This window comes from Callionymus lyra, chromosome 13, assembly GCF_982586985.1.
Source record: "Callionymus lyra chromosome 13, fCalLyr1.hap1.1, whole genome shotgun sequence".
Classification (NCBI taxonomy): Eukaryota; Metazoa; Chordata; class Actinopteri; order Syngnathiformes; family Callionymidae; genus Callionymus; species Callionymus lyra.
Window position 1 is genome coordinate 4174401 of NC_141830.1, and position 72089 is coordinate 4246489.

Sequence of the window (72089 nt, forward strand, 5' to 3'; positions counted from 1 at the left end):
CTTTAATTCGAGCAGCAAGGAAGTCCAACGATCTTTGACCTTTGTTTTCCGGCGCTGAACATTACGACCAGTTCCTCGGCATCGATATTGTTTGAACGAGTTCCTCGCTGAAGATCCTCCGTGATGTCAAAATATATTTTGTACTGTCTTTTGAGGACAGAAATCACATTAAATACTTTTCAGCGTTCCATAAAACATCTGTGTATCGACTGGTCCAGACCTCAGTTCCTCAAGAGTGGAGTCTGTGTCCCGAGACAAGATAACGGATCCTCAACACACACTTTCAAGACTTCAACAACCTTTTTTCTGGATACGCTGTGGATGGTCTCGGAATCGGCAGATGTATATAAAAAACTTGCATCCACAGTTTTACACGTTATTCCTAAAGTTTGGAACTCCATGATGACCATGTCCTTTTCAAAGTCCTTCTTCATGCACGCCTGCAAACCACCACATGACAGTCGCAGTAGAAAAAACGTGAAGGAAACTCAAAATGTTCAGTTTACCGGCGATATGAAGAAGAATACGTGATCTATTACCACGGTAACGAGGTATTATACCTTTAGGCCTTTATTTTCTAAGAATATAGAGAATCCCTTTGGGTCACCCTTTCGTATTTGTACCTTATTTATATTTATCTTATTATATATATATTTTTTTAATGATTTGTGTCAATCAATAAAATAGTTCATAAAATTGATTCAACAGAATAAGATATATTTTATGAGCGTAAACAAGCCAGATTTTGTAAAATAAAAATACACGTTTTTTTTCTCACCAGTGTATAAACACACACTCAACAATCACATACGTTTTCTGCTTTGTTTCCATGACTGTTACGACGTAAATCAATAAAACGTATGTGTTTTTGTGTCAAATATATATATATTTATATGTATATGCGCTATAGTTATGTACTTATAACTTAAGTATAATTTGTTTAAATGTAAAACAGTGGATACAAAAAAGGGAGTTGATGGAAGAAAGTGATTCTTTCAAATGATTTCATATGTTGAACATGTACTTTATAATTACTGCAGTACTTTTGACAACACATCAGGCAAACATCACTCATAGTACACACATAGAAACTACATGACAAAATTCACAAAAACACATTAAGACAAGAAATGTTTTGAAATTGATTTGTCCTAATAGTTTGACCCCTGACCCTTCAGAAGTGCACCAGTGTGAGGAGATCCTGGGAAGTAGGAAAATCCAGAGAAGAGACGAATGAGACGCACCTGCCGCCAATCAAAGTGGTCCAGAGGAAGCAGTCCAAGGAGCTCTTCCTGAGATCCTGCCCATGCTCTTAGTCTCAGCTCTTGGCTCACCAGGGCACCAGGACGGTTCCTTGGGTCAACCCCGAGCACTTCAGTCAGGGCTACATGCCTCTGGTGCACTCGCAGCTGCGCCTGGACCCGGAGCTCTTCAAGGACCAGGTCCGTGTTCCGCAAGAAGTACAAGGACCTGGAGAGAGAGTGAACATGGGAGACAGGACTGGAGGCTGGACCAGACGACAGACCCTGGAGGACTGACTCCAGGGTCTGTCGTCTGGTCCAGATGACAATGAAGAGAAGAACCGGATGTTGAGTGTGTGTGCGTGTGTGTGCGTGTGTGTGTGTGTTTAGGTGTGTGTGTAGGTTTGTGTGTATGTCTGTGTGTGTGTGTGTGTGTGTTTAGGTGTGTTTGTGTGTGTAGGTGTGTGTGTATATGTGTGTGTGTGCGTGTGTGTGTTTAGGTGTGTTCGTGTGTGTAGGTTTGTGTGTGTGTGTGTGTGTGTGTGTGTTTAGGTGTGTTTGTGTGTTTAGTTGTGTGTGTGTTTGCGTGTGTGTGTAGGTGTGTGTGTGTATGTCTGTGTGTGTGTGCGTGTGTATGTGTGTGTATGTCTGTGTGCATGTGTAGGTGTGTGTGTGTGCGTGTGTAGGTGTAGGTGTGACCTCACATCTACCCGTCTGACCTCACATCTACCCGTCTGACCTCATAAGTACCCGTCTGACCTCACATCTACCCGTCTGACCTCACATCTACCCGTCTGACCTCACAAGTACCCGTCTGACCTCACATCTACCCGTCTGACCTCACATCTACCCGTCTGACCTCACATCTACCTGTCTGACCTCATAAGTACCCGTCTGACCTCACATCTACCCGTCTGACCTCACATCTACCCGTCTGACCTCATAAGTACCCGTCTGACCTCACATCTACCCGTCTGACCTCACATCTACCCGTCTGACCTCACATCTACCTGTCTGACCTCATAAGTACCCGTCTGACCTCACATCTACCCGTCTGACCTCACATCTACCCGTCTGACCTCATATCTACCCGTCTGACCTCACATCTACCCGTCTGACCTCACATCTACCTGTCTGACCTTCTTTCTAACCTTTTATTGTGAAGTGACCTTGAGTCTCTTGAAAGTTTTAAACCAAATGTTTTATTAAACATGATGAACATCATGAGTGACTCGTGCTCCACTGAACTTCAAGTCTTCAGTCGACTCAACAAGTGATGAAAGAGTTTCTTCAACAACATTCAGATCAACACGTTTGTTTCAGGAGCAGATTTCTTCCATCATCACTGTCAGCACTTTAATGATGATTGACAGCAGCAACACAAGTGTGTTGGAGGAACACACTCACACACTCAGGTCACACACACACACTGAGGAACCAGAACCAGGAACCTCTGTGAGTCCAAATCCCAGGTACAAAGGTTCAGTGGAGATGAAGAAGGTGTCTAGGCGTTTCTGTCCATCAGAGGAGACACTGTAGAAGATTAAATATCCAGGTTCAGGAAAGTTCATCAACATTCCTACTCTGTGAGAAACTTCTTGACTCTTGATGACAGTTTCTCTCTTATCGTGATATAATTTATATCCATCATCATCAGAGCAGCTCAGACTCCAGGAATAACGGTTCTGTCCAAACTCAGACTCGTCTTCTTTCCCTCCGTCTCTTCTGAGAGTCAGTGCGATAGAAGCTCCTCCTCTCCACTCCAGCTCCCAGTAACATGGTCCAGTCACAGCTTCTCTGCTCATCACCTGAAGACACCGGTGGAATCTGTCGGGATGGTCCAGATAATCCTGATCCTGCGTCACAAGTTCCACCGTCCTGTTGTCGTTGGACAGTAGGAGGCGCCGGTGTGCTGTGTCCGGGTCCAGTGAGAGTGGACGGAAGTCTGAGAGAAGAAGACACGAGAGGTGATGATGGTGGAAGAACTTTCTCTTCAAGACAATCATGGACTCAGTGTCCCAGCAAGCCAGGGAGGGCTGCTCTGTTTGTTGACATCTAGTGGAGATCATCATCAAAGTGAAGTCTTCTGAGACTGGGACCACCTCCAGAGAAGAACCAGGAGGAACATCCCAGAATCATCCTGCCACATTTGATTGACACCACTGTGTCCATATCAAGTCAGCAGCTAAACTAGCATGTAGCTAACATGATGTTTCTTCATGTTCTTGAAACATCTCTGTGTTCATCTCCACCATCATCCTGGACTTGATGAAGCTCCATCAGCAGATTCAAGTGTAACAACATCTCAACATCACAACTGCTCCACTAGAAGCTGACAAGGAGTTCTCATCCATCAATCAAATCAAACTTACACTTCTTCAGTCCAGATGTTAACCTCTGTGGTCCACAGTGATCCAGCCTGGAGGAAGAAACATTGAGAAGATCAGATTCATTTGACTTCAGATGCTGCTAAGTGGACGTTCTTTCATGACTGTGTGGACCACAAGAAAGATGGATCTAGAAACACTCGCTCAGTCTCCACTGTCTCCTTGTTCTTCCACTGGTGTCCAGCAGGAGAACATGGAGAAGCTCTGAGAGTTGGATTCATGTGCTCAGTTCAGATGAAGAGTCTGAGCAGCAACACACACTCACATCTCTCTGCTTCTGATCACATGTTCAGTCTGAAGATCTTTGGAGCTCAGTCAGTGAGTTCTGCTGCTCCGTCCATACCTGAGAGTCTCCAGCCTCCAGTCTGGACTCTCCAGTCCAGCAGACAGCAGCTCCAGTCCTGGTCCTCCTGGATGATTGAAGCTCAGGTCCAGCTCTCTCAGATGGGACGGGTTAGATGTCAGAGCTGAGGCCAGAGAAGAACAACCTCCTGCTGAGATGTGACACCTTGACAGACTGTAATGAAGGAGAAACACTTTCATTAAATCAGAAGAACTGAAGACATGATGTTCTGACCTGAGAGTCTCCAGGTGACAGTGTGGACTCTTCAGTCCAGCAGACAGCAGCTCCACTCCTGGATCCTTCAGGTCGTTGTCACTCAAGTCCAGTTGAGTCAGACTAGAGGACGGAGAGCTGAGGACTGAGGACAGAAGTGAACAACTTCTCTCTGACAGTCCACAGCAGTTCAGCCTGTGAAAGAGACGGAAACGTCAACAAGAGACTTTTTCTCTATTTTGACTTGAAAGCCTTGATTGGAGGAAACACTGAACTCTTGACGTTCATAAGATCATCACATGATTGTGTGAACATTTGAAGACTTTGATTTCAATCAGGATCAACTTGATCAACACATGAAATAATGAAGTTTTCATCAGTTCAACACTTGATGTATAAATGATCACATGACTCACTGTTGTGAGAGGATTGATGTGTGTTTGGACGACAAACAAACACAAGAGAAGAAAACATGAGAAAAACTAAAGTCACAAAACAAATAAAGAATAATAGTCATGAGAAAAACAAAAGTGTTTGTGTTTAATGTCAGTGTTAGTGTTAGTGTTGTGTAACTCGACTTTGACTCGTTGTGTGACTCATGTTGTTTGACTTGTGTTGTGTGAGTTGTGTTGTGTAAGTCGTGTTGTGTGAGTCATGTTGTGTGAGTCGTGTTGTGTGACTTGTGTTCTGTGACTCATGTTGTGTGACTTGTGTTGTGAGGCTATTTTTGTGTTAGTTGTGTTATGTGACTTGTGATGTTTGACTTGTGTTGTGTGACTCGTGTTGTGTGACTTCTGTAGTGTGACTTGTGTAGTGTGACTTGTGTTGTGTGATTTGTGTTGTGTACTTGTGTGACTTGTGAGTTGTGTTATGTGAGTCGTGTTTTGTGACTTCTGTTGCGTGACTCGTGTTGTGTAACTTGTGTTGGGTAACTTGTGTTGTGTGACTTGTGTTGTGTGATTTGTGTTTTGTGACTTGTGTTGTGTGATTTGTGTTGTGTGATTTGTGTTGTGACTTATGTCATGTGAGTTGTGTCGTGTGACTTGTGTTGTGACTTTTGTTTTGTGACTCGTGTTGTGTGAGTCGTGTGACTTTTGTTGTGTGACTCGTGTAGTGTGACTCGTATGAGTTGTGTGAGTTGTGTCGTGTGACTCGTGTTGTGTGACTCTTGTTGTGTGACTTGTGTTGTGTTGTTTCTCAAGTGGTTGTAAAGATCAACCTGCGTCTCATGGAAGCTTCAAGAACCAGAGAAGAGAGTTTGTTCTAATTGTTGATGGTTTTCTTCAACATTCAATGATTTGAACGTCTTTTACTGTCGAGTCATGATAGAAATACTAGAGTTTAGTCTCCAGACTGTGTTGATAAATATGTCAAGATGACTTGAAATATTCTTCACCTTCCTGTTGTGTTCATGAAATATCATCACTTCTAGAACCAAGTTCATGAGTCGAGGAAAAGTCATTCAAATCCTCTCAGAGTGAAAAAGGTTTCATGAAGAAACATGAATCCATTCACTGTTTACATCCATGTGTGTGTTTGTGTTTGTTTGAAATGATGTTCTGACCTGAGAGTCTCCAGGTGACAGTGTGGACTCTTCAGTCCAGCAGACAGCAGCTCCACTCCTGGATCCTTCAGGTTCCAGTTGTGACTCAGGTCCAGTTGAGTCAGACTAGAGGACGGAGAGCTGAGGACTGAGGACAGAAGTGAACAACTTCTCTCTGACAGTCGACAGGAGCTCAGCCTGTGAAAGAGACGGAAACGTCAACAAGAGACTTTTTCTCTATTTTGACTTGAAAGCCTTGATTGGAGGAAACACTGAACTCTTGACGTTCATAAGATCATCACATGATTGTGTGAACATTTGAAGACTTTGATTTCAATCAGGATCAACTTGATCAACACATGAAATAATGAAGTTTTCATCAGTTCAACACTTGATGTATAAATGATCACATGACTCACTGTTGTGAGAGGATTGATGTGTGTTTGGACGACAAACAAACACAAGAGAAGAAAACATGAGAAAAACAAAAGTGTTTGTGTTTAATGTCAGTGTTAGTGTTAGTGTTGTGTAACTCCACTCACACTGGTGTTGTGTAACTCCACTCACACTGGTGTTGTGTAACTCCACTTTGACTCGTTGTGTGACTCATGTTGTGTGAGTCGTGTTGTGTGACTTGTGTTCTGTGAGTCATGCTTTGTGAGTCTTGTTGTGACTTGTGTTGTGTGACTCGTGTGGTGTGACTCATGTTGTGTGACTTGTGTTGTGTGACTTGTGTTAGTTGTGTCTTGTTAGTTGTGTTGTGTGACTTGTGTCGTGTGACTTGAGTTAGTTGTGTCGTGTGACTCATGTTGTGTGACTTGAGTTGTGTGACTTGTGTTGTGTAAATCATGTCGTGTGAGTCGTGTTGTGTGACTTGTGCTGTGTGAGTCGTGTTGTGTGACTCATGTCGTGTGACTCATGTTGTGAGACTCTCGTTGTGTTAGTTGTGTTCTGTGACTATTGTTGTGTTAGTTGTGTTGTTTGACTTGTGTAGTGTGAGTTGTGTGACTTGTGTCATGTGACTTGTGATGTTTGACTCGTGTTGTGTGAGTCGTGTTGTGTGACTTGTGTTGTTTGACTTGTGTAGTGTGAGTCGTGTGACTTGTGTCGTGTGACTCGTGTTGTTCAACTTAAGTTGTGTGAATTGTGTTGTTTGACTTATGTGAGTTGTGTTGTGTGAGTTGTGTTGTGTGACTTGTGTCGTGTGACTCGTGTTGTATGACTCGTGTTTTGTGACTTGTGTTGTGTGACGCGTGTTGTGTGACTCGTGTTTTGTGAATTGTGTTGTGTGAGTCGTGTTGTGTGAGTTGTGTTCTGTGACTCATGTTGTGTGACTTGTGTTGTGAGGCTATTTTTGTGTTAGTTGTGTTATGTGACTTGTGATGTTTGACTTGTGTTGTGTGACTCGTGTTGTGTGACTTGTGTAGTGTGACTTGTGTTGTGTGATTTGTGTTGTGTACTTGTGTGACTTGTGTTAGTTGTGTTGTGTGACTTGTGCCTTGTGAGTTGTGTTATGTGAGTCGTGTTGTGTGACTTCTGTTGCGTGACTCATGTTGTACGAATCGTGTTGTATGACTTGTGTTGTGTGAGTCGTGTTGTGACTTGTGTCGTGTGACTTGTGTTGTGTGACTCGTGTTTTGTGACTTGTGTTGTGTGACGCGTGTTGTGTGACTCGTGTTTTGTGAATTGTGTTGTGTGAGGCGTGTTGTATGACTCGTGTTGTGTGACTCATGTGAGTTGTGTCGTGTGACTCGTGTCGTGTGACTCTTGTCGTGTGACTTGTGTTGTGTGACTCTTGTTGTGTGACTTGTGTTGTGTGATTTGTGTTGTGTGACTTGTTGTGTGACTCGTGTTGTGTGACTCTTGTTGTGTGACTTGTGTTGTGTGATTTGTGTTGTGTGACTTGTTGTGTGACTCGTGTTGTGTGACTCTTGTTGTGTGACTTGTGTTGTGTGATTTGTGTTTTGTGACTTGTGTTGTGTGATTTGTGTTGTGTGATTTGTGTTGTGACTTATGTCATGTGAGTTGTGTCGTGTGACTTGTGTTGTGACTTTTATTTTGTGACTCGTGTTGTGTGAGTCGTGTGACTTGTGTCGTGTGACTTTTGTTGTGTGACTCGTGTGAGTTGTGTCGTGTGACTCGTGTTGTGTGACTTGTGTTGTGTGACTTGTGTTGTGTTGTTTCTCAAGTGGTTGTAAAGATCAACCTGCGTCTCATGGAAGCTTCAAGAACCAGAGAAGAGAGTTTGTTCTAATTGTTGATGGTTTTCTTCAACATTCAATGATTTGAACGTCTTTTACTGTCGAGTCATGATAGAAATACTAGAGTTTAGTCTCCAGACTGTGTTGATAAATATGTCAAGATGACTTGAAATATTCTTCACCTTCCTGTTGTGTTCATGAAATATCATCACTTCTAGAACCAAGTTCATGAGTCGAGGAAAAGTCATTCAAATCCTCTCAGAGTGAAAAAGGTTTCATGAAGAAACATGAATCCATTCACTGTTTACATCCATGTGTGTGTTTGTGTTTGTTTGAAATGATGTTCTGACCTGAGAGTCTCCAGGTGACAGTGTGGACTCTTCAGTCCAGCAGACAGCAGCTCCACTCCTGGATCCTTCAGGTTCCAGTTGTGACTCAGGTCCAGTTGAGTCAGACTAGAGGACGGAGAGCTGAGGACTGAGGACAGAAGTGAACAACTTCTCTCTGACAGTCCACAGAAGATCAGCCTGTGAAAGAGACAGAAACGTCAACAAGAGACTTTTTCTCTATTTTGCCTTGAAAGCCTTGATTGGAGGAAACACTGAACTCTTGACGTTCATAAGATCATCACATGATTGTGTGAACATTTGAAGACTTTGATTTCAATCAGGATCAACTTGATCAACACATGAAATAATGAAGTTTTCATCAGTTCAACACTTGATGTATAAATGATCACATGACTCACTGTTGTGAGAGGATTGATGTGTGTTTGGACGACAAACAAACACAAGAGAAGAAAACATGAGAAAAACTAAAGTCACAAAACAAATAAAGAATAATAGTCATGAGAAAAACAAAAGTGTTTGTGTTTAATGTCAGTGTTAGTGTTAGTGTTGTGTAACTCCACTCACACTGGTGTTGTGTAACTCCACTTGACTTGTGTTGTGTAAGTTGTGTTGTGTAAGTCGTGTTGTGTGAGTCGTACTTTGTGAGTCTTGTTGTGTGACTTGTGTGGTGTGACTCATGTTGTGTGACTTGTGTAGTGTGACTTGTGTTGTGTGACTCGTGTTTTGTGACTCGTGTCGTGTGTCTCATGTTGTGAGACTCTTGTTGTGTTGTGTGACTTGTGTTGTGTTAGTTGTGTTATGTGACTTGTGTTGTGTGACTCGTGTTGTGTGACTCGTGTTCTATGACTCGTGTTGTGTGAGTCATGTTGTGTGACTTATGTTGTGTGACTCGTGTTCTGTGACTCGTGTTGTGTTAGTTGTGTTGGTTGACTTGTGTAGTGTGAGTCGTGTGACTTGGGTTCTGTGACTCGTGTTGTTCAACTTAAGTTGTGTGAATTGTGTTGTTTGACTTATGTGAGTTGTGTCGTGTGACTCGTGTTGCGTGACTCGTGTTTTGTGAGTTGTGTGAGTTGTGTTGTGTGAGTCGTGTTGTGTGACTTGTGTTCTGTGAATCATGTTGTGTGACTTGTGTTGTGTGACTCTTTTTGTGTTAGTTGTGTTATGTGACTTGTGATGTGTGACTTGTGTTAGTTGTGTTGTGTGACTTGTGTGTTGTGTTATGTGAGTCATGTTGTGTGACTTCTGTTGCGTGACTCATGTTGTATGACTCGTGTTGTGTGACTTGTGTTGTGTAACTTGTGTTGACTTGTGTTGTGTGATTTGTGTCGTGTGACTCGTGTTGTGTGACTCGTGTTTTGTGACTTGTGTTATGTGAGTCGTGTTGTATGACTCGTGTTGTGTAACTTGTGTTGTGTAACTTGTGTTGACTTGTGTTGTGTGATTTGTGTCGTGTGACTCGTGTTGTGTGACTCGTGTTTTGTGACTTGTGTTGTGTGACGTGTGTTGTGTGAGTTGTGTGAGCTGTGTTGTGTGAGTCGTGTTGTGTGACTTGTGTTCTGTGAATCATGTTGTGTGACTTGTGTTGTGTGACTCTTTTTGTGTTAGTTGTGTTATGTGACTTGTGATGTGTGACTTGTGTAGTGTGACTTGTGTTGTGAACTTGTGTGACTTGTGAGTTGTTTTATGTGAGTCGTGTTGTGTGACTTCTGTTGCGTGATTCGTGTTGTGTAACTTGTGTTGGGTAACTTGTGTTGTGTGACTTGTGTTGTGTGATTTGTGTTTTGTGACTTGTGTTGTAAGTAAGTAAGTAAGTAAGTAATATTTATTTATATAGCGCTTTTCGAGACCAGGGTCACAAAGCGCTTTAACAATCAAAACAATACTCAAAACAGTACATACTTCAAAGATCAAGACAACACCGAGAACAACAAGTTCGAGAAATTCAAGGAAAAGCCTGAACAAATAGAAACGTCTTAAGATGTTTCTTAAAGGAGTCAGTAGACTCCATCAAGCGCAAAGAGAGAGAAGATCGTTCCAAAGCTTAGGAGCAACAGCCTGAAAAGATTTCTCTCCTCTGGTCCTGAGCCGTGTGAGTGGAACCATAAGTAGATTCTGATCCACAGACCTCAGAGACCGAGCTGGGGTGTAAGGCTGGATCAGATCAGTGATGTAAGGAGGAGCCTGACCATGAATAGCTCTGAAAGTAAGAACCAGAATTTTAAAGTTGATCCTGAAAGAAACTGGAAGCCAGTGAAGAGTTTTAAGGATCGGAGAAATGTGAGTTCTTCTACTTGAGCGGGTCAGAATTCTCGCTGCAGAGTTCTGAATCAACTGCAGACGAGACACATCCTTCTTGTTAAGACATGAAAACAAACTGTTACAATAGTCCAGACGAGAAGAAACAAACGCATGGATTACAAGCTCCAGATCATGTTGTGACAACATTTTCCTAAGTTTAGAGATTTTTCTCAGTTGAAGGAAACAGTTTCTGGTCAGTTTTCTGCAGTGTTGAACAAGAGACATGTCTTTATCAAATACAACACCCAGGTTTCTCAGGCTCAGTTTGACAGACTGACCTAAGTCACCCAAGTACTGACTCAACCCTGGAATCTTATCATCAGGAGCAATCACCAGAGTTTCAGTTTTGTCCACATTAAGCTGTAAAGTGTTCACCAGATCCTGCTGAGAAGACTAAGGGATGAAGTGGGACTGTCTGGGTCTGTGTTAGAATGGTTCTCATCTTACCTTTCTGGGCGCAGTTTTAGTGTATCTGCCAATCAAATGAGGTCTGAATCGGCAGATCTGTTGTGTGGAGTCCCTCAAGGTTCTGTTCTGGGTCCTTTATTGTTTTTGCTGTACTTGATTCCCCTCGGTAATATCATTCAGAGATTTCCAGATGTTTCTTATCACATTTTTGCTGATGACATCCAGCTCTACTGCTCTTTTGATCCAACTGAGCCCCAGAGGCTGAACTTAGTCAATTGTTTGCTAGAAATCAAACAATGTGATTTGTGTTGTGTGATTTGTGTTGTGACTTATGTCATGTGAGTTGTGTCGTGTGACTTGTGTTGTGACTTTTGTTTTGTGACTCGTGTTGTGTGAGTCGTGTGAGTTGTGTTGTGTGACTCGTGTTGTGTGACTTTTGTTGTTTGACTTTTGTTGTGTGACTCTTGTAGTGTGACTTGTGTGACTTGTGTCGAGTGAGTTGTGTGACTCATGTGAGTTGTGTCGTGTGACTCGTGTTGTGTGACTTTTGTTGTGTGACTTGTGTTGTGTGACTTGTGTTGTGTTGTTTCTCAAGTGGTTGTAAAGATCAACCTGCGTCTCATGGAAGCTTCAAGAACCAGAGAAGAGAGTTTGTTCTAATTGTTGATGGTTTTCTTCAACATTCAATGATTTGAACGTCTTTTACTGTCGAGTCATGATAGAAATACTAGAGTTTAGTCTCCAGACTGTGTTGATAAATATGTCAAGATGACTTGAAATATTCTTCACCTTCCTGTTGTGTTCATGAAATATCATCACTTCTAGAACCAAGTTCATGAGTCGAGGAAAAGTCATTCAAATCCTCTCAGAGTGAAAAAGGTTTCATGAAGAAACATGAATCCATTCACTGTTTACATCCATGTGTGTGTTTGTGTTTGTTAGAAATGATGTTCTGACCTGAGAGTCTCCAGGTGACAGTGTGGACTCTTCAGTCCAGCAGACAGCAGCTCCACTCCTGGATCCTGCAGGTCGTTGTGACTCAGGTCCAGTTGAGTCAGACTAGAGGACGGAGAGCTGAGGACTGAGGACAGAAGTGAACAACTTCTCTCTGACAGTCCACAGTTGATCAGCCTGTGAAAGAGACGAGTGTCGTCAACAAGAGGATTGATTTGTGTTTATATGAGAAACAAACACAAGATAACATAAGGAAAAATAACAAGAGTCACAAAACAAACAACAATGACAAATGAAAATAAAAGGTTGTTACATGTATTTTGATCATAATAACACATCATTGATTCTTTTTCTATTCACTTACTTATCTCAGTGTTTTTGTGTGTTTTCTCTCAATTGTTGTGTCTAATTCTTTTCCAGAGTAAAAATATCTTCAATTTAATCAAGACACTGATTCAGTTTTAGGACCACTGTTATTTACCCTGTACATTAACAGCCTTGGACAAAATGTCCAGAAAGCATCTTTCCATTTCTATGCGGATGACACCGTAATGTATTGTTGTGCATCTTCACTTAATAAGGCTTTTGAGTTCATGCAACGTGCTTTTGATCAAGTGCAGGCTCAGCTTTGTCAACTGAAGCTTGTTCTTGATGCTGATAAGAACAAACTTATGGTATTTTCAAATTACAAAAAGATTGAGATAAATCACAATATTTTAACTTCCCAAGGTCATGAAATTGAGGAGGTGTCTTTTTACAAATACTTGGGTTTTATGATTGATGACCACATCTCTTTTAAAATTCACATACAAAACCTGGTAAATAAACTGAAGCTAAGGTTAGGCTCGACGACGACGAGTCGAAGCTTCCTTCCTGACCGTTCTTGATTCTGGAGATGTGTTGTACATGAATTCATCAGCTCACTGTCTAAAGATGTTGGACACTGTGTAACATGGAGCCTTGAGGTTCATGACAAACTGAAGACCCTTAAACCATCACTGCACACTATACTCAAGAGTTCACTGGCCTTCGCTCTCTTCGCGACGACTTGGTCATCGGCATGTTTGTATCTACAAGGAGATTATAGGTTATGAATGTTCCTCCAGCTCGTACTGAACTGGGTAAAACAGCTTTTAACTTTTCTGCGCCGTCATCGTGGAAGAAGCTGAAGAAGCAGCACAAGTTTGAGACTCTAGTGACTTTTAACAAATTCAATGCTGTTGTCAGGAATTTGACGTCGAACTCTATCGGCGAGTGTGAATGTTTTTAGTCAGTAATCTTTTATCTTTTCTGATATTGTACCAACGCACTTAATACTGTATGAAATAGTTTTTATGTGTAACTGTGTTTTGCTGTCCATCCTGTCCAGGTCTCTCTTGTAAAAGAGATTTTAATGTCAATGAGACTAACCTGGATGAATAAAGGATAAATAAATAAAATAATAATACAGAGTTATTCATTCACTGTTTGTGTGTTTGTGTCCACGTCACATGTTCAAGTGTTTGCTCATGAAATTCAAATGAAAAGTTGATGTTGTTTCAAAAAGTGACTTTAGAAAATGATGGATTTACAAAACAACGTGAAAGAAAAAACATAGAAAAACCAGAGAAAGAAGGAGTGAGTTGGTGACACAGAGATGAGTTGAAATGAAAGATGAGCAGGATGTGAGACGACACTGTTGAATATTGTGATGAAGAAGAACATGTTTGACTTTTCATACAGTTGCTGATGTGTTCATCACACATGCTCACATCACCATGAACATTACCCTGCATTGAAATCTAGCAACAGAACGAGTGATGACATCACAAGAGTCTCTCAAATGTCTTTGAATGGATCTGAGATCAGTAAATATGTGTCAACATACTGAACAGCACGACCCAGCAGAAGAACAAATCAAGTTCAAGTGTGAGAACCTGCTGAAGACTGAGAATCAGAATCAGAATCAGAAAACCTTTATTAGTCCCGCGAGGGGAAATTCGGTTTAACAACAGGAAGAGAAATAAAAACACCCAGAAATAAAAACGAGAAAGAAAATCTAAATAGAATAAAAGATAAATCTGCGCTATATAATATATACACAATCATATTTACATAAATAACAAGAGGTGCAGTTAAATAGTTATCTTGGTGTGTTCTTGTTTCGGAGTCTGATGGCAGCAGGGAGGAAGGACCTGCGGTACCTCTCCCTCACCTCTCCTAAAGAACTTTTAACTTTAACTGAAGCCTTTAATTTTGAGCAACATGTTTCTGAACCCACTCATCAAAAAGGCCACATTTTAGACTTAGTTTTTACTCTTGGCCTGAACATTTCTAATGTATCTGTACATGATGTCCATCTGAGTGATCATTCTCTTGTCTTGTTCAACCTGGACTTCATCCCTGAACCTAAGCCTTTGAAAGTTAGGTCTCAGAGGCGTGTCATCTCAGCCGATACTGCAGACAGTTTTTCTGCTATGTTTGACCGTCTTTCCTTTGATGACTGCTCAGACGTGGACAGTTTGATTCACTGTTACACTGATCATTGTGTTGAAATACTGGATCAAGTGGCACCTGTTAAATCGAACTTGAAAATTCAGAAAAAACGGTGCCCTTGGACAAATGAAGATCTCCTGAGTCTGAAGAGACTTTGTCGAAAGACTGAGCGTCTCTGGAAGTCTACTAAACTTGAGGTGCACAGACTTCAGATCTGATTACATCAGAAAACTGGTAGCAGCAAATAGGAAAAACCCCAAAGTTTTGTTTGACACGATTAATTCTCTCGTGTCTCCTGCTCCTCAAATCACGCCGGTCTTCTGTGAAGCTGACAGCAATGCATTGTTGAGATTTTTCATTGACAAAATTAAATTGATCAAAGAGAAAATCTCTCCCCCTTTGTTGGGAACCCCTACTGTCTCTGAGCCCATCTCCTCCTCTTGGTCATCCTTCACTGCTGTATCTTTGGGTGATATTTCAGCACTAGTGAACAAGATGAAACCCTCCTCTTGCTCAGATGACGTCCTTCCTTGTAGGCTTTTTATCAAAGTATTTGATGTAATTGGCCCCTGGGTTACCAATATGGTGAACCTCTCCCTTTCCACAGGGGTTTTTCCCAATGCATTTAAACATGCCATTGTGGAGCCTCTGCTCAAAAAACCAGGCTTAGACCCAACTGACCTCAGTAATTTCAGGCCTATTTCTAAGCTCCCTTTCTTGTCCAAGATCTTGGAGAAGGTGGTGTCCGAGCAGCTGTCTTTGTTCCTGGATCAGAGCGACATCCATGAGAAGTTTCAGTCTGGCTTCCGTAAACATCACTCTACGGAGACAGCTTTATTGAAAGTGTCCAGTGACATCATGATGTCGGCTGACTCTGGTAAATTCACTGTTCTGGTTCTCTTGGATCTGTCGTCAGCCTTTGACACAGTTGATCACCAGATCCTGCTGAGAAGACTAAGGGATGAAGTGGGACTGTCTGGGTCTGTGTTAGAATGGTTCTCATCTTACCTTTCTGGGCGCAGTTTTAGTGTATCTGCAAATCAAATGAGGTCTGAATCGGCAGATCTGTTGTGTGGAGTCCCTCAAGGTTCTGTTCTGGGTCCTTTATTGTTTTTGCTGTACTTGATTCCCCTTGGTAAAATCATTCAGAGATTTCCAGATGTTTCTTATCACATTTTTGCTGATGACATCCAGCTCTACTGCTCTTTTGACCCAACTGAGCCCCAAAGGCTGAACAGCTTAGTCAATTGTTTGCTAGAAATCAAACAATGGCTGAGTGAAAACACTCTTCAGCTAAATGTGGACAAAACTGAAACTCTGGTGATTGCTCCTGATGATAAGATTCCAGGGTTGAGTCAGTACTTGGGTGACTTAGGTCAGTCTGTCAAACTGTGCCTGAGAAACCTGGGTGTTGTATTTGATAAAGACATGTCTCTTGTTCAACACTGCAGAAAACTGACCAGAAACTGTTTCCTTCAACTGAGAAAAATCTCTAAACTTAGGAAAATGTTGTCACAACATGATCTGGAGCTTGTAATCCATGCGTTTGTTTCTTCTCGTCTGGACTATTGTAACAGTTTGTTTTCATGTCTTAACAAGAAGGATCTGTCTCGTCTGCAGTTGATTCAGAACTCTGCAGCCAGAATTCTGACCCGCTCAAGTAGGAGAACTCACATTTCTCCGATCCTTAAAACTCTTCACTGGCTTCCAGTTTCTTTCAGGATCAACTTTAAAATTCTGGTTCTTACTTTCAGAGCTATTCATGGTCAGGCTCCTCCTTACATCACTGATCTGATCCAGCCTTACACCCCAGCTCGGTCTCTGAGGTCTGTGGATCAGAATCTACTTATGGTTCCACGCACTCGGCTCAGGACCAGAGGAGAGAAATCTTTTCAGGCTGTTGCTCCTAAGCTTTGGAACAATCTTCCTCTCTCTTTGCGCTTGATGGAGTCTACTGACTCCTTTAAGAAACATCTTAAGACGTTTCTATTTGTTCAGGCTTTTCCTTGAATTTCTCGAACTCCTGTGTTGTTCTCGGTGTTGTCTTGATCTTTGAAGTATGTACTGTTTTGAGTATTGTTTTGATTGTTAAAGCGCTTTGTGACCCTGGTCTCGAAAAGCGCTATATAAATAAATATTACTTACTTACTTACTTACTTACTCACACACCGGGGATGGAGGGTGAGTCAAGTTCCTCCTCATGGAGCCCAGCTTGCTCCGCATCCTCCCTCCAGTCACTTCCTCCACAGGATCCAGGGGGCGCCCTAGGACGTAACCGGCCTTGTTAATAAGGCTGTCCAGTTTAGCCCTATCCTTTGCTGTCATGCTGCTCCCCCAGCAGACCACACCGTTGAAGATGGCAGAGGCCACTACTGAGTCATAGAATGACTTCAGGAGTGGCCCCCGGACACCAAACGACCTCAACCTCCGGAGCAGGTAGATTCTACTCCGCCCTTTTTTATAAAGAGCAGCAGTGTTATCCACCCAGTCCAGGCGGTTGTTGAGGTGAACACCCAGGAACTTGTAAGTCGTGACAATCTCAATGTCCTGTCCCTGGATGTTCAGTGGTGAGGGGGAGATGGAGGGACACCGCCGGAAATCCACAATCAACTCCTTAGTTTTGCTGGAGTTGATCTGAAGGTGGTTTTCCAGGCACCAGTCAACAAAGTCCTGGACAAGTCCCCGGTACGGCCCGTCATCCCCGTCCCTAATGAGGCCGACGATGGCGGAGTCGTCCGAGAACTTCTGCAGGTGACTGGTGGGAGACAGGTGTTGGAAGTCTGCAGTGTACAGTGAAAAGAGGAACGGTGCTAACACTGTTCCCTGGGGGACCCCTACACTGCACAGTACAGTCCTCGAAACACCATCCCGGGTCCTCACGAACTGTGGACGGTTGGTGAGGTAGTCCACAATCCAGTCCGTGAGGTGAGTGTCCGCTCCAGACAGCTCCAGCTTGTCCCTCAGGATGTTTGACCTGATGGTATTGAAAGCACTGCTTAGATCCAGGAAAAGGATCCTCACAGTGCTTCCAGGCGACTCCAGGTGAGAAAGTGCTCGGTGGAGAAGGAAGATGATGGCGTCCTCCACGCCGATGTCAGGTTGGTAGGCAAACTGCAACGGATCCATGGAGGAGCGCACCAGAGGACTCAGGTAACTAAGGACCAGCCGCTCCAGAGCCTTCATAAGGTGGGATGTCAAGGCCACAGGTCTGTGGCAGCTGGGATCCTTAGGGTGCTGAGTCTTCGGCACCGGTACCACACAGGACGTCTTCCACAGTAGTGGAACTCTTCCCAGGGTCAAGATCATGTTGAACAGAAGTCCAACAATTTCACTTAACTGGTCAGAGCATGTCCTGAGTACTTTTCCACCGATGCCGTCTGGTCCAGGGGCCTTTGTTGTCTTGGTTCTCCTAAGCTGATTTCTCACCTGGAGAGGTGTGAGGGACAGGCTGGGGTGGGGGGGCATTGTCCCCTGCGGAGTCAGCGGGGGGGCTGAGACAATACAAGCTCGGGGGAGAGGAGAAGGTAAGTGTAGAGGTGAGAATGGTGGAAGAGCAGGGGGGGAAGCCGACACCTCAAACCTTGAAAAATAACTGTTTAAGTTGTCGGCCCAATTTTTATCCCCCGCTGCTACAGAGAGCCTGGTCTGATGTCCTGATATGGATTTCAAACCTCTCCAGACATCTCTGGTGTTGTTATTGGCCAGACTCTCTTCCATCCTCCTCCTGTACCTCCCCTTTCCCTCCCTGATCTTTCTTCTCAGCTCCTTCTGGACTGCCATCAGATCCTCTTTGTTTCCTGACCTAAAGACTCTCTTCTTCTCCTTTAAGAGAGCCTTTATATCAGGATTAATCCAGGGTTTGTTGTTGGAGAAGCATCGTACAGTTCTGGTTGGTACAATGCTCTCCACACAGAAGTTTATGTAGTCCGTGACACATGAAGTTAGTCCGTCAATATCCTCCTTGTGGGACTCACTGAAGATGCTCCAGTCCGTGGTCTCAAAGCAGACCTTCAGAGCTTCCTCAGCTTCTTCAGACCACTTCTTGACTGAGCGAGTCACTGCTGGTTGCCTGCTCACAAGTGGCTTGTAAACAGGTAGGAGATGGACCAGACAGTGGTCAGCTCGTCCCAAAGGAGGAAGGGGGGATGATAAATAAGCGTCTTTAGTGTTCGCATAAAAAGGTCTAGTGTGTTATTGTCTCTGGTGGCACAAGTGACGTACTGCGTGAATTTGGGCAGACAGGAAGAGAGAGATGTGTGATTAAAATCACCGGAGATGATAAAGAGGGCTTGAGGGCTCTGAGTCTGTAACCCGTTCACTACTCCAGTGATAACGTCACATGCTGCCTCCGCGCTCGCCGACGGTGGAATGTACACAAGCACCGCGACAACATGTGAAAACTCCCGTGGCAAGTAGAAGGGTCTCAGACTCAGCGCCAAAAGTTCAATGTCAGGACAGCAGTGTTGATCCTTTAAAGTGACGTGCCTGGGAAGGCACCACTTCTCATTAACGAACACCGCCAGTCCTCCGCCCTTTCTCTTCCCGCTCATCTCTGCCGGTCCGCGCGTAATAAGCAGAATCCATCCAGCGCAGCAATCGCGTCCGTGTGGTTCTGGTTCAGCCACGTCTCCGTGAGCATCAACATGCTGCACCGTCGATATTGCGGGTCGAACCTGGTCGCCGCCGCGAGTTCGTCCATCTTGTTTGGCAGAGATCTCACGTTGCCCATGACGACGGACGGCAGCGCCGGTCGATAAGCTCTCCTCAGCTCCCGGCGTTTAACTCCGGCGCGGAATCCCCGTCTCCTCTTCATAATATCCCGGGGGATGATGGGTCGCTCCTCCGGCCGCACCGCAGAGAAACGCAGCGCCAGCAGTTGATCCCGACTGTAGACAATGGCCATTACGCGCGCAGGACGCCCGTTGCGCACCAGAAAAGGCGATGAAAAACTTTCCTTTTTCACTGAAAGTTTCCAATTTTTATAGAAAACTGTCCGCGAGTCTTAAAGAGACAGTATGATGAAAAGAAAAGTTTGAAAAGACGGAGGCAAACCTCGGAAAAAAGTAATAAACCCAAAAAACACTCGGAGCTGCTGTTAAAGTCGCCGTCCTGAGGTCACTTAGAATCAGCAGCTTCATTGAAGAACTCACTGAAGACTCAACTTTGACTCTCTGGAGTCTCACCTCTGACAGCTGAAGAAATGATGTTCTGACCTGAGAGTCTCCAGGTGACAGTGTGGACTCTTCAGTCCAGCAGACAGCAGCTCCACTCCTGGATCCTTCAGGTCGATGTTGAGACTCAGGTCCAGTTGAGTCAGACTAGAGGACGGAGAGCTGAGGACTGAGGACAGAAGTGAACAACTTCTCTCTGTCAGTCGACAGTTGATCAGCCTGTGAAAGAGACGAGTGTCGTCAACAAGAGGATTGATTTGTGTTTATATGAGAAACAAACACAAGATAACATAAGGAAAAATAAGACAAAACAAACAACAATGACAAATGAAAATAAAAGGTTGTTACATGTATTTTGATCATAATAACACATCATTGATTCTTTTTCTATTCACTTACTTATCTCAGTGTTTTTGTGTGTTTTCTCTCAATTGTTGTGTCTAATTCTTTTCCAGATTAAAAATATCTTCAATTTAATCAAGACACTGATTCAATCGTGAAGATTCACTTCAGTCAATTTCTTGAATTTGTTTTTTTAACATTAAATTCAATAAGACAGGTTTACAAAGTTATTATTCATAACAGTGTCAGGTGTGAGTGTGAAGGTGTTGCAGGTAATACAAGCTCAAACAATGTGTGTGTGTTTGTCACTCACACTCCTGCACTCTCTCAACACTGTTGTCTTCATTTGAATGTTTACAGAAAATTCAAGGTGAATTCTCTCCATCTTTGGATCAAGTGGATCTATGTTGTGACACAGATGGAGTGTCAATCATCCTCCGTCACATTCACCTTAATTTCTTCTCCTATGTTTGCTTCACATGCACTGAATTAGATTCAACTTTTGAAACATTTGTCAAGTTTGGAGACTATTTTTGAAGTTGTTTCTGGACATCAATCAATATATGGATCAGTTTGTTTCCATCTGGTGACACTTTTTATTCATGATTCATAAACATGTTTCAATTGAAGATGTTTGGACATTTTCATATTTTTTAATGATATTTTTTCCCATTTATCAAAGTCTTCAAAGTTTTCCTCAAACATTGTTCAAACATGTGTCGTTCCTTTCAATCTCCAGGTTTCAAATGTCTTCTCTGTAGTTCCAGGTTTGACTATGGAGGCCTAGGAGGGTCAAACCAGGATTTTCTGTCAGCTTTCATTGATATTTGAAACAATCTTCCATGTTTGAAGACAATACTTTTGGCAGAGATGGAGACTCGAGTCAACGACTTGGACTCGAGTCCAACTCTGGTCGCACCTATCAGACTCGTGACTCGTGATTTGTGACTCCAGTACACTGGGACTTGTGAATAATGACTCACTACTCCACCTGGTTAAGTGATTCGTGACTCAAGAGTCGACCCAGACGAGTCATTTGTGACTCGAGCGTCGACTCAGTTATTTTAGTGAGTCTAAAGTCAAATCATCTTCTGTTCACTGATCCATGCTGTGAGTTTTTATTGAGTGAATCTCCTATAGATGGTTCATCTAGTGACTTGAACATGGCTTCAGACTTGATTGACAGGACTATGTTGATGGTTCAATGTTTTATAATAATCAGTGAAAATCTAATGGTTTCATACAAGTCATGAGTTCATTGAATCATCTGGTGTTTTTCATTTTAGCTACAGACTAACTGATGTCGAAACTTGTTTCTATTTTGAATATTGTTTGCATTATTGTGAAGTTTGCAGTGGATTTAAGTTGTGTTCATGTTATTTATGCTCTTGTAAAACGTTTTTAGTTTTATTTTGAAAGTCCACTTCCTCTCTGTTTCTCTCACAAGAGTTCAAAAGTCTAAGAAGAAGCTCAAGAGACATTCATTTGCATAAACTCAAGGACTTGAAGAAACATTAAACAAGACTTTTCTCTGTTTGAAGCCAATGAGGTGTTGTTTTGTTTGAATGTTAGTTTCTGTTCTATTAACACTGTGTTAACTTTTCATTTTCTTCATCATTTTTGTTCAGTTTTCACTCTGGATTTTGGGGTCAAGCCTAAAATAAACCCTGTCTGTGCCTGAGGGAGAAACATACAGTTGTTCATTCACTGTTTGTGTGTTTGTGTCCACGTCACATGTTCAAGTGTTTGCTCATGAAATTCAAATGAAAAGTTGATGTTGTTTCAAAAAGTGACTTTAGAAAATGATGGATTTACAAAACAACGTGAAAGAAAAACCATGAAGAGAGAAAGGAAGTTGGAGTTTCTCAGCCTGAATGAAGAAGGAACTCAAACATTCATGGTTCATATCAGAGATGCTTCAATGATCCACTTACAGAACTTCATTTGAAGCTTGAACCACCGGCAGAAGCCTCTCAAGAACCTCCTCTGAGGTAGAGTATTTCTTCAGGTCAAACACTTTCAGATGTTCCTCTGAGGACAGTAAGATGAAGGCCAGGCTGGACCATTGAGCAGGAGACAGTTGATCTGTGAAGAGACGTCCTGATCTCATCTGCTGTTGGACCTCCTCCACCAGAGAAGTGTCCTTCACTTCATTCAGACAGTGGAACAGGTTGATGATTCTCTCTGGAGACACATTCTCACTGATCTTCTTCTTGATGAGCTCTGCTGTGTTGTGATTGGTCCAGGAGCTACTTCCTGTCTGTGTCAACAAACCTGTCAGGAGACTCTGGCTGGTCTGCAGAGAAAGACCCAGAAGGAAGCGCAGGAACAAGTCCAGATGTCCATTTGGACTTTCTACAGCTTCATTGATTTCTTTCTTGTAGAACTTTTCTATGGCAACGATTGTTGACTGCAGGTTGACTTTGGAGTTGAAGAACATCTGGTGAACATGAAGAGCAGCCAGAAACTCCTGAAGGCTCAGGTGGATGAAGCAGAACATCTGGTCCTGGTACAGTCCTCTCTCCTCTCTGAAGATCTGAGTGAACACTCCTGAGTGAAGTGAAGCAGCTGTGATGTCGATGTCACACTCTGTCAGGTCTGATTCATAGAAGACCAAGTTTCCTTTCTTCAGGTGCTCAAAAGCCAGTTTTCCCAGAGACTCCATCATCTTCCTGCTCTCAGGATCCCAAACTGTGACCGTCCAAGTTGCTCCATGGTACTTCATCTTCTTGACTTTGGACAGAACCACCAGGAAGTAGATGTACATCTCAGTCAGGGTGTTGGGCAGCTGTCCTGTGTCTCCAGTCTTCAACATGTCCTCCAGAACTGTGGCAGTGATCCAGCAGAAGATCGGGATGTGACACATGATGTGGAGGCTTCGTGAGGTCTTGATGTGAGAGATGATGGTGCTGGTCTGCTCCTCATCACTGGACCTCTTCCTGAAGTACTCCTCCTTCTGGAGGTCATTGAACCCTCTGACCTCTGTTACCATGTCCACACACTCAGGAGGGATCTGATTGGCTGCTGCAGGTCGTGTGGTGATCCAGAGACGAGCTGAGGGAAGAAGATTCCCTCTGATGAGGTTTGTCAGCAGGACGTCTACTGAGGTGGACTCAGTAGCTTCTATCAAGACCCGACTGTTGAGAAAGTCCAGAGGGAGTCGACACTCATCCAGACCATCAAAGATGAACAGAACCTGGACTTCTTCAAAGCTGCTGAGATCTTTGGTTTCAGGAAAGAAACGATGAACAAGTTCCATCAAACTCAACTTCTTCTCTTTCAGCAGGTTCAGCTCTCTGAAGGTGAAAGGAAATATGAAGTGGAAGTTCTGGTGAGCTTTGTCTTCAGCCCAGTCCAGAGTGACCTTCTGTGTCAGGAGGGTCTTCCCAATGCCAGCCACGCCCTTCGTCAGCAGGCTCCTGATTGGTCGGTCAGGTGAGGCTTTAAAGAGGTCTTCTGATCTGATGGTGGTTTCTGGTCTGGTCTGGTTCCTGGTGGCTGCTTCGATCTGTCGGACCTCATGCTCCAGGTTGACCTGGTCTGTGCCCCCCTCAGTGATGTAGAGCTCCGTGTAGATCTGATTCAGAGGAGCAGAGTTTCCTGCTTTAGCGACCCCCTCAGACACACTGTGGAACTTCTTCTTCAGGCTCCTCTTCAGTCGTCTTTGACGCTTTCCAGCACGACTTCCTGAAGAAGAGAAGTCACATGAAGCTCAAGATTCTAGAAGATCAATCTTCTCATCAGCTGCAGGAATTTCAATCTCAACTGTTCTAATAGATTCAAGACTTCAATTTTAACAGGTTGAAGGTTCAAATCCTCTTACTTCCCCACAGACGACCAGCAAGCTCCTCCTGCTTCATGCTCCTCAGGAGGTTCAAGATGAACATCAAGAAAGCTTCTCTGCTGCTCCTCATCTGCTCCTCTTCACACTTCACCTCCTCCTCTTCCTCATCATCCAGGTGTTTCTGCTCACCTGGTCTGAGAAACGTCTTCACTCTCTCCAGTTCCTCCTTGACCAGGGTCATGACCTTGTCCTCCAGCAGCTGAAACACAAACATGTGACTTGATCATGTGACCTACAGAGGTCACCAGAAGTATGTCCCAGTCCGAGTCTAACCAGGACCTGTTGAGCAATACTTTCTTCAAGAGTAGGACCAGAGAGTCTGAGTCACATTCAAATCTCATCTCCTCTCTAAAACTAAACAAGAGTCTCAGCCACACCAGACCTTCTACTTCAAGTATGAAGCTGACAGGTGGAGTTGTCCAGGATCAGAGCTTCATGAAGCAGCAGAAGCAGCTGACTGGTGAGTTAGCAGCTGTTGTAGTCAGCAGGTGAGGCTGTAGACTTGAACGTACCTGAAGTGTGGAGTCCACATCTGTCTGCTGCTGGACACACTGGAGAACATCTGAGACCTGCTGATCCTCTCTGTGAAAAACATCAGGCCGTCCATTAGTTCTGTCTACTTCTACAAGGACACCAATGATCTGAGCAAGACTCTGACTCTTCCATGTGCAGACCACCTAAGATAGAATCTTCCACATGCATGGAAAACCAGGTGAAACACAAGTTTGTCTCACACTTCAGTCGTGATTTCATTCTCATGGCTGCAGTTTGTTGCTTCTTCTCTTGTGAGTCGACTTTCCTCCACGACTGTCTGCAGCACTTTTGACGAGCAGTTCATGAAGCTCAATAAAAGAGAAGTTTTGAGCTGCATTGATTCATGAGTTCAGTTGAAGTCACCAAGAGTCACTAACTGCTGATAGAATCACACAAAGCTGTGAGTGAAAGAATGATTGTTGAGGATCAACTAACAGTCTTTGACGACTCAAACATTCCCTCAATCATTGAATCAGTGACTCTTAAATCAAAGTATTTTCTCTCACACATCAGTGACCTTCATCTGAGGCGCTCATATGATCCACGTGAAGGTTGCATCACAAGAAAAACACTCAAATCAAACTTGACTGTTGATGAATATTTCCTCACGTTTGTTGTGTGTCAAGTTTCACAAGACTTCAGGTGGAGGAGAAGAAAAGTAGTTGCACTATTTAGAATTCTTCTTCTTGACTCAACAACTGAAGAGACTGTTGGTCGTCACATGATGCAAACTTCTTCAACAACAGATGGAATGATCTTGACATCAAGTTGTAGATTTCTTCATGAGTCCAACAGCACCTGTTTGTCCCACAGCAGCTGCACATGCACTATTCTGTGGTGAATGTAAAATATACATTCAATTTAAATACTGCAAACACTGCCATTAATTCTCTCCCTCTTTGTCTCTCTTTCACCAGCAGTTTCCACTGCTTCGATGATGACACCCAGCTCTACCTTTCATGCAAACCCAACTCGTCACTTCCACCCCCACACTGGAACTCTCTCTCCCTCTTTACAGCTCAGCTCAAAACCACCTGTATTTGTGATTTTATTGTATTTGTATTTTATTGTGCAGTGACCTTGAGTCTCCTCAGAGGTGGTTTTAAATAAGATTTATTATTATTATTATTATTATTATTTTCTTCTTCCTCTCATGTGTATAGATATACTGTATAGTTTTCTCTGCATATTTAAATAACCACTAGATGTTCTCATGTTGTTCCTGTTGTCTCTCACCTCTGATGCTTCTGTTCACCTTTGAAGTCAATCCTAAAATCCATAGACGCGTCACTCTTCAGAGACACATAGCTGGGAGCAGGTCCAGGTCCAGGTCCAGCAGATGTACGTAGCTTTGATCTGAACACACACAAGTTGCAGAGAAAATGATTCCAGTACTTGATAGTGTTACGACCTCCACTGATCAGATTTAGCTTCCAACAGGGAGGGTGAGCTCCATGCACTGTAACTTTGGTTCTTTGGGATGTCACAGTAATATACATATCAATGGCAACAATGAGCATTTCTGATGCTCTTAACATGATGTCTGCGTATATTCTGTTTGTGCACGTTTGTTACGAAAGGCGGGAAAATTGGCAAGTTTATAAATGTGCCGATGGGAGGGGATTCCGACAGGTGTGGTGAGATCGTTGTTTTCCTAAAGAACCTGGCGCCTCATGTACTAAGAAGTTCGTAGATCTTCTACTAAATATGTCCGTAAGTCAAGTCAAATATGTGTGAAGTCATGAACGTGTGCTTTAGTCCATCGTACCCGTTAAATGACTTGTGTACTCGTAATATTAAGTTGCATTGACGTAACTACATATTCATACTCGTAATCAAGAAGGTACACATGAGTGATTGAAGACTTGTAGTCGTAAAAGACGAAAAAGAAACCTTGACTATATTTTCTACGTTGACGAGTACAAGTTACTAAACACAACCTCTTGAATCTGCAGGTGTGAGTTACAGATGTTTTTCATTTAGACACTCGTAGCATGAGATCTGTACCTGTACTTCAAATGCACATACATGTAACTACATACGGTGGGTACAGAAAGTAATCAGGCCCCTTTTGATTTTTCACTCTTTGTTTCATTGCAGCCATTCGCTAAAATCATTTAAGTTCATTTTTCTTCCTCATTAATGTTCACTTAGTTCCCCACCTAGACAGAAAGAAACTGAAATGTAGAAGTTTTTAAAAATGTATTAAATAATGAAAACTGAAACATCACATGGTCATAAGTATTCAGACCCTTTGCTGTGACTCATATTTAACTGACGTGTCGTCCATTTCTTCTGATCCTCCTTGAGATGGTGTCAAACTCAAGGCCCGCGGGCCAAATGTGGCCTGCCATGTGATTTTAAATGGCCCGCCTGCCTTACCTTGACCAATGAGCAAAAAAAAAAAAAAAAAAAAAATTGTCCGACAAACCAATCCCACAACAGACAAAATGGTTTTCCTTCTTTTATTCGCGCTGCTTGCGTTCCCTTCTCTGACTCTGCCTCGGTCAGGTTTTCACAAGCGCATGCACGCAATCCATGGCGCAGCAGCACTGTGGCGGTGCACTGCAGGGTCGGGTTCTCATTGCCCAGCCTGTTGTAATGAAAGCGGGGGGCGATGGGCCATACAGTCTGTCTGTCTGTCTGTCTGTCGGTATTATATACCTGTATTATGTTTCCCACGATTGACTCATCTGCCACTAGGCTGCAGCGTCTCCAAATCAATGCGAACAGGTGGAAATTAGAAATACAAATACATCCTCGCAAAATGTCCAAGAAGAGAAAAGTTGATGCGGAGGGAAGGATATTTCAAGAAAGGTATGAAGGTGAATACATGTTTGTGCTTCAAGGAGAAAGACCTGTATGTCTTTTGTGTTATGAGGCAGTGTCGGTTGTCAAAGAGTACAATCTAGGCCGGCATTTTGACACCAAACACGGAGCTAAGTATGTCACAGTTACTTATTTTCATAACATGACCAATGGATGGTGGAGAGGGGATCCACTTGGTGTGTTCAGGCATCTACTCATCCATAAGAATTGACAGCCAATATATAAGCTGGGGAACCTAAAAACGTGACCAATAACTGGTTGTGAACTGAGACTTTCTTTCTTGTTGGGACATATAAAGACTCACCAATCTGATTGGTGGAAAAGTTGCTTGTCAGACTTATTTCAGTTGCAACTTTTTAGTCTTGAGCTGTAAGTTTTGACTTATTTTTATATGTAGCAATGTATTTAGTACCACATGCAAGGCGTGCAGCCATTTTTATTTTATTGTAAAATGCTACATCACACGTGTTGTTAGCAGCTCACAATTGTTGGTTTTACAGTAGTTATGCCCCCTCTCAAGTAATACATTCAAAGTCATTTAACATTAAGGAGTAGTTACATTTATTTTACATTAGCTTACATTTAGTTACATTTATAAGTTACATCTGGCCCTTTGAGGGCAGCCATTATGATGATGTGGCCCCTGGTGAAAACCAGTTCGACACCCCTGTTCTACACCTTCATTGAGTCCAGCTGTGTTTCATTAAACTGACTGCACTGGATTAGGAAACACACTCCTGTCTATATAAGACCTCACAGCTCACAATGCATGTCGGAGCAAATAAGAATCATGACGTCGAAGGAACTGCCTGAAGAGCTCAGAGACAGAATTGTGGCACAGATCAGGCCAAGGTTACAGAAGAATTTCTGCAGCACTCAAGGTTCCTCAGAGCACAGTGGCCTCCATAATCCTTAAATGGTTTGGAAAAGTTTGGGACGAGCAGAACTCTTCCTAGACCTGGCCGTCCAGCCAAACTGAGCAGTTTTTGGGAGAAGAGCCTTGGTGAAAGAGGTGAAGAAGAACCCAAAGATCACTGTGGCTCCAGAGATGCAGTGAAGACATGAGAAAGTTCCCGAAAGTCACTGCAGTTCTCCACCAGTCAGGGCTTCATGGCAGAGTGGCCCCACGGAAGCCTCTCCTCAGTGTAGGACGTATGAAAGCCTGCAAAGAGTTTGTCAAAAAAACACGTGAAGGACTCCCAGACTATGAGAAATAAGATTCTCTGGTCTGAGGAGATCAAGATGGAACCCTTTGGCCTCAATTCTAAGAGGAATGTGTGGAGAAAACCAGGCACTGCTCATCAAGTGTCCAGTACTATCCAACAGTGAAGCACAGTGGACGCAGCTTCATGCTATGAGGGTGTTTTTCAGCTGCAGGGACGACTGGTTGCAATTGAAGGAAAGATGAATGCAAGTACAGAGATATCCTGGAAGAAAACCTTGAGTGCTCAGGACCTCAGACTGGGCCGAAGGTTCCCCTTCCAACAAGACAATGACCCCGAGCACAACTAAATAACAAAGGAGTGGCTTCGGAACAACTCTGTGACCATTCTTGAATGAGACAGAGCCCTGACCTAAACCCAATTGAGCATCTCTGGAGAGACCTGGAAATGTCCGTCCATCAACGTTCACCATACAACCTAAGAGAACTGGAAAGGTTCTGCAAGGAAGAATGGCAGAGGATCCCCAAATACAGGTGTGAAAAACTTCTTTAACAGTTTTCTCCCGAGAACAGCCAGACTGACTGCAAAAAAAAAAACACTGAACACTGCAAAAAAGAACGAGACACTACCTCACCTTAATCACATGCAATGTTCTGTGGTGAATGTAAAATATAGATTTAAGTGCAATAATGAAAACACTGCTTTAATTCTCTCCCTCTCTGTCTCTTTTCTTCTTCCTCTCATGTGTATAGATATACTGTATAGTTTTCTCTGCATATTTAAATAACTACTAGATGTTCTCATGTTGTTCCTGTTGTCTCTCACCTCTGATGCTTCTGTTCACCTTTGAAGTCAATTGTTCTTCCCATAGACGCGTCACTCTTCAGAGACACACAGCTTGGAGCAGGTCCAGGTCCAGGTCCAGTTCCAGGTCCAGGTCCAGGTCCAGCAGAGGTACAAAGCTTTGATCTGAACACACACACGTTTCATTGAGAAAATGATTCCAGTATTTGAAGGTCTGACAGGAGAAGTGATCTTCTCACCTCTGAGCTCTGGTCTGACTGTCATTGTCTTCACCCAGAAGTTCTTTAGAGGGAGGATCTTCCTCCTCTGTGTCCACACCTGCACACAAACACAATGGCATCATGGATCTGAATGTTTGTGTCACTTGTTTAAACACAACATCTCTTTGACTTTGTTCCACTTCAATTTGTTTCATCTCTTTTTTGCATGTTTTCATTTATTCAATCAACAAATTATCACGATGAAGATTCATTCATTCACCTCACGACCACGCTCATGATTCATTCATTCCCCACACTATTGATTAATTTATTCACCTCACGACCACACTCTTGATTCATTTATTCACCTCACGACCACACTCTTGATTCATTCATTCACCTCACGACCACACTCTTGATTCATTCATTCACCTCACGACCACACTCTTGATTCATTCATTCACCTCACGACCACACTCTTGATTCATTCATTCACCTCACGACCACGCCTTTGAATACATTTATTCACCTCACGACCACACTCTTGATTCATTCATTCACCTCACGACCACACTCTTGATTCATTTATTCACCTCACGACCACGCTCTCGATTCATTTATTCACATCACGACCATGCCCTTGATTCATTTACTCACCTCACGACCACACTCTTGATTCATTTATTCACCTCATGACCACAATCTTGATTAATTTATTCACCTCACGACCACACTCTTAATTCATTCATTCACCTCACGACCACACTCTTGATTCATTCATTCACCTCACGACCACAATCTTGATTCATTTATTCATCTCACAACCACACTCTTGATTCATTTATTCATCTCACAACCACACTCTTGATTCATTTATTCACCTCACAACTTCACTCTTGATTCATTTATTCACCTCACAACCACACTCTTGATTCATTTATTCACCTCACGACCATACTCTTGATTCATTTATTCACTTACGACCACGCTCTTGATTCATCCATTCACTCTTTCTAGGCAGACATGATAGATGGTAGACGGTGAGAAAGCCACTGACCTGTGAGCAGCTCTCTGCTCTGAAGACTTGTGTCCATGTTTGTAGGTGAAACTTCCAGGTGAGCTCAGCTCCTTCTGATCCAGACTCAGGGAAACACTGATCGATGAAAACGCCCGTGAGTGAGGGGGTGTGTCCTGTCAAAGACCAACAGTGCAACATTGTTTGTTGTTGTTGATTCACATGGTTACAATATGCAAACAAAATGTTGACCACGAGGGTCAAGACAAAGTGAAAATGTTCAAGTAGAGGAAAGAATCCAGGAGTGGTCACGAGAGCTTCAACATGAGGGAGATTAATAATTTAATCCACCCTGATATAAATGTATTTTTAATTTAACCGTATCACTGTCTTTGTAAAATAAATGTACTTTATTGACCTTGAATTATAACAAAATACCATAGCAGACATTTATATAAACCCAGGATAATCATTTCAAGTACAAAACAAAGCAAAATAGTCGACGTCAATAAAATAGATAAAACACACTTGTGCTGTTACACTCAATGTGACCCTTATATGGAGGTTCACAGCAAACTAAACTCTCCTCTGCACCACATCCTTCAAGAACAGGCACCAGAGTAAAGTTAGTCAAATGGTGGATATTGGACATATATTCAATGCACCAGATCGGAGTCTCTCACTTGAAGCACTTCTACTTCAGTACGTGTCAGTTAGAGACCGTCAACAAATTCAATGTCATTTTTGTAATATCATTTTTCAATAGCTTCCTGGAAATTAAAACTTAGGTGGACACATGATACATAAAGATGACTGACTTATATTACAGCAAGATTAATAACTTGTATTCATTAATATTAGTAATATGTTTCCAATATTTCCTGGTGTATGTTTTCTGCGATAAGGTCTTGGACTCACTAGTCATTGGAATTGTGGATCAGCAAACACCCATGCTGGGGCCGGTTTTATATTAAAGTTAAATTCATGTTACTTTGGATTAGAAGTTCTCAGCTGTACTTCAAGTCAGATCGTTCCTACACACTGAGGAAAACAAAACAAATCCTCACATGATGCCAGCAAGTCTCGATTCAAAGACGAGATCTGCGACAAAGTCACGAGAAAAGCCGAGTTCCACGGAGTCTGTTGAAACTTTCCACAACGACCATGTAGCACGGCCATCTTAGGAGCCAGTTGTTTAGACTTGCTGTCAATAATACACGCAGGACTGACCAGAGGCGTTTATCTGAACATTCATACTAAAAAATAGGGATGGGCGATATGAAAGAAATCTTCTATCATGATATAGATGATCTTATATCACCATTAGATTTACCACAATATAGATTTTCAGGGAATAACATTAAAAAATATTGTCCAAAATACACAGAAACTGCTTCATTTTTCTCTCCCTGTGGTTTGAAACCATGTTGTCATGTAGTGGATACAAATATAAGTACATTATTTGATACTTCAATACCATTTCTTAACTACGATTAAAAAAAAGTACTTCTTAGTTCAAAACTTCATTAAATAACAATCATCAATTTTATTATGTTTCTTTCTTTATCTTTACAACATTTATTCCTTTATATGTTGTTCACTGTTTTATTTGACGTGTGCAGATACAGTATATGTATTTATCTTTATGTGATGTATTAATTTATCTGTTATTTTATGTTTGTTTGTTTGCGTAAAGATTCCGTTTTTTCATTTCTTTATAATATATATTTGTTCATCTGCTGTTCATTGTTTTGTTTCTTTTAGTTTACTATGTGCCGTTATTTTTGTTTCTACATCTTTATATATTTATTCGTTCTTCAATGTTTTATTTGTTCGTTTGTGTTCTGATGACATATTTACAGTCAATCTGGAGAGTTAGGTTTTTAATAACGTCTGAAACAGACGCAGTTCTACCCTGAAAACAGAAAGAGAACATGTATTGTTAACTGGAAGAATATACATTTAACAACAATAAAACCCAGCGTGGTTGTGACAAAAAGTTTTCTTCCTGCATTTCCTTTGGAATGTCAGTGTTATAATCACAAATGTCCATTTCTTCTTCATCCTCCATCATAGGTGAAAATAACTCTGTTTCATTTAGGAGGAAAAACGCACAATTGACATACTTGGTGTTTTCAATACTTTTAAACTGAGATAAACCTTTAACTTGTAGTTTTCCTAACATTCTCTGTTGTTCCTCCTCCCCCGGTTTGCAAGATGGAAAGTATGTCATTTGACATGCGAGTCATTCAGAGGCAGTAGGTGCAGTTTTTGACAACAAACATTGTAACAGAGACACATTAATTGAGTCCGTAAATCAACGTATGCATGTCTATCAAATATAATGTTACTATCCAGGTGTACAATAGCTCATGCTTTACACAGAAATTCTCATTTCAAATGGTTTAATTGAGGCAAACATTTTTAAAGGTGACACTTTTTTCCTGATGAAGGTGACATTTAAGACTGCACAGTATTACATTTTCAATACATGGTACTCTCAGTGAAATGTATCCAAATTAATACATATTTTTCAAATGTGACCAATGTAAGGCATGAAAGTATCTTGTATTTACCACTGTATAGAACTCTGCAACACTTCTGCTTGCGATGATAATCACATGTCAATGCTGATGAAGTCTCCACAGATGAGAAAATCAGACACAAATACAAAGAAATGTGTTGATACACTTCCCCACAGTAGAGAGGAAGACAAGTTTGCATCTGGTATATTTACAATCTTAAAACATCATGTACAGGAGAACTTGACGTTGATGATACAAGACAAATAAACTACATGAAGGCTCAATAATATAAATAATAAAAAGTTTACAGGTTCTACGTCATTTGGTGCTCCGCCCTCTAACTGCTTTTCTATTGGTTTATCCTCTATGCACCGCCTCGTCTCTGAGAACGCTTATGAACTCTCTGACCAGATGGGTGTAGTCCACTTCCTATAGAGTTGTGGAATCCCCACCGCACTTCCTCCTTTTTAACTCGGCAGAAAGCTACTGACAGTGAAAAGATCACAGTGGAATGTAATGATGGCGAATAAATGTTTACAATTTATAAAATAATCTTTGTCTCTTTTTCAAACCTTATTAGAGACAAACAAACAAACCCATGACTTGATTCAGTTCAATCATGGAACACAGATAAAGTTAGTTTAATCCCATCAAATATAAAGACAAGTTAAAAGTGACGTGAACACGGAGAACAGAATAATAACAGATACAAATACACCGTAAATATCATGATTTATGACACTCGGAACATGACATTAGATGAAGTTCAATTACTTTGACTTTCGTTTTGTCCAAGAACCAGGATGTTCACTTCTGTGGATTAATGTTGTTGTGTTGTCGCTTTTGTTGTGAGTTCGTCGATCACCGAAGTTGTTCCGTGTTTTTATTAGTTAGTTTTTGTTGTTAATACACTAAAAATACACCGAGATTCAAACTTGTATCTGATGCGATCATATTACGACCTGCGTAGCAGTGAGCGACACAAGTTAGTGTTCATCACACAGCTCCCGTTCCGGTTACACATTTTCAAAATAAAACGGTTTTACTTTGAAACCGGAAACTATGTCACGAACCAACCCGCGCATAAATGATCAGCGACATATGATGTAAAGACTCGGACAAAGACTAGTCTGGAGCGAATATCTGTCCAACGTCCAACATGTGACTCGTTTTGAACAGAACAGTGTTGAATTGAACAGGACTTAATGCAAGGAAGTGTGAAAGTGAAATATGTTCAATCAAGAATAATACTAGATAAGATATCATCAGATACATACTCTGGATACAGTACACAATACTTCTACTTACTTCTACTGCCACTCAAAAGGATGGAAACCAACAGATGGATGATGAATGTTGTTCTCAAAACACGAACGGATGTCACTGCAGCGACAGAGAAAGTGAAAGTACTTCTGAAATCTTCTTCTATAGCAGTTAAAGATGCACCAGCACCACCTGCTGGTACAGAGTGTCATTTCACTTTTACTTTACTAGTAGATATGTAAATACAGTTGTGATCATTGAGCAGTTTCTATGATCTCTTGAATCAGTCAGTCCTCCTAAGATAGTGCAGGACCACATTGTAACAGTTCTCATGAACATATCTCTTAAATCCAAATGTTCTCCCTAAAATGACTCATTGATGTTTTTCTGTGTCCAAATCTCAACATTGATATTAATGTTTCTTCATTTCAGGCTAGTTGTGTTTCTCATTTGTCAAATGTGTTTTTCTTTTCTGTAGAATCATCTGCCTGTGTTTTCTTCTCCTCAACATTTCTCACCAATTATCCTTTTTTATTTCTTTTGCACTGAGTGGAACGATGACAGATGATTTTTGATGTTGCTTTTAGTTTAGTTTCTTTCACAAATGTCTTTCATTTGCTCTTCTTACTTAAGAGGAGACCTTGCAGTGACGTCTCTGCAACAAAGCTTCACCTTTAGAGACTTTTTTTTGTGTCCTACTAAAAATCCACTGAAGAATCTGCATTTAGTTCTTCAAGAACTCCTGGTTCCTCCTGTGCCTCCAGCCTTGTATTCAATAGTTCCCGAGAAACATCTTTCAGTGCCAAAAATGTTCCTGCTGAGCGGAGCCTCAGCTCTCAATGCGCTGGTTTCTCTGAATGACGCTAATAAAATGCTTGTGTAACCAATATGGAAAATTTAGGGTTGATAGCAGTTTACTATCAGTCCAGTAAATAAAATAATTATGGACAGAAGAACATTCATCCAACTCACACACAGTACAGAAAATAAATATTTATCGTCTCCTATTCTAAACTATTACAAAAATATGAACAGAATATACTTCAACAAAATATTCAATAAACAAACAAAAAGAAAAATAGCCTCCTTGGCTGGAAAATGTATTGTCTTCAAAAGAAAAATAATAGTGTCTATTTGTGGTGCTGGCCAGAAAAAATGAAAGTCAATAGAGTGAGTATCAATCTTCAAATACTCAAGTTTGTCCTGGAAGTCGTTGTGGAACAGATGTTTACTCGTCCTCCTTCGGTGACAGTCAGGAACCAGCAAAGAACAGGTGAAGATCTAGGAGTGACAAGCGAGTGTTTTCATTGAAATGCAGGAGCGATGACACGTGTCTCAGTCTCTGAGCCGCTGAAGCATCTGACATGTTTGACATTTATGCAAATTAAGTGTGATCACGATTGAGATGTTTTCTTTGGACATTTAACATTAAAATAAAATACATCATTATTACTTTGTTCCTAGATTAGTTAATCCATTTCTTCATAGTTTCATGAAAATAATTTCACTTTTTCTCCAATCTGCAGGTGATCGGTGACGGTCAGCAGAGGGCAGTGTGGTACTCTGCTATGTGTTCAGTGTGTGTGTTAGTGTGTGTTTTGTGTTTAAGGTGTGTCACAATGTGTTTCACACGGTGTGTTTATTTCCTCAGGGTCCACGTTAGATAATGTGACTGTTGTGAGGGGCCGTCAAACCAAAAGACAGAGAAGAGCTCGGCTCTTCTGGAAACTCCGACTTCTGTAAGACCTCTGTGGCTTCGTGTGTTTGTAACAGGATTTGTCTGTAAATGTTTAATTTCTTGTGATGACGCAGTCCCGCCAGTAGGTGGTGGAATGACCTCGGTCAGAGTACATGTCCAGCACATTTTTGCAATGAGCGAGAACTCTCGTCAAATGGTTCAACAAACCGAAAATAAAACACAATGTATTCTGATGACCTTTGAAAACCCCTGAGTTATCTATCATAACCTCAGATTCTACGAGTTGGTGCGAAGCCCTCTAACGGCTTCGCTATTGGTTTACCCCGAGGCACCGCCTCGTCTCTGAGAAAGCTTAATGAACTCGCCACCCAGCAGGGGGCAGTCCACTTCCTATAAAGGCGGGAAGCACCCGCCGCACTTCCTCCAACTGAAAACTCAGCGAGAAGGGCGGCCACTGGGCGACGAGGTTAGAGGGCTTCGCACCAACTCGTAGAACCTGAGGTTATGATAGATAACTCAGGGGTTCTACGTCATTGGTGCTCCGCCCTCTAACGGCTTCGCTATTGGTTTAACCCAAAGGCGAAGCCTGATGGGATAAATGTACCCCCAGCTGGACGCCGCTCCTGAAGCAGCATCGCTAGGGCCCCGCCGGCCCAGGATCCAAGTCCACTGGAGCCGTGGGCCTTGAGGGGGGCACAGCAGCGCTCAAAACCGTATGAGCTACTGATCCCGCCGTCACGTCGAGGAGATAGGCCTTAGCAAAGGTAGACGTGGACGCCCAAGAGGCAGCTGAGCAGATATCCTCTGCTGCCACACCCCGCAAAAAAAGCACCACGGGTGGAATGTGCCCTCAGACCGCTAGGAGCGGATCCAGCCGCTGCTTGGTAGGCCCGGATAATGGCCGATCTCACCCAATGAGAGAACCTCTGGGAGGAGATCGCCTCTCCCCGTCGGCATCTACCGTGGCAGACAAAAAGGGCAGACAAAAAGGGCATCAGAGCGCCTAAACACGGCCACCCGCCGCAAGTAACAGGCCAACGCCCTCACTGGACACAACAGGTGGAGACGTTCCTGACCCGGGTCCGAGTGGGGCGGCGGATGAAAGGCCCGCAGCGTGAAGGTCGTCAACCGGAACAAGGAACTCAGAATCTTTGGGCGGAACGCTGGGTTAGGACGCAAAGACACCGAAGACTCCTCGACGCCAAAGGAAGACACTCAGGGCTAATGGAGAGGGCACAAAGCTCACTCGCTCTCTTCGTGGTTGTTAGTGCCAGAAGGAGCGATACCTTGAAATACAAGATATCCAGTGGGACTTGGTCAAGAGGCTCGAAGGTCGGGCCTGTGAGAGAGTCCAGTACCAACTGGAGATCCCACTGAGGGCTGGAAGGCCTTGCAGGAGGTCGAAGCCTGCAGGCACCCCGCAAGAAACGTGCCTCCAGAGGGTGGGCGCGAGCCGAAGCACCCTCAAACCCGACATGCCTCGTCGCTATGGCTGATGCGAACACTCTCAGTGTCGCCACAGTCCGTCCGTTATCCAGCAAATGTTGCAGGAAAGACAGGATAGCGGAGACCAAACAGGAGCTGGGGTCCGAGGACCTGTCTAAACACCAGCGGGAGAAAATCCCCCACTTTGAGGCATAAAGCCTGCGTGTTGACGGGGCCCGGGCGTTCTCCAGCGTGTAGAGAACGCCCGGGTCCAAAGTCCCGCTCAGCTCGTCCCGTGCAGGAGCCACACCTTGAGAGGCCGGCCCAGCACCGGGGGCGCTGACAGAGTCCCCCCTGCCTGACACAGGGCAGCGGGGGCCCAAGGGATGGCCCACGGGGCCCCGACCGCCATGCGCATCAGCCCCCGGGGAGTCTGGTGCTACTAGTGTTAACCTCAGCCCCCCCCCCCCCGCCTTGCCCTCCGAACCAAGGGGAGAAGGGGCCGCGGAGGAGGGAAGGCGAACAGTAGACCGACCGGCCACCTCGAATGGGCTAACGCGTCCACGCCTAGTGAGGGGCAATCCGATGCCCTGAGGGAGAACCAGAGAGGACATTTGTAGTTCTCCTTGCTGGCGAAGAGGTCTGCAACCGGGTGACCGAACCGAGACCAGATCTCGCTCGCCACTGCCTCGGACAGACCCCATTCGTCCTGGACGGCCCCCCTCGACAGTCTGTCCGCTACTGCGTTCAGCTCGCACGGTACATGCTGAGCTCTGAGAGAAAGCAGGTGACGGTCTGCCCACAGCCAAATCTTCTTTGCAACACTCAGAAGGGCTGACTCCACCTTGGTGATTTACGTACGCCACGGCGGTGGAGCTGTCAGATAGCACTAGGACGTTGGGGAGAGAGGTGAAGCAGGACATTGTAAATCGCCTTCAGCTCTAGCCAGTTTATGTGTCTGAGAACCGGTCTGCTCCAGACCCCACTGGCATAGGCCTGACCCGAGGTGCCTCCCCAACCTGTCAGAGAAGCGTCTGTGAACACCTGAGTGTAATGAAGGACGCAACCCAATGGAACTCTCCGTCTGAGGTTGGCTAGAGAGTTCCAAAACTGGATGTCCTGCAAAACCCGAGCGGGAAGGCGCACTTTTTTCCTACCTCGTTCCCGCTTGAGGTCTAGCTTGAGACGACCAAACCATGTCTGAAGCTCCCTCATATGCAGCAAGCCCAGCCGAACTACCGTGTGAGCTGCTGCCATGAGCCCCAGGAGGGACATAACAGTGCTTGCTGTTGTCACGTGACACCGAGCTTCCAGCAACTGTGTTGTCAGTCGGAGAATGGGCTGGATACGCACGTCCGGGAGGCGCGCGTATCCCTCCTCCGAGTTCAACAGTACCCCCAGGTAAACTAACTGTTGAACTGGAGTCAGAGCGCTCTTGCTGAGGTTCACCGTGAACCCCAGGGTGGCAATATGGCTCAACACCTTCTGTGTGTGAGCATAACTTTCTGCCTCTGACCTGGCAAGGATCAACCAGTCGTCCAGATAGGTCAAGATCCTTACCCCACTCACTCTCAATGGCTCCACTGCCGCTTCCACACACTTGGTGAAGGTCCTGGGTGCCAGAGAGTAGCCGAACGGAAGTCGGGCCTGGACTTACACCTGATAGCAGTTTCTTGACCGTCAACATGCGAAACGGGCGGGTAGCTATGAACTTGTTCAAATAGCTGTCAGGGAATGGTGTTCCGGTGAACACCGACCCCTCCCCGGTCTCGTACGTGGTGGTGGACAAGAAAGACACAGACACAGTATTGAGTTTAAGAGAAATAATGCTCGTTTAGTGAATTATGCAAAAGTCAGAGATAAGAACTTACGTGATCACGGGCGCTAGCAAGCAGAGAGATCTATCGCAGACGTCTTCGAATGCCAGAACGCAACGATCAGACAAAATGGTGGATCTTTATAGTAGAATATTCAGGTTAACACCTCTAGTCAAATGTGAATGTAGGATTGGTCAGTAACTGTAAACACTTGATTCTAAAATGGCCGGTCGCACGTGATCGTAGTGGAAATTTACCAAAGTTGTTTTCTTCTCGAATCTGTTCCCAGCGACTTGTGTCCTTCAGAGTGAATTCTCAGACAGGTGTCCAGACTTCCTGGAATCTGGGATTGTTTAATCTTTCTGTGTGTGTGAGGGTTTGTGACCTCGGCCTTTGAGTTGTGAACCTGAGTTTGGTTTAAGTGAATGCACTGCAAGACAATGATGATTTAATATGAATTAAATATGAAAGATCATCAGTTAATCAAGTGACTATTTGAAATGTGTGTTAAATCTAGATGATTGATTACAGTAAAGTTGTCATTTCCTTACATAGCTGAGGTCCAGAATGGGCCTCCAACCCCCGGTCTTCTTCGGCACGAGGAAGTACCGGGAGTAAAACCCTGTCATCATCTCGGCTGCAGGAACCAGTTCTACGACCTCCTTCTGCAGCAGAGTAGACACCTCGTTTTTCAAACAGGATAATTTCTCCTGCTCCGCCACACGAGTCCAGAGAATCCCTGAAAAACGCGGGGGTTGACGGGCAAATTGTAGCGCATAGCCCCGCCTGATTACTCCCCCCAGCCAAGAGGAATGAAGTAAAACCAGGCGACTCCAAGCCGAATAACGTTCTGTCAGAACCGCAGCCCTGGCGAACTTTGGGTTGTCCTCCGGCCCGCCCCCGCGAATGTCCAAGAGCGGGCCGTAGACATAAGGGCATCACACAAGCCGCGTCTCTATCTCTTGAATCAACAGAGCATGTACTGAGTTGGATTCACTAGAACCCCCACTCTCATACATAAAATCCGGCTCTGTGGGAGAAGCGCGCAAGTGCGCGTGAGAAACCTCAGATGCGCATCGTGCGTGTTCCTGCTCATCACTCGTGAGATCTGACCGCCACGCACTTCTCCAGTTGATCGACCAGAAGGGGGCGGAAGTTCCTCGCCCTCGCCTGGTCTCAGGACGGCAAGAAAACTCGCGCGTAAAAGCACCATGTTGCGTCAGTTCCATGGCGTTTCCTCTTTTCCGCCGCCAAACGTGACGTCCTCCACGGTGCCAGTTCTTGTTGACAGCGCTGTGGGGGAAGGAACAACCTCCGGTCAACATAGACATGTCCGGACTTGTTCCACTCACCTCAGCTGTCAAGCTCTGTCGGGCACGAGCGCTGGTCGACGCGGAAGTAAACACAGCTGACTAAGCAGATCTCGCGGACCTCTGCGCTTCTGTAAACAAAACACATGTGGTTGGAGTCTGCCCCTCATTCGTGTGGACAGACTCCGTTATTACAGTCTCGGCATGACCCGGACGAAGGGGTTTAAAACCTCCTTCGAACTGTGTTCTGAGAGGAAATTCACGCCGTCTATGAACGGCGGAGCATGTTAGCTTAGCATTAGCGGCGAAAGTTTCTAATGACGCCTGTGAATACGTCACACTCACAGGCGGAAACACATACGCACTACTAACATCTCTCAGAACGAACCACAGAAACGTCATACGTTCTCTTGTTTTATTCCCGACACATGCCCTTGAATGAATAGGGGGGGAGGAGCCCTCGGCCGACGTCTCCGCTGCGGCTGCTGGCTCCCCGGCTCACGCTGCGGATCTTTGGCGACGCTCACTCGTCGCCCGCCGCCGCTGTTGCCGATGTTGTTGGTGCTGCTGGGGTGGCTGGTCTCTGGTGACGCTCCCCCCCCCAGCACCAGATGATGAGGCAGACGAACGGGATCTCCGCTCCGAGCGCCGTATCCCCGTCGCGCCTCGTCATCACGCCCATGCAGGTGATGGCGGAGCTGCGCCACCTCCTGCCGGGCCATTCCTCTCCATGGTGCGTCCGTTCCATGGCGTTTCTCCGCCAAACGTGACGCCATCCATGGCATTTTCTCCGCCAAACGTGACGTCATCCATGACGTATCTCCACCAAACGTGACGTCATCCATGGCGCCGGGATTTTTTTAACAACGCTCATCGGCGGTCAAACCCCGTCAGCGCATGTCAACACGGAAGTGGAGTAAACACAGCTGATCAAGCCGGTCTCGTGGACATTTGCTTATCTGGAAACAAACACACAGACGTTGAGTCTGTTCTTCATTTGTGTGGACAGACTCCGTTATTACAGTCTCGGCATGACCCGGACGAAGGGGTTTAAAACCTCCTCCGAACTGTGTTCTGAGAGGAAACTCTCGCCGTCTATGAACGGAGGAGCATGTTAGCTTAGCATTAGTGGCGAAAGTTTCTAATGACGCCTGTGAATACGTCACACTCACAGGCGGAAACACATGCGCACTACTAACCTCTCTCTCAGGTGAACCCGTCGAGTGCTGCAGTGCTTTATCTATTTATTTATTTATGATCATTGTTGGTGTTGTAGCTCCATCTGACCACTAGATGGTGGTATTTATACAAAACTCAAAGGTTTATGTTTCATCTACAACAAAAAACAATATCTTATTATCTTTATCGTTCGTTGAATGAATTAACTTGTTAATGTGACTTTGTTGTTTCTGACGTCATCTTTTTATGTTGAGATTACTTTTCTCCACAGATGAAGTTAAATACTTTAATAATTTAACTATTTATTTAGGGTTGAAGTTCAAGTCAGGTTCCTTTATTGTCAAATATTAAGACATAAAGCATAAATGAAATTGTGGTCCTCACTGACTTATGTTACCGTTCCAGCCTTCTGGCGTCTTTACCGTGGTTAAGACCCGCTGGTTTCCAAAACTAAGTTGTCAACTTAGCTGTCTCATTCGGCGGTTGTAATCATCGTTTTTACGTGCAAGAAATAATACTTTTCACATTAAATACACAAACAATAGTGTAAGGAAATGACAACTTTACTGTAATCAATCATCTAGATTTAACACACATTTCAAATAGTAACTTGATTAACTGATAATATTTCATATTTAATTCATATTAAATAATCATTTTCTTGCATTGCATTCACTGACTGCAACACAAGGCCAAGGTCACAAAGCCTCACACACACAGAAAGATTAAACAATCCCAGATTCCCAGCAGGTCTCTGGACACCTGTTAGAGAACTCACACTGAAAGACACAACAGTCCAGCAAGTCGCTGGGAACATACAGATTCGAGAAGACAACAACTTTTGGTAAGTTTCCATGACGACCACGTGCGAGCGGCCATCTTAGAATCAAGTGTTTACAGTTACTGACCAATCCTACATGTACAATTGACTATAGGCGTGTGAATATTCTACTATAAAGATCCACCATTTTGTGGGATCTTTGCGCTCTGGCTTTCGAAGACGTCTGCGATAGATCTCTCTGCTTGCTAGCGCCCGTGTTCACGTAAGTTTGTCTCTGACTTTTGCATAATTCACTAAACAAGCATTTTTCTTAAACTCATCCATGTGTCTGTCCTTCATTCCATCACCACATACGAGGCTGGGGAGGGGTCGGTTCATTGGAACACAAAATCCCCACATGTTCGTGGATATTACACTGGCTGAGATGTTCTTCTTATTATTTTATGTTCAAAGTTGAGTTTGCACATGACAGCAATAATGTGCACTCATGTTTAAAACGATTAAAACTGGAGTCCGTTTCTGTCGCTCCAACACGACGTCACGTCCGGGTCTTAATACTTTGCTTTATGGAGAAAAAAGGTAGATGCAGAGTGTAAGGGTTGTTTATTCACCGCTTCAAGGCAAACAAAGATACAAACTTTTACGATCGAAAAGGACTCGCTCTTTGCCGGCAGCTCTACAGGTCAATAGCTCTAAGTCTGCTCCAAGCTTTTCTTGAAACACTGTGTCAGTCTGGAGTGAAATGTTGGTTGTGAATGTGTATTCAAACATTTGAGCTCTTAGATGAAGCTAGTAATTTATACTTTATATTTTGATTATCTTTTAGCATTAATTTAAGTATGGCGTATACGTATAGTGTATAATAATTTTTAATCTAACATGTTGGATGTTATTTTGACTGAGGCATTCTGCTTTTACATTACAATACATTTCTAAATATAAAATCATAACAGGCTGCTCTGTTCTTTTGTGTTGTCGTTAAGCCCGTGTTTGGATAAGCTTGGTGCGTATGGCCTGTGCCTCACATTTTATTTGATTTTTTTCAACATTATTTTGGGGGTCGCGGGTTCAGAAGTTTGGGAACCCTTACACTAATGCATACTTCAACACGGATCAAGTCATTTACTCAATAAAACATGTAATTATACTTCAAATGTTGAAGTCTTCCTTTACAAGATGCAGTAAGTCCCTCATAATGATGATGCTCTGTTTTGAAGTTATTTCTTTATAATGTTCTCCCCCGCCTGAAACAACAACGTACAAGAGTGGACCTAACACAATAGTCTCTGTCTATGGAAAGCCAAGTGAGGATTAAAACGATCAAAACACGGAGTCGCTTCCGTCACTCAAACACAACGTCACATCCTTCCCGGGTCTTAAAACCTTGCTTCGTGGAGAAAGATGGACAATCCAGAGTGTGTCACAGGTCGTTTATTTCGCCGCTCCAAGTCAAACAAGTTTTTCGATCGCGACCGGACACACTTTGTCCTGGTGACTGTACAGGTCAATAGTTCCGGGAAAAAAGGCCCCGATCTGTAGAAACATCACTATATTTAAGGCAAATTTCCAGCCCAGGGGGTCGTCCTTTGCCAAATGGTCCTTGCAAGTTCCCTCTGTTTCCGTCTTTTAGCCCCCCTTTCCCGGGTGTGTCTTGCTTCGTTCTTTGATCTACGATTTAAGGTGTGATTTGCAGATAAACAGATGTTTCAAATTACCGCTGTCGTATCTCTAATTCTGATCCGAGCTTGCCTCGAACCAGTGAATGAGTCTGGAGTGGAATGTTGATTGTGAATGTGTAGTCAAACGTTTAAGCTCTTAGATCAAGCGAGTAATTTATATTTTGATTATCTTTTAGCATTCATTTAAGTATGGCATATACGTATAGTGTATCATTTTAATCTATTCCATATCCTTGATATTGGTGCAGTTTTTAAGAAGGACACAGGGGTGAGTCTTGCCATCTGCAGCGCATCTCTGTGACATGACCGCGCCCAGCCCAGTGCTGGAAGCGTCAACTTCGACCAGGAACTGGAGACGGGAATCAGGTTGCCGGAGGACGGGGGCAGAGGTAAAGCGGCGCTTGAGCTCCCGGAACGCCTCCTCGGTGGCCGGGGACCACCGGAAGGGTTGTGACTCAGAAGTGAGACTGTGTAAAGAAAAGCAGACAGAACTGAAATTATGGATGAAACGTACTTAGAAAAAAACAAAACTTTACAACCCAGAATAATTTTGTTATATCAACATTGACAACTCACATAAGAATAAGATGGTGGGTTGGGCATTTGTGGCCGGAATTTGGACATCTGTACCAAGCCAAACATTTTGTCTGTGTGTGATAGAAACTGCTAGGTCCCTATATCATTTTATTCATTAGTAATATTTTCATCATCATTGTTAATCATTCATTAACATCACATTTTAAATATCCTATTTAGGTACAATCACTAGTTCTCATCATTATTATTCTCCAAACTTTGTGCATATTACTGTACTGTGATTTTAAATTGTTATAGGTTTTAGCTTGATAGTGTCATTATTCAATAGCATGCTTGTTTCACATTTATTAGTTTCACGCTCTCTAATACAAAATTGTCAAAATTAAAGAAAAAAGTATATCATGAAATCATTAGTATCATAATCATAAATGAGTGTTTCACGAATGGTGTTGATAACTTTTGCTTACTATGATGGAGCCTGTGTAGTACTTTAGATCGAATCAGACTTAACCGAGCACAACTTGATTTACCATTCCATTCTTTATCCCAGAATGCATCAGATAATTTGAAGTTCACCCTCCTACTTCAACTCAATTATGGATAAAAGAGATTGAGGAGGAGACACAAGATTATAGAAATTCTTTCAGGCTGCAACTAGATTGGGTGATAACTATGCCAAGGTATTCAAACTGTAATTTTGATATCTTAAAAGTAAGTAAGTAGGTACTTTTTATTTGTATAGCGCTTTTCCAGACTAGGGTCACAAAGCACTTAAACAATCAAAACAATATTCAATAAAGTATATACTTTAAAGGGCAAGATAAAACTGATAACACAACAGGCGTTCCATAAAATCAAGGAAAGGTATCAATGATTGTGGGATTTCTTTTGCAGGGTGGTTTAAGGGGGGAAAAGAAATCACTCTTTTGGATATTACGGTTGTAACCGGCGATACTTTTATTTAATTATATAAAATATGAGGGATATTCTTGTGTGGGTCAGGAACATATTAAAGAAGATCGTCAGCATACAGTTAAACCTTATGCTCCGAGTTCCACCGCTGTATACCCTTAAATCTATCGTCCGATTGAGTTTGATTGACTAAGGCTCAATAGCAATTGCAAAAAGAAGTCGGGAAATAGAGCATTCTTGACGTGTGCCTCTGGACAATGAAAATGTTTGGAGCAATGCAAATTGATAGATGGATGGATGGAGGGATAGTTTCAATACAATTGTATTTAAAGTGTCTTATTATAACAAAGTTATCTCAAGACACTTTACAGTTCAAGTAAGACTATAGTGGAGAGAGGAAAAACAGATTCCAGCAATTCAACAATGAGTCAATCACATCGTGGCGTTGGTGAGCAAAAACTTCCTTTTAGAAGGCAGAAGCCTCGAGCAGAACCGGACTCAGAAGACAGATGGACGTAGAGAAAAGTGAGGGAGGATAAGTGAGAGAAAATAGGAGAGTATAGGAGAGTCCATGGAGGTGCTGGAGAGAACTCTAGATCCGATGACGTGGTGGAGATCCTGGATCAGCAACAGCTCTGGAATGGAGTTCTGGGGTTTTGGGAGAGAAATAAAAAAGTGTGGGTTTAAACTGCACAGGTGATGAATGTAATGCAGAAAAGAAGGATATACAGAGCTCGGTGTCTAAAACTCCTCCAGCATTCTCAGCCTATAGCAGCTAACATAAACTGTTAGATTAATTATAGGCTTCAACGAAAAGTAAGGTTTTAAGATTGTTTTTCAACATAGAGAGGGTGTCTGCCCTCCTGACTGAAGCCGGTAGTTGGTTCCACAGCAGAGGGGCTTTAAAACTGAAGGTCCTGGCTCCAAATCTACAGTTAGAAATTTGTGGTATAACTAATAGATTCCTTCCTGAGTTTTAGGATCGTAAGGTCCTAAAGGGTTGATAAGTTTGGATTAGATCTTTAATGCATGTTGGAGCTAGACCATGTAAGGCTTTATAGGTTAAGAGAAGGATTTTAAATTGTATTCTAAATTCTACAGGAAGCCAATGTAAAGAAGACTCAACTCAACACAACTTTATTTATAAAGCACTTTAAAAACAACAACAGTCGTTACAAAGTGCTGTAGAGAGACATAAAAGAAGGCACAGTTAAAACACACAAAGGTAAAACAATATCAAGTAAAAATCACTAAAAACAGCTCAGAGTCTCATGCTGTGTTAAAAGCCAGGGAATGAAAGTGTGTTTTAAGACGAGATTTAAAATTTGACAGTGAGGAGGACTCTCTGACACTCATGGGGAGGTTGTTCTAGAGCCGGGGCGCAGCAACAGAGAAAGCTCTGTCCCCTCTTAGCTTTCTCTTGGACCTGTGCACTGCTAGGAGCAGTTGATCAGCCGACCTGAGGCACCGTGCAGGAGCATTGAAGCAGCTCCGAGAGCTAAAACGGGGCGAGGCCATTTAAAGATTTAAAAACAAATAATATAATCTTAAAATTAACTCTAAAGTGCACAGGCAGCAAGTGGAGGGAGGCCAGGATGGGAGGGCATTACAGTAATCTAGCCAGGTTGTGATAAAGGAATGGATTACTGCCTCAAAGTGCTCTCGTGCTAAAAAGTGCTTTACCTTCGCCAGCCGTCTCAGGTAAAAAAAAGCTGGACTTCACAACTCCTCCTACCTGTGTTGTGAATTTGGAAATCAGGCAGTCGGAGAATTTTAAAAGTTTGAAAACAAAATGCTTTATTTCAAGCTTAAGAGCAGATATATGCCGGCAGTCCAACATGCACGGACCTAAGCGGAACAACCTCTCAGGTGAGTTGATGTTCAGAAAAGGATACCTAAGCAGAGTGCGCAGACTCGTTTGTACGAGAATCTTGAGATTAACATTGGTCAAAATCAAAGATGCAGGTGGGCGTTGTTTAGCGATACGCTGCCTGGTTGGAGCACTTGGATCCTTCCTTCGCCGTTGCTCCCCCTTACGGATGGGTCCATCGGTGTCTCTCGGTGTCAAGCCCCAAGTCTAATTGTTATGTTCCAGTTCTGACGGTTACCAGGGTACCGTTATCAACTGACATGCCGATGGTTATGAAACAGGGAGGTTCCTCTCGCTGACCTTGGATCCTTCGGTGCAGTGTCGGGGCTGAGTGGCAATGTTCGTATGTTTGTTTACCTCAGTAGTTTTCCAGAACACAGAATGTTGCATAGTATTGCAGTTATATAAGCATAGCACGTATAACACATTTGTATGAATAAATTAAAGAATATCCCCTTTAATGATTAAGACCCGCACATGTATTTTACTCATTACCTGCTTGTCCAATTTAAAATCACTGTTCATCTTAAAACCCAAGTGATTAACGATAGGCTTCATAAAAGGAGCCAAGGGGCCGAAGTCAGTGGATGGGGGGTCAACAGAGCCATGGGGCCCAAAAACCGTGACTTTGGTTTTCTTTTCAAAAAAAGTTGAGGGCCATCCAGTCTTTAATGTCCTCAAGACACAGCAAGAAAGGTCAGAGCGAGAAAGCCTTACACTTCTTAAGAGGCACATATATTTCTGTGTCATCGCCATAGCAATGAAAGGAGATTCCATGCTTTCGCGGGATGGAACCCAAGGGTAAAATGTAAAGAGAGAATAGCAGGGGCCCTAAAATTGACCCCTGAGGGACCCCATGTGACAGTGGAGTGGAACAGGACTCGGCAGAACCTATGCTCAGTGAGATATGACCTGAACCTCTCCAACGCACTACCACAAACACCCCACTGTGTCCCAGAGGCGTGAAATTAAAATATGTTAGTCCACTGTATCAAAAGCAGCAGAAGATATCGTTAAAAACCCTTAATAATGCAGATTCAGTGCTGTGCTGTGTTTTAAAACCAGATTGGAAGACTTCCATTATGCCCTTGTTCTTTAAAAACTGCTTTAGCTGCACTTGTACAGATTTCCTAGCACTTTAGCTAAGAAAAGAAGCTTCGAAATGGGCCTGAAATTTGCCAGTTCAGTTAGGTCATTTAAAACCTCCACGGTCACAGGTTCAAAAATGTTTAGCTCGGCCAGACTAGGAAGAGGGACAGAGGGGTCGGAGTCAGGTAGCGAGATAAGAGCCCTGGTGGAGATAACTTTTTTGATAAAAAAGTGCAGGAAGCGGTTACACAATTCAGGTGATGCTTCTAAGTCATCAGACTGAGGGTCATTTAAAACAGAGTCTATTGTTGTGGGTTGTGGGTTGTGGCGATTCGTTTCCACAATCTCCGCCAAGTAATCCCTTCTTGAATTCTTCACAATGGTCTGGTATCTACACCAGCAGTCCTTTAAAATCAGGAAGGAGATGTGCACAGAGCACAGGTTTGGCCTTTGGCTAGATTGTATTTAAGTGGAGCCACAACATCCAGTATGTCCTTGCAGGACGAGTGGAACCAGGAGTTTAAACTCTCGGTGTCAGAAAGTGTGGGGTCAGGGGGGGCGCTCAGCTGGTTGAAAGCAGCAGAGAACCAGCCGACAGAGGATGAGTTAAACGTCTGACGACGACGAGCAGGATCACAGGGTATAGTTTGTCAACAGGAAAAGTCCACTTCAAACAGAAGAGGTCTATGATCTTCTTAGAACATCCTGACAGAAGAGAGTTACAATAGTCCAGCCTGGAGGTTACAAAAGCATGGATGAGTTTCTCAGCAGCATCCAAAGGAAGGGAGTGCCTGATTTTTGAAATGTTACGAAGGTGGAAGTAGGCAGTCTGTGAGATTTGTTTTATGTGCGAGTTAAATGATAAGTAATCGTCAAGGCAGACAGCCAGATTCTTTACAGTGGTCCTAGTAGCAGGAGCAAGTCCATTATGTAAAGCTAGATCATTAGTTAATGATTGTCTGAGATGTTGTGGACAAACTAGTAGAACATCAGTTTTTTCTGAATTCAGTAAAAGGAAGTTTTTGGTCATCCAGGACTTGATATCTGTAATACAGGACGAAAGTTACGTATGTAACTACGGTTCTATGAGTCCCGGATGACCGCCAGAGGCGGTGATTAAGCACTGAATGTATCCATCTCGCGCATGCGCTGTTCGAGTTTAATACCAACAAAGTCACCTGTGACCCCTGATGACCCTGGATAGGGTATATCTTCCGGTGACATCAGAGGATCTGTTCCTGCAGAATCTTCTCGCGAAGTCACAAGGATTCTGAGTGACAGAACGCTCTGGCGGTCATTCGGGACTCATAGAACCGAAGTTACATACGTAACTTTCGTTCTATTTTGTCCCTACTGACCGCCAGAGGCGGTGCTTCAAGCACTGGATGACCCATAACAACAAGGTCACGAGGAATCATCAGGGCCATCATAGCAAATGAAGAGCTGGTCTTATACTTGCGGTTGCAGCTACATAGGTTCTTAGAGCCCGTACAGGGCACAGCAGTCCCAACCTGTCTTCCCCTTCCGGGGGAATAAATTGTGCCACTTGAATGGGACGGTTGAGGTTCGATGATGACAGAACCTTTGGGAGAAAAGCCATATTTGGCCAGAGGGTAACCCCTGAGCCGTCTGAGCTCCACCGCAGACATGACTCACTCACAGACAGGGCATGTAGCTCCCCGACACGCTTCGCTGAAGCAATGGCAAGGAGAAAAGCAGTCTTAGCAGAAACCCACTTCAGCTCTGTCTGAGCCAGGGGTTCAAAGGGAGGCAGACACAAAGCGTCGAGCACCAGGTGCAAATCCCATGCTGGGGCACGCTGTGTGCGTGGGGGGCGTAATCGCCACGCGCCCTTTAGAAAGAGGGACACCAGTCTGTGGGACCCCACTGTGTTATTATCCACCTGGACATGTCGAGAGGAAATGGCTGCCGCGTATACCCTCAGTGTAGCAGGGGACCGGCCACTGTCCAATAGTGACTGGAGGAACTCCAGAATCTTTGGGACTGAACAGTGAACAGGGTCCTCACCCCTGTCTGAACACCATGCAGTAAACAGTTGCCACCTATTTGCATACTGCAGCCGGGTAGAAGGCACCCTGGCGTTTAGTATAGTATCGCAGACAGCATCTGAACACTCCGTCAGAAGCGGGTTGGGCCCTGCAGCGGCCAGACCAATAGTTGCAGGCGAAGAGGGTCGGGATGCCATATCTGGCCCTCTAGCTGAGACAGGAGATCCTTCCTGTCGGGGAGGTGCCATGGTGAGCTGCGGCAGAGCCTGCGCAGCAGTGGAAACCATGTTCTCCCTGGCCAGAAGGGGGCTACCAACAGCAGCCTGTGACCCTGCTGGAGGACCCTCTGTAGTGTTAAAAATATCAGAGCATCCTGGCCCAGAGGACTGCTTTCCTCTTTCATGGAGAACCAGAGGGGGCACTGGGTCGACTCCTCTGTGGCAAACAGATCTACCTCTGCTCTGCCGAAGATGTCCCAGATATTGAGCACCACCTCTGGATGAAGCCGCCACTCCCCCGACGGAGGCTTGCCCCGAGAGAGCAGGTCTACGACCTGATTCTGGTCCCTGGGCAAATACATTTCTCTCAGGCTGGCCAGGCGTGGAGCCGCCCACAGCAGAAGGTCCCAGGATGCTTGCAACAGCTGTGCAGACCTGGTGCCCCCCTGGTGGTTTATATGCGATACGGTCGACACATTGTCTGACCGTACAAGCACATGTCGCCCTCTCAGGAAGGGAAGAATGTACTGCAGGGCCATATACACAGCTCGTAGCTCTAGAACACTGATGTGCTCTGAGCAGTCTCGAGCAGACCACAGCCCCTGGGCTGTACGGTTTTGCCACACTGCACCCCACCCTGAGGGGGAGACGTCTGTTGAGACTGTATCGAGTGTCATCCCGAGAAAAATTGTGCTCTGCTAGACTAGGCAACTCCTTGTAGAGTTGACCCTGAGACCTAGTCGAGACACATGGGAAAGAAGGCTTGTGGTGTTCAGGGTCACCCGAGACCGGGACAGAGCACAGATGAGCCAATCGTCCAGGTAGGGCAGGATCTTCATGCCCTGCGACTGCAGGGGCGAGAGGGTTGCCATCACAACCCTGGTAAATACCCGCGGCGAAAGAGAGAGGCCGAACGGGAGCACCCTGAACTGAAAATGACGTCCCTGAAAGGCGAACCTCAGGGACCGTCTGTGGTGTTGTGCTATGGGCACATGAAAGTAAGCGTCCTTCAGGTCTACTGAAGTAAGCCACTACTCTCTGGAAACAGTGCGCAGAACCTCTGCAGGGCTGAGCACGTGGAATTTCAAGACCTTCAGGAACTTGTTGAGTCACCTCAAGTCGAGGATAGGACGGAGTCCGCCATCTTTCTTTGTTACCAGAAAGTAATTCGAGTAGACCCCTCCTGGTTGTAACAGGGGATCTATCTGCTCGATTGCACCCTTGTCCAGGAAGACGGTCAACTCCTGGTTGAGGGTTTGGGCTTTTGACGGGTCGCGTATGATGGTCATCTTGACCAGGCCAACGGTTGGGGGCCGGCGTCGGAACTGAAGTTTGTACCCGTTGGTCAAAGCTGTTCCGCCTGCTGAGCAGGTTGTGGACCTGTTGAGTTTGCCTGGCTTGGACAGTTCGCTCAAGTGCCTCTAGCGCTGCAGGTCCAAAAAGTTCCCCTGGTTCCACTGGAACACTGCGGAGGGTTCTCCTGCATGCCTCTGTCAGAGGTGATTGTGCCAGCCAAACCTGGCGGCGAGCCTGGACGAGAGTGGACATCAACCGCCCCATCTCTCTAGACATCAGCGCGAATGCCTGCAGGGAAGCGTCAGTGAAATTATGGACGGAAGCATCCAGTGGAGTCTCCTGTAGGGATGCTGATAAAGCAAGCACCAGGTGGAACATAGAGTTACCTATGCGTCCCATGCGTGCTGCTGCTTCATAGGCTTTGGAGAGCAGGTCATCCGTCACCCGACACTGGAGACGAGGACACCTCGCATCCGGTCTCAGAACCTCATCAGGTGAGACAATTAACACAGCTATTGTCGGCTCAACCGCTGGTATGCGGCCCAAGCCAAACTTGGGTGCATCCTGCATGGCTGCCAGGGTCCGGCCGTCTGAAGTTGCACGAGAGAAGGCTCTAGATTCCCTCCAGCATGCATGCAACTCCCTCAAATATTCGTCAGATGGAGGCACAGTAAAGTTGGCGGGAGCTGATCCGCGCCTGAAAAAAGGACTGGCCGAAGCTGGCTGAGCCTGCGGTATATCCAACTGCAGGCGAGCCAGGGCCGTACGAATGATGGCCCACATTGAGCCGTCTTCAGAACCAACAGTAGAGCTGTGGGCTAAAGAACAGGACCACGCCACGGAGGCGTGGGAGGCTACATGCCGTGGCATCACCTCCTCTCCATATTCGGCGAACTCAGTGGCTGAAGCTGCCATGGAGATTACATCTTCCTCCGGTTCCAAGATGGCTGGAGGAGGAGCAGGATCACCCAACTCTCTTTCACCAGTCCCAGACTTGAAGGCCAGGAAGAAGGATCTCATTTGATTAACTTCCTCCGTTAACTGGTCCACCTTGGAAGCAAGTCCGGACTCTTTAACCTTCTTCCTAGAAGTGGGGCTTCTTGGCAGCCCTTACTCCCCGGGGCATGAAGCTGCAGTTCATACAGGGATCTTCTGAAAGACCTTCCCTCAGATGCTCGAGACCAAGGCATGAGGGACACATATCATGGCCATCCTAAGGGTGCAGAGAAGCCATACAGACTGAGCAAGAGTGGCCGCCAAGCATGTTAGCAACAAGCGAAAGGCCACACAGAGAAAAAACAACAAACGCTGGGAGCGGGAGCGAAAACACAGCCTTCACCAACGAGTGTTACACATATGAGATAGAAGTATCACAGATGCTGGGAGAGGAAGCGAATACGCAGTCGTCACCAACGAGTGTTACACATATGAGATAGAAGTATCACAAACGCTGGGAGCAGGAGCGAAAACACAACCTTCACCAACGAGTGTTACACATATGAGATAGAAGTATCACAAACGCTGGGAGCGGGAGCGAAAACACATCCTTCACCAACGAGTGTTAACCATATGAGATGGAAGTATCACAAACGCTGGGAGCTGGAGCGAAAACACAGCCTTCACCAACGAGTGTTACACATATGAGATAGAAGTAGCACAGATGCTGGGAGAGGAAGCGAATACGCAGTCTTCACCAACAATTATAAAGGAATCCACTTCAGTGACTGAAAAAACAGCAGTACAAATGTCGGGAGAGGGAGCGAAAACACTGCCGTGACCAACAAATGTAAAAAATAACCAAGAGAGTGCAATAGGTTTCACCGGCACTCAAACGGTAGCTGTATATCAGCGGTGTAAATGTCGGGAGAGGGAGCGGAAACACTGCCGTCACCAAAGAAAATCATAATACAACCAAAGCAAGTACAACAGGTTGTACTGATATCCATTAATATATAAATATAGAGTACAATGTCGGGAGAGGGAGCGAATACACTTCCGTTCACTGAAAGAATCAAAACACAACCAAAAGCGAGTACAACAGGTTGTACTGATATTGAATGATATACAAATATAGAGTACAATGTCGGGAGAGGGAGCAAATACACTTCCGTTCACCGAAATAAATCAAAATACAACCAAAAGCTGGTACAACAGATTGTACTGATATTCAATGATATAAGGAAGTTGGTACTTAACCAAACGATGACGATCTCCGGAAGTGTCCACGGCGAGCCGCTACAACTTCTCCGCGTCAAAAGTTCGTTGCAGTCTCTGGAGGGCGAAAGTTTCGCAGCGCCGACAGAAGTCGCGTGACTACCAGCAACGAAAGAGCTAGTCCTTGAGCTAGCTCGGTGACATGCTACTTGCGCAGCGAGAAGATGAAAAGGAACAAATCCTCTGATGTCACCGGAAGATATACCCTATCCGGGGTCGTCAGGGGTCACAGGTGACTTTGTTGGTATTAAACTCGAACAGCCCATGCGCGAGATGGATACATTCAGTGCTTGAAGCACCGCCTCTGGCGGTCAGTAGGGACGAAATAGAACTGTAGTTGTGTAGCTGATTTCTTTCATCTGGCTTCATGGACAAGTAGAGTTGGGTGTCATCAGCATAACAGTGAACGTTTATAGAGTGTCTTCTGATCAAGTCCCCTATTGGGAGCATTTAGATTGTGAATAGGATTGGACCAAGAACAGAACCTTGTGGGACACCATAGCTGACCTTAGTGTGTGTCGATGAGAGGTGGTTGACATGTACATATTGCATTCTATCCGACAGGTAAGATTTAAACCAGTTTAGAGCAGTTCCACCTATAGCTTTATGGTTTTCTAGCCTCTGTAGAAGGATTTGGTGTCGACAGTGTCAAATGCAGCACTGAGTTCTAGAAGAACAAGAACTGAAACATGGCCCTGATCAGAGGCCATCAGCAGGTCGTTACTTACCTTTACGCTTTTTAAATTACTTTATTGAATTTAATTTTATATTAAATAGTCATAACAAAAACTGCAAGGTCACAAAACTGTACATATTCAACATGTTCTAAACACACCAAAGAGCCAAAAAGCATTTACAATTCAGTGAATACATTTCAAAATCACACTAATTTAACACCCAATTCTAAAAAGTTAAAATACCCCACTGTCTACACTTGTTTAGACTCATGTACATTGTACTTTGTCTTTTGAGTTCTGTTAAAATTTGTTTAAAAGTGACGTCAATTGATACTACCTTATTGTGAATCACCATCATGCAACGTGTTCTCCAAAGTTTACAAACAACAATACAAATTATGAACCAATACAAATCTTTTTGTTCTTGTGGCATGTTCTCAAAGACTCCGTACATTACGGTGCTACTTTTTATGTCAATTTCCAGGCCAATACTTTTTAGTCTTGTTTTAGATGCATTTTGCCCTTTGAAAATCCAAAAGGAGATGATCTATGGTCTCATCCTGTCGACATTGATTTACAGGACACTGCTTAGTCTTGACGAAGCAACTCCATCTGACAACTGCACGGACCGCGAGTCTACCGACCGAAACCTGCCACATCACGTCTCTAGTGTTCTCAGATAGATCCTTAGAGAAAACATTTTTAACACACGTTTTATAGTGGCACGATTGCAGCTGCTTGTATTCATGAAAACCACGGTGGCACATGAAATTAACTTGTAAATCTTTTCACTTGAGTCGTTGATTCGGTTAATTTTTAATTGTTTATATTTCGTTACAAAGTCACTATATATAAGGTGGTAATATGGGAAACCACTTCTTGCTCTTCCCTTCTTCTTTTCCCATCTTGGTTTAAGACCGATCCATATTGTTTTTCGACTGATAGCTGAAGCAATATTCCTACAAAAAGCAATGTTTAATTTTATTTGCAAATCCATTGCTCCGAGTCCCCTGTATCTACGGTCTTTAAAGAGTAGTTTACGTGTCGTGACTTCTCTGGTGGTTCCCCAAATAAAATTGACTACCTGTTTATTTATTTTCTTCATCGTATGGACTTTTTGAGGGAAGATATTTGCTAAGAATATTAATTTTGACAAAACAAAGGTCTTTATGATTGAAATTCTTAGTTTGTAATTTGAGGTTTTATTGTCCCATTTTCTAAGTTCTTCTATGACCTTTTTTTTTTCTTCTTCCAGTTCTCCTCGTTGCTACATACAATTAATTTTGGTCTTTTATATTGATCTTTGTTTTTTTATTTATTTCACCAAACAACACACTTTCGGTTTTGTTTTGGTTAAATTTAGCTCCAGAGGCTTTTCCGTAATTACATAGATGTTCGTTTAAAATGTCTAACTCCGTTTGATTATTTACAACTACAACAATGTCATCTGCATACGCCATTATTACCACCCTCTCTCCATCAGTTGTGTCGGTTCCTTTTAACCTTAGGTCTTCTTTAATCCTTCTCCTCGCCCAAGCTCGACTGTATAAGAAATGACTGTTTCTGTGCTTCTGTCGTCGGTTGGTGGCTGTATCTGAGAGTTCCTCAGGTAACAGTCGCTGACCCACAATTCTGTGCCTTAATCTCCTTCTGTTGTTAGAATAAACACAATTAATTTTAACGGTTTGCCTTCTGGTTCTCTTTGAGGTCCAAACAACGAACGCGCAGGAGATATAGCGGGAAACTGTACTTCCAATAACATACAATGCTGCAGACAGAGGGCAGCCCTGTTTGACGCCTCTTTTTATACAGACCTGTTCAGTTAAAGTTCCATTTACATTAACTTGCACGGTGGAATCAGCATACAACAGTTAGATGTTATCAATAAAACTTTAAAACCATAACTCTTTAAAACATGCCACAAGTAATCTCTGGATACATAGTCAAAAGCCGTTATATTTCTGAGAGTTGCAAGATTATCCCACATTAACCTCCCCTTTATTGCACAGGTTTGTTCTTGTGCAATACTTTTTCCCAAAATCGGGTTCAGTCGGTTCATTACGACATTTTTTAAAAACAAGTCACACCTTTATAAAAAAGAGGGTTAAAGGATCCCTGATGTTATTCCTTCATTAAAAACTACAGTAAGTAACGGAGACATTTCTTCAACACAAAACTTATAAAACTCACAAGGAAGTCCATCCGGACCTGGAGCTTTCCCTCGATTTAACTGCAAAATGGCTTCTTTTACTTCATGTATAGAGATTTCAAAGTTGTTGTATTGAAGGTTTGGGATTTCTTTGTCACTTATAAAATATTTAATTTGTGCTTCTGACATTTCGATTTCTTTATACATTTCTTCACAAAGTGCTTTGATCGTTTCCCTTTTTAATTTTTCTTCTGTGATCTTTCTTACCATTTTCATTATTTATTGTTCAAATGTATTTATTATTTAAATTAGTTTTGTACTTTTTAATTAATTGGTTTGTATTGCACACATCTTTATTTTTTATCCCGGCCTGTATTCGTAAATGTTGTGACGCATCATTAATTTTGGTCAATCCCAATTTAATGTCCTTCTTATATTGAGTTTTGTTTTCTTAGTTATATACGCCATCATGAGTTCTTTGTACCTTTGGCTTTTCTGTTTATTCAAAACTTTACATTTGTTTTTTAAGAACCTTTTCAATCTTTCCTTCATATACTCCCAGAGTTCTCGCTTAGAGTGAAAAAATACCTCTAGGTTCTTGATTAGATGTATTTCAGCGATTAGTTCCTCGATGACGTCTTTTTCTCGAAGTACATCAATGTTTAACTTCCAATAACCTCTTTGTTCGCAATCTCCTCAAAGTAATCCCGTCTCAACTGTTAAATGATCGGAATTGATCAAAAGTTTTGTTTTATAATACACTGGTTTTATACTCTTTGATACATATACTCGGTCTATCCGTGTCTTAACATTCACGTCAAAGCGGGTAAAATCTATTTTGTGCGGGTACAAAACTCTAAAAACATCTCTCATGTCACAACTGTCGAATAAACTCCTACAGTGCTTTCCCCTCTCTCTACAGTTTTAGGGGTTTCACAGGTACTCTGTCTTTTTCGTCTGTGTACGCGTTGAAATGACCACACAATACACTATTATACCCTCTACAGTTCTTGTACTTTTTTTTTAAAATACTTACTTACTTACTTACCTTTACCAGGGCGGTCTCCGTGCTTTGGTGTTCCCTAAAACCAGACTGAAACACCTCAAATTGATCCTTGTCATGGAGATAATCACAGAGCTCACTCTTTCTTAAAGCTTGCTCTGGCTTTCCGAAGAGATGCCTTGTTTATTTTTAACTTATCCTGCCAGTCCTGGTCGATTCATTATGTTATGATGAACGCCATTTCTTCTCTAATAGCATAGAATCCTGTTTTAATGTACGTGTTTCCTGAGTATACCAGGGAGCATGACTACTTCTGTTAACGTCTGACACTGTGGTGTGCTGTACAGGAGCACCTCAGGGGACAGTACTGGCTCCTCTCCTCTTCACCATCTACACTTCAGACTTCTCTTACAACTCAGAGCTGAGTCTCTTCCAAAAGTATGCTGACGACGCTGCCTGTTTGATGCATCAGGGACAACAGAGAAGACGAGTATAGGAGTCTGATACGTGACTTTGTGGACTGGAGTGAGAGGAACCACTTGCAGCTGAACACCTCAAAGACCAAGGAGCTGGTCTTGGACTTCGGGAGGTCCAGGACAAAGCCACGTCCAGTGTTCATCAGAGGCGACGAGGTTGAGATTGTTGATAACTATAAGTACCTCGGTGTGTGGCTGGACAGTAAACTGGACTGGTCCTGCAACACAGACCATGTATATAAGAAAGTTCAGAGTAGACTGTACTTTCTGAGGAGGCTCCGATCATTTAACATCTGCAGGAAACTCCTCTGGATGTTCTACCAGTCTGTGGTGGCCAGTGTACTGTTCTATGCTGTGGTGTGTTGGGGTGGGACAGTGTCCAAGAGGAGGTCAACAGGTATGACAGACTGATCGGAAAGGCTGGCTCTGTGGTTGGAATGAAGCTGGACTCACTGGTGACAGTTGCTGAGAGGAGATCATTGAACAAACTACTGTTCATCATGGATGATGACAGTCATCCTCTGAACACTGTCAGTGAGCAGAGAAGCAGATGCAGCATGAATGCTCCTACCCAGGTGCAAAACAAATAGACTCAAGGACTCATTCATTCCTCGGGCCATTCAATTGTACAATTCTGAGTTGGGTGGCAGGAGTGAAGTGAAAGTATCTTGATGTTCTGTTCTATGTTAGTCTTTTTATCCTTTGTCTTTATCTTTAGACTTATATTGTATCATCTTGTTCTTTCTCTTTATTTCTCTTTGTTCTTGTTCTTATTTTATTTTGATTTATATTTTCTGAAAAATTGCTGTATTTGCTGTGGCTATTGGAAAAAAACAATTTCAATCAATAAAGTTCTACCTAACCTTACCTTACTTTAACAGTCTTTTGAGTTAGTGGTGCAATTAATTCAAGCGTGTTATGTAACGAGTCTGTGAAACTGCCCACAAAGTTATCAATGTCAAGGTGACTATGGGTAGAGTTTCCTGACACACTGAGATTAGACATTTTACTGACACTGGGGGAATTGAGTCCTTAAACTTGGTTACGGCACTTTCAGACCGACATCTTTTGAGATCCTGCTCTGTAGACTTGGGTCATTTAAGATAAAATCAAAGGTTATTAATTGATGGTCAGAAAGAAGTGAATTCTGAGGAGAGACAATAACATTTTTAATTTCAAGTCCGTATGTTAGGACAAGATCTAATGTGTGCTTGAAACAGTGAGTCGGTTCATGTACATACTGAGAGAAACCAAATGACTCGCTAAGCTATCATGGACCAGTAACACAGCGAGACACAGTCTTTTCTTACACACCTGAGAACACACTCACCTGTGTTAGATTGGAAATTATTTTACACTATACGTATACGCCATAAGTTAAATTAATGCTAAAAAGATAATAAAAATATAGAGTAGAAATTACTAGCCTCATCTAAGAGCTTAAACGTTTGAATACACATTCACAATCAACATTTCACTTCATACTGATATGCACTGTCTCAAGGCTAGCTTGAAAACAGACTAGAGATTAATCAGCGACTTAATGAAGCATCTGTCTGTCTGCTCAGTTCACACCTGTGGGCGTGAAACAAAAGGGCAAAACGGAACACACCCAAAAAAGGGGGGCTGGAAGACAAAGGAACTGGCCCACACGGCGTGGAGGAAGGGAGGTTGCTCTCCAGGTGACCCGAGACAGGAACTAACATGAAAAAACCACTGCCCCGGAAGAGACGAACCCCCTGGACAGGAAACTTTCCCTTAAATAGAGAGGGGACCCATAACACGAGACCGTCTTTCCCGGAGCTATTGACCTGTAGAGCTGCCGGCAAAGATCGAGTCCTTTCGATCGTAAAGTTGTATCTTTGTTTGACTTGTAGCGGCGAATAAACGACCCGTACACTCTGCATTTTGACCTTTTCTCTCCATATAACAAAGTATTAAGACCTGGACGTGACGTCGTGTTGGAGCGACAGAAACGGACTAGTTTTAATCGTTTTAATTGGTGAGAGTGACCCTCGGATTTGTTTGGAGATTCTTGGACGAAAAGATGGCGACTGACGCCAGTCAGACGAACGGGCCCAAAATATGGTAAGCAGAAAACCTTTTATTTAATTTCTGCATTTAGTTTCGTCTGGCTGAGTTAATCGATTTAGAAGCCGATGAGTGGATGGGTTGTGCGTTGATTCCGCTTGTAAGGCAAGCAAACATATAACTTGTTGTTTTGGTTTTATTTTCCGTTACGACTCTTACTCTAAAGTAATCACAGATAGAACATAATTGGCCGGGGGTTCTATCGAGTGACAAATATATCTCTATTAGCACGCTTTAAAGGCATTTAATTCACCCTTTTAGAGATGCTTAACCCCCTTGAGTACGAATGACGTGTGAATGGGAAAAAATAGAGCTTTTTATAGGTTACGCTGCCTTATGAATACTTATGTTATGATAAAAAAAAAACCCAACTTTCTTGATTAATGCAACGTTAACGCTAATGTGTGTTTTTCAAGTTTTAAATAAAGAAATTTATAGCTTTCTTAAATTTCTATTGGCTAACAAAGATAGTTTTTTTCTTGTAAGTTTTATGCTGCGAGTTTATTTTTAAAAGAGGGAAAAAACGGCTTACTATATTTATAAAAGAAGTTTCACGGTCAACTGCCGTGGACTTCTATTGGTTGAAAAAAGCGTTTTTTGCTTGTGAATTTCATGTTGCAAGTTTTTTTATACAAATTTTTGGTAATTATAAAATAAGTATTCAAGCGTGTTATAATATTTTTGGGGAAAAAAGCATTTATTGCGCCGCAAGTTTTACGAATTCAAATACTCTTGTCGTTTCATATGTTACGTTGGTTGCATAGTGAGTACCTATATTGTGATAAAAAAAATAACGACTTTCTTGACTAAATGCGACGTTAATGCTAATACGTGTTTTTCAAGTTTTGTGGAAAGATTGGTTTAAAAAAGAGTTTTTTCTTGTAAGTTCTATGAGTTTTTTTTTAAATGGTAAAATTAACTTTATTTGATTGTCATGTCATAATAAAGTTTGGGATTATAATATAGGTATTCAAGCGTGACAGTTCTCTTATAGAGAGGGAGACGAACAATTGGTGTAAAAATAAATAAAAAAATAAGGAAAAAATCAAATAAATAAAAATAAGAAATGGATTTATCTGAACTGCAGGTAAAATGGCAGTCGTGTGGAATAGGATCATGTGGTGCTGTATTGTTTCGCTCTGTAAGTTGGTATGTGGAAAAAATTGCTCCGTTGGATCGGAAAAATGTTGTAAAAAACTGGTATAAATGGGCTAAAAAGCAAAAAAAGGTTGGAAATCTGCCTGATTGGGGCATGCGTATGCCTGAAGAAGATATTCTTGGTGAAAATGTGAAAAATATTAATCTAGAACTTGAAGTCATTAGGAGGAGAAAAACAAGCTTGTTGTTTAGTGAAAAACACAGACTGGCTTTGTTAGAAAAAACTAAAACTGATAGAGACAGATTTTTTGTGATTATGGAAATGGTAAAAATTATAAAGTTAAATACTGCAGTGATGGCACCAGTGAAAGCTGTTAAAAAGGAAGTTTTTGATGAAAATAATGTAACTGAAAAAACTGATTCACCACCACTTTACCTAGAAGGTGGAAACCAAAATGTAAACTCACAAATGTTGTCTGATAGATTGCAAAAAATGGTAATGAAAGAGAAAGTGAACACCCAGGCTCCAGTGTTCAATGTTACAGGAGGGCAGCTGATGATGGATCAAGATGTTAATGAAATAGATAAAACAAAAATGATACATTTAAAAGAGATAATCGATAATGTAGCAATAATAACACATAGGCAAGACATTCTCACAAGAGATCTGTTAGACACAACAGAAAAAACATTTGAACTATTTGAAATAGCAATAAGACAAGAAAAAGTAGATAAAGATGTGAGTGCAGCCATGACAAGTACACTTGGAACTATAGAGCAGCTGTGTGAGGAGGTAGATGACAAATCAGAAATATTGAAAAAGAAAAATGACAGTCAGGAAAGAAGCAGCAGTAAGAATGAGGAACAAGACAATCATTGTAATTATAGACCTGACCCAGGCACGCCACTGACACCCTCTAAACATAAAGTTAAAACTAGAAAAGGTGAGAAAGGGATACTAGATGGATTGGGAACAGGACCTCATGGACAGTTTCCTCTAGTGATGAAGAGTAGAAGAAAGGGATTATACTGATTACGTCTCAGCAACTATGATGGATGTACAACGTCTGAAAGAAAAACTTCCTCCTTTGGAAAGGGGAGCAGGTCCGTGGATTAATGTTTTTTGCAACAATATGACAGGAATTGTATTGGCTATTGGAGATTGGAGACAAGTTGTTATGGCATGTGTGGATTTTGATAATTTGTTAAAAATAGAGGAAAAAGCAGGAACTTGTAGGGAGCCATATCAAGCACTTTTTTCTCCTCATGCAAAACAAATATTTAAGGCCATGAGAAAGGTGTTCCCTACAAAGGTGGATGTGAATGAACTGATGTCATGCATGCACAAAGATGGGGAAGCTGAACAGCGGCAGCAAATGGCTGAAGCCCAACAGTATTTCACACCAGGCAACTGCTTTTCATGTGGACAACCAGGTCACTGGAGAAATGAATGTCCTTTCTACCCACAGATCCCAGCATATTACAAATCTCTTAAAATAAAAAGGGGATGTAGATTTTTCAGTAGTCATGCAGGACAACAGTTCCGCAAGCCGAGTAGAAGGGGCCGGCATCACCTGCCCCTACCTAATATGAATCCTCAGCCCTCATCAAACTAGTGATAGCAGAAAGAAAAGCTAAACACAACGGAGAAGAATTTTGAGTAGTAATGGAGGTGTGAATCAGGTTGTAGAAGTGGAGGTGTGAATCAGTTGCTGAAATGGTCAGTTAAGAAAGGTCTCTAATGTAATTAATGATAAAAACAATTGGTCAAAAGGAAAGATGTTTTTTTGGGCAAGACGGTAATGCACAGAGGATTCTAGTTGGTTTTGAAAAAACATTGCATTACAAAGCCCATGAGATATGTTTTTATCAGGAATTTGTTAATTACAGAAGTTGAATTTATCAATGAAAGTGAAAATGGTTACTCTTACATCCTTACTGTACAATGCTTTACAATCTCATTTAGAAGACTTGTTTCTGACAGGGAAGTCTTCGCAACATAAATAAATAGTGGTGACATTCATTTGAAAATTGACTTAAAAGGTTTCATATAAAATAGATGTAGGTTTTAATTGAATGGAAAAGGAATGATTTCCAAAGTTCAGCACAGGCGAGGTCAGACAACATAACACCCCAGTTTCAATTTTGCAGAAAGAAAAGTTGTATGTTTTTCTTGTATTTAACGAATATGTCTAGTTCTCCTTTTACAGTTGAAGGAGACAAAGGAAGCCTTAAAAATGACCTAACAAAGGTCATGAAGGATCCAGGTTTAAATTAGCATTCAGGTGGAGATACCTGGAATGTGACACAGCAGGGGGTGGCACCAACACCAGTGCAGAACAATCACACCCCCATTTGAAGAAAACCTGGTAAAATAACATCTTAAGACTCTCACAGGTTCCACAAGAGGGACTACAGCAGAGACGGCATAATTTAACAGGGGGAGTTGGATCAAGGTGATCTTTGAGATGATCAGACAACAGTAACCCAAAGGACAGGTAACATAAAAAGATGTTATGTGTCCTCTAGGGGAAATTGATGTATGAATGGAATGAATGGAATGAGCAATGAATGAACAGTGAACAGTATTGGTGACAGTGATGTTCCTAATTTGGGGATTACTGGTTTGATGTCCTAAACGGGGGACGCCCCGGGTAAATCAAAGCGAAAAAGAAAAGAAAAATGAAAAAATAAGCAAACAAAAACTAAGAATGGCCCTAAAAACTTAAACTACACTAACAATAAAAATTAGCTCATTTAGATTAAAACTAAAACTGATCTAGATTTAAAATAAACTAAAGAAGAAATAAAATATATATTAAAAGTAGAAATAAAATAAAATAAAAAAATATATATATAAAATGTTAATAGGAACCAATATGGAAATAATAAAAATACAAAATAAACACGAACAACAAAACAAATGGGGTAAAAGAACATGCATTGTGGTCGCTCATACTGCCAGATAACAGGCAGAGGGCAGCGGACGTGTATATTACTCTCTCCAACCAGGGTCAAAATCAGTGGACGCAGGATTTTCAGACCTGGATGAGTAAACGCACTCAGAAGCATCAACCACATTCCCCATCAGAAGAAACAAGCGGATAAGTACATGGGGAAATTACCCAATTCTATTACATTAATAAAAAACTTTTTTTGGTCAGAGCTACTCCTGAATGAAGGTTGTTTGTGTGTAGGTTCAAGAAGATGGACTCGGAGAAGATCAAAGAAGACGGATTTCTGGGATCGGTTTTTTCCTCTGCACGCCTGGAATCGGAACATGGATGAAGAGGACTAGATGACGAAGAAGAACAGTCACACCGACTATGGAAGATGAAGAACTAACAGATCGACTGCAGAGGATGATGATAACGATAATGCTGATGGACTGGACTGCTGAGAAACAAGAATGATGAAAGACCACTTCTGAATAAGGCCAAAACTTTGTGTCACCGTTTAAAAATAATATTAATATTACAGACAGATGATTATATTTTCGGTTATACATATAGCGTGTGCAGGTACATGATAATAATATGTTGTTTGGAAAAAGATAATATTAGATAAAAAACGATAAAATATTGCTGCGGAACAACCATTTACTTAGAAAATTGGACCTTTTTTTTTATGACGTGACCTGTAAAGGCCACGTCAACAGGGGGAGTTGTTAGATTGGAAATTATTATACACTATACGTATACGCCATAAGTTAAATTAATGCTAAAAAGATAATAAAAATAAAGAGTAGAAATTACTAGCCTCATCTAAGAGCTTAAACGTTTGAATACACATTCACAATCAACATTTCACTTCATAATGATATGCACTGTCTCAAGGCTAGCTTGAAAACAGACTAGAGCTTAATCAGCGAATCTGTCTGTCTGCTCAGTTCACAACCTGTGGGCGTGAAACAAAAGGGCAAAACGGAACACACCCAAAAAAGGGGGGCTGGAAGACAAAGGAACTGGCCCACACGGCGTGGAGGAAGGGAGGTTGCTCTCCAGGTGACCCGAGACAGGAACTAACATGAAAAAACCACTGCCCCGGAAGAGACGAACCCCCTGGACAGGAAACTTTCCCTTAAATAGAGAGGGGACCCATAACACGAGACCGTCTTTCCCGGAGCTATTGACCTGTAGAGCTGCCGGCAAAGATCGAGTCCTTTCGATCGTAAAGTTGTATCTTTGTTTGACTTGTAGCGGCGAATAAACGACCCGTACACTCTGCATTTTGACCTTTTCTCTCCATAAAGCAAAGTATTACGACCCGGACGTGACGTCGTGTTGGAGCGACAGAAACGGACTAGTTTTAATCGTTTTACCTGACAACACACTCACCTGAGCACAACTCCCGACATCATCGTCATCATAGAGATTCACATTTTCTTACACACACACACACGTCAATCACTCTCTGGGGCTTTCTCTCGTCACTGCACTGCCTCCTCCTGGACAACAACGGAATTGCAACTCACTCTGACTTCTATCACTGAAGGTAGTCAATCACATCCACGCTTACTGGGGAGTACTTTTCATCATCCAATCAGTGACACCGAAGTTTCTATGTTGAAATTTAAGTAAAAATAAATTCAAGTGTTCAAAATATTTATTTAATTACTAAATAAAAAATGAATTCATATTACAAGACACAAATAACTTGATAAAGTTATACAAAAAAAATTTCAATAAAACATTTCACGTTTAACATATAAATATTTATTCCGTTTAATATTCTGATGACACTGATATGCTTTTATAATTCTGCAGGACTTATATTTAAGTAGTATCTTAACATGAGATGAAAAACACAACAGAGTTATTTATGAATAAAAAATGATTTTTGATGTTTTTAAAATGATTAAACAGAGATTCGTCTTCATTAATAGCTTCATGTTGGGGTCGCGGGGGCAGCTGCTCCATCAGAGAGGCCAGACCTTCCTCTCCCCGGCTTCATCATCCAACTCTCTCTAGCGTGTCCTCCGTCTCTACCGTGGTCTCCTCCCTGTGGGACATGAACATCTCACCAGAGGCGTCCAGGAGACATTCTGATCAGATGATCACTTGGAGCAGCAGCGTTCTACTCCGAGTCTCTCCCGGACGACCGTCCTTCTCACCCTGTCTCTTAAAGAGAGTCACTCATCTAGTTCTCCGGGTTCATGACCACAGGTAGAGACGTGGATCCACTGCTTTGCCTTTTGGCTCAGCTCTCTTTTCACAACCAGAAATCTCTGCACCGATCTGTCTGTCACACTTTATCATCCCCTCACTCGTAAACACGAGCCTTAAGACACAAACATTAAACTGATGTTTTGATAGTATATTTAAATTAAGAAAAAGTATTCATAATAGATTATTTCATAACTAATCTTACACTTATCACCTTTAAATAATTCTGAAATTAATTCAATACTGTTATATATTTTATATTTATGTTTATATTTTTGACAAGAAGATGGAAGGATTTTTTCTGTAAATTCAAAAAGAAGATACTTTTGCTCAAACTTTAAGGTTGACTCAAATTGTATATTAAGAACTATTGTTCTATTTTAATCAGTTTTCTTGATTTAAATCAAATCACAAATGTGTTTTTCCTCAACTTTGTTGTAGATGAAACATAAACCTTTTGTATAAATACCTTCATCTAGTGGTCAGATGGAGTTATAACACCAATAATGATCAATCCTAAATAAATAGTTAAAAGCTTAAAGTATATAAATTAATCTGTGGAGAAAAGTAATCTCAACATAAAAGGATGACGTCACAGCAACAAAGTCACATTAACAAGTTAAATCTCATTCATTAAGATTAAAAGATATTGTTTTAATTTTCAGATTAAATAAAGATTATTAACAGAATTAAATACATTCAAACGTTAAACATGTTTTATTGAAAAGTTTTTTGTAATCATTGAATAGTTTTTTTTATAACTGTATTAAGTTATTTGTAAATATATTACATTTTTATTTAATAATTAACTAAATATTTTGAACGGTAGAATTTACTTGAATTTAAATTTCAATACAGTCGTCTCCTTCAGGTAATTGTTTTTAGACACAATAGATTAATAAAAATAAGAACAAGAACAAAGTTTCTATAAAAAGAATTAACACGATGAAAAAAATCTATCCATAAAGATCAACGACAAATAACAAAGAAGTACATAAATTCATCTGTGGAGAAAAGTAATGTATTAATATAATAAAATATTGTTTTAATTTCAGATTAAATGAAGATTATTTTATCATGAGATCGTATCTTGAAATATCTCAGGTTATTTATTTTAATCTACCGAGAGGCTCCATGTTGAGTCACTTCCCTCAACGACAAAAGCGCTTTTTTTTTTCTTAATAGTATGAAACTGTGAATAAATACAAAGAATTCAGAACATTTTACATGTTATTTTGAGTAAATAATTTTGAAATATCTCCAGTTATTTATTTCCATCTACCGAGAGGCTCCATGAAGATCCCCTGAGTTATCAACATAATCTCAGGTTCTACGAATTGGTGCTCCGCCCTCTAACCGCTTCGCTATTGATTTATCCTCGAGGCCTCGTCTCTGAGAAAGCTTAATGAACTTGCCACCCAGCAGGGTGCAGTCCACTTCCTATAAAGGCGGGAAACACCCGCCGCACTTCCTCCAACTGAAAACTCAGCGAGAAAAGCGGCTGCTGGGTGATGAGGTTAGAGGGCTTCGCACCAATTCGTAGAACCTGAGATTATGTTTAACTCAGGGGTTCTTCATGGAGCCTCTCGGTAGATGGCTCCGCCCTCTAACCGCTTCGTTATTGGTTTAAACCCAAGGCGAAGACCGACGCGATCAATGTACCCCCAGCTAGACGCCGCTCCTGACAGCAGCATCACTAGTGGGTAGGTACGCGCCGAAGCACCCGACGTGCCTTGTTGCTATGGCTGATGCGAACACTCAGTGTCGCCACAGTCTGTCTGTTACCCAGCAATGCTGCAGGAAAAACAGGACGGCAGAGACCAATCAGGAGCTGTGGTCCAGGGACCTGTCTGCACACCAGTGAGAGAACATCCCTCATTTGGAGGCATAAGCCTACGTGTAGATGGGGGGCCCGGGCATTCTCCAGCGTGTGGAGAACGTCCGGGTCCAGAGTCCCACTCAGCTCGTCCTATGTAAGAACCACACTTTGAGAGGCAGACCCAGCCGCAGAGGAGGGAAGTCAAACAGTAGCCGGCCAGCCAACTTAAGTGGGGCAAGCGTCCACGCCTAGTGGGGGGCAATCAGAGGCCCTGAGGGAGACCCAAAGAAGACATTTGAAGTTCTCCTTTTTGTGACCACAGTGTGACCGAACCAAGACCACATCTTTGCAGCCACGAATCGGACAGACCCCATTCGTCCTGGACAGCCCCCCTTGACAGTCTGTCTGCTACTACATTCAGCGCACCCGGCACATGCTGAGCTCTGAGAGAGCAGGTGATTGTCTGCCCACAGCCAAATCTTCTTTGCCACACTCAGAAGGGCTGGGGATCTGACCCCACCCTGGCGATTCACGTACGCCACCGGTGGAGCTGTCTGATAGCTCTAGGACGTTGGACTGTGACAGTTGGCGAGGGAGGTGAAGCAGGACATTGTGAATTGCTTTCAACACTAGCCAGTTGATGTACACTGGTCTGTTCCAGACACCTTTGGCGTAGGTCTGACCCAAGGTGCCTCCCCATCGTCAGGGATGCCAAAATACTTGATGTCCTGCAAAACCAAAGCGGGAAGGCTCACTTTTCGACCTCAGTCTTGCTTGGGGTCTAGCTTGAGACAACCAAACCATCTCTGGAGATCCCTCATATGCAGCAAGCCCAGCCGCACTGCCATGTGAGCTGCTGCCACGAGCCCCAGGAGGGACATAACAGCACCTGCTGCCGTCCTTCCTTCTTTTTACATGATGGTGAGCTTCCAGCAAATGTGTTTTCAGTCCGAGAATGGGCTGGATACTCGTGTCCGGGAGTCACGTATATCTCTCCTCCCTGTTCAGCAGTACCCCAAGGTACACTAACTGCTGGACTGATTAAACCGGTCTCGTGGACATATACTTATAGGTGAAACGGCCCGCTGGAGATCTTTATCTCGAAAATTGGTTTTCAAACATGTCACCACATGTCCCGTGATCAGGGGCGGCAGCGCGCCCCCACAGGATCCCAGGATGGGGTGAAACCCTTAGTGAGTAATGTTTCCGGGATGCACCGTTCCATGGCACCCTCACCCAGAAACACCAGGACACTAAACCCGGAACCGGCTGCTCTCGACACTCTTGTAGGGGAGAGAAAACAGCCTCCGGGCAACGGCAGCATAATTAGTTTCCGTATTATATAGGACTGCCATGTTGTTTGTTTTTCTTAAACAACATGGCATTAACCTGTCTTGATCATAATCATGATCTCTGAGGCGGCGTGGGTCGACAAGCCTCGACCGCTTCCCGTCACTGTCAAAAGCCGTGGGAAGCGCTCGGCAGGCCACACAATCATCATCGTTTGATTTGGGCCTAGGCAAACGAAGCAGACACACGTGTGTCTTCCCTTTTCAGGGAGTCTTAGCACTTCATGCACACATTTGTTCACTTCAATATTCATTTGCCATCATTCCATTCCACTGTCAGGAGCTTTCTGCTGAGTTGTAAAGGAGGAAGTGCGGTGGGTGTTTCCTGCCTTTATAGGAAGTGGACTGGGTGGCGAGTTCATTAAGCTTTCTCAGAAATGAGGCAGGTCCTCGAGGATAAACCAATAGCGAAGCGGTTAGGGGGCGGAGCACCAATATGAAGTAGAACTCTGCACCGTTCTTTCTGTCACACTATATTGTCCCCTCACTCGTAAACAAGAGCCCAAGATTTAGACACAAGGTGATGTTTTGTTAGTATATTAAAAAGAAAGAAAAATAAATCATAATATTTTATTTCACAACTAATGTTACATTTACCAACTTTAAATAATTCTTAAATTAATTTAATACTCTTAAATATTTTGTATATATATATTTTTTTATTGATAAAAACATTTGATTTTCTTTTCTGTAAATTCGAGATAAAGCTAGTTTTACTCAAACCTTTAGGTTGATTTTATTCCTCAAATCGTATATTAGAAACTATTGTTCTATTTTAATCAGTTTTCTTATTTAAAATGGATCACAAATGTCTCAATTAAATGTTTTTACTCAATTTTTGTAGATGAAACATAAACCTTTTGTATAAATACCTCCATCTAGTGGTCAGATGGAGCTACAACACCAACAATGATCAACTCTAAATTGTTAAAATATTAAAGTATTTAAATTCATCTGTGGAGAAAAGTAATCTCAACACAAAAGGATGACGTCACAATAACAAAGTTACATTAACAAGTTAAATCATTTATCGAACAAATTAAGATATTGGTTTTTGTAGGAGTTTTGTATAAATACCACCATCTAGTGGTCAGATGGAGCTACAACACCAACAATGATCAACTCTAAATAGTTAAAATATTAAAGTATATAAATTCATCTGTGGAGAAAAGTAATCTCAACATAAAAGGATGACGTCACAACAACAAAGTTACAATAACAAGTTTATTCATTTATCGAACGATTTAAGATAATAAGATATTTTTTGTTGTAGATGAAACATAAACCTTTTAGTTTTGTATAAATACCACCATCTAGTGGTCAGATGGAGCTACAACACCAACAATGATCAATTATAAATAAATAGATAAAGGTTTATTGATCCTCAGGAGGTCTACTTCGGGTAATTGTTTTTCCAATTAGACACAACAACACTTTATAATAATAAATAGATTTATAAAAATAAGAACAAGTACAAAGTTTCTATAAAAAGAAAGAACAATATGACACAATCTTACGATAAAGATCAAAGACAAATAACAAAGAATTCTTTTTTTTTTCAATCTTAAAGTAAATAAATTCATCTGTGGAGAAAAGTAATCTCAACATAAAAAGATGACGTCACAAAAAAAATCTCATTCATTTATCGAACGATTTAAGATAATGTGTTAATTTCAGATTAAATAAAGATTATTTTATCATAAAATCGTATCTTGAAATATCTCCAGTTATTTATTTCCATCTACCGAGAGGCTCCATGTCGAGTGACGTCACTGGTGCGACACTCAAAAGCGCGCGTCCGCCCGTCAGTCCTCGCCGGGTGCGGTGGCGCGCATCTGTAATCCAAGTCACTGGGAGGCTGAGTCTGGCGGATCGTTTGAACTCAGGAGATCTGAGCTGCAGCGGACTATGTCGATCGGGTGTCCGCACTAAGCTCGGTATCGATATGGTGCTTCCGGGGGAGCTCGGAACCACCAGGTCGTCTAAGGAGGGGTGCACCGGCCCAGGTCGGAAACGGAGCAGGTCAAAGCCCCCGTGCCGCTCAGTAGTGGGATCGCGCCTGTGAATAGACGCTGTAGTGCAGCCTGAGTAACACAGCGAGACACAGTCTTTTGACTCACCTGA

The 72089-nt window shown here is 42.8% G+C and overlaps 1 protein-coding gene and 1 non-coding gene across 7 annotated transcripts; one reads left to right on the forward strand and one right to left on the reverse strand.

The window, feature by feature from the left end:
• Window positions 1-2480: 2480 nt before the first annotated feature.
• On the reverse strand, window positions 2481-34189 carry LOC148067004 (NACHT, LRR and PYD domains-containing protein 3-like). 6 transcript variants are annotated; one of them, XM_087805463.1, is made up of 16 exons: window positions 34149-34189; window positions 30358-30491; window positions 29340-29418; window positions 29122-29265; window positions 25541-25660; window positions 24283-24352; window positions 23750-23969; window positions 21861-23613; window positions 19627-19803; window positions 11942-12115; window positions 8279-8455; window positions 5749-5925; window positions 4206-4379; window positions 3972-4145; window positions 3614-3660; window positions 2483-3186 (listed from the first exon to the last, which is right to left on the reverse strand). In XM_087805463.1, the coding sequence occupies exons 2-16, from the start codon at window positions 30392-30394 to the stop codon at window positions 2645-2647; spliced, it is 4065 nt and encodes a 1354-aa protein (XP_087661589.1). In that variant the 5' UTR covers window positions 30395-30491; window positions 34149-34189; the 3' UTR covers window positions 2483-2644. The 6 variants fall into 6 exon arrangements, with proteins under 6 accessions (XP_087661592.1, XP_087661593.1, XP_087661589.1 ...); XM_087805464.1 differs by lacking the exon at window positions 34149-34189 and adding an exon at window positions 33615-33799 and having other exon boundaries at window positions 29340-29406; XM_087805462.1 differs by lacking the exon at window positions 34149-34189 and adding an exon at window positions 33615-33799.
• Window positions 34190-71779: 37590 nt separating this feature from the next.
• Window positions 71780-72078, forward strand: LOC148067005 (signal recognition particle RNA). The gene has a single exon (XR_015713295.1).
• The last annotated feature ends 11 nt before the right edge of the window (window positions 72079-72089 follow it).

What these genes read in the sequence shown, in the direction of transcription:
- LOC148067004 (XM_087805463.1), bottom strand. Translation starts at nt 30,394, where the DNA reads ATGGACACAAGTCTTCAGAGCAGAGAGCTGCTCACAG. An exon ending in AGTCAGACCAGAGCTCAGAG is followed by an intron (nt 29,266 to 29,339) that starts GTGAGAAGATCA and finishes GTGTGTGTTCAG; the next exon opens with ATCAAAGCTTTGTACCTCTG. An exon ending in TGCTGGTCGTCTGTGGGGAA is followed by an intron (nt 23,614 to 23,749) that starts GTAAGAGGATTT and finishes TCTCTTCTTCAG; the next exon opens with GAAGTCGTGCTGGAAAGCGT.